General features: G+C 32.6%; 2 protein-coding genes across 4 annotated transcripts; both read left to right on the forward strand.

Annotated features, from left to right (window-relative positions):
• The first annotated feature begins 13494 nt into the window (after positions 1-13494).
• LOC139518889 (uncharacterized) lies at positions 13495-23328 on the forward strand. The gene is made up of 6 exons (XM_071310560.1): positions 13495-13611; positions 15035-15152; positions 16236-16462; positions 17576-17720; positions 18429-18677; positions 23067-23328. The coding sequence occupies exons 2-6, from the start codon at positions 15062-15064 to the stop codon at positions 23201-23203; spliced, it is 849 nt and encodes a 282-aa protein (XP_071166661.1). The 5' UTR covers positions 13495-13611; positions 15035-15061; the 3' UTR covers positions 23204-23328.
• An 11653-nt stretch (positions 23329-34981) lies between these two features.
• LOC139518890 (uncharacterized) lies at positions 34982-42298 on the forward strand. Of its 3 annotated transcripts, none has more exons than XM_071310562.1 (6): positions 34982-35000; positions 36724-36834; positions 37498-37727; positions 38442-38592; positions 39658-39909; positions 41311-42298. In XM_071310562.1, exons 2-6 carry the CDS (start codon positions 36750-36752, stop codon positions 41451-41453), a joined length of 861 nt encoding a protein of 286 aa, XP_071166663.1. In that variant the 5' UTR covers positions 34982-35000; positions 36724-36749; the 3' UTR covers positions 41454-42298. The 3 variants fall into 3 exon arrangements, with proteins under 3 accessions (XP_071166663.1, XP_071166662.1, XP_071166664.1); XM_071310561.1 differs by lacking the exon at positions 34982-35000 and adding an exon at positions 35622-35794; XM_071310563.1 differs by lacking the exon at positions 34982-35000 and adding an exon at positions 35622-35794 and having other exon boundaries at positions 41314-42298.
• Positions 42299-72089: the final 29791 nt, after the last annotated feature.

The following is a 72089-nucleotide window of genomic DNA, read 5'->3' on the forward strand; positions in this document are numbered from 1 at the left end:
GATCTTTCCATCCTTTAAGATTAAATAGGTAATTCAGAATTATAAAAAAGGAAAAGAACGTTTTTTTACTTTATAATCCTCAATAAACATATTTTGTCTATTCGTTATACAATACTGTTGGTTTCCGGAGTTTAAATTTAAGTTGGTCCCGGTTTATGCCTTTTAGTTTTTTGTAGAGAGGGTAAAGATACCAAGGTACCTGACAACCATGTGTAGACAATAGTGTTTATGTATCAATTAATTATGTCTCAAAATCTAGATCTTGTATTTAAGGTATTCTAATCGGTTTTTAAAATGAAGATGGAAGATAATTGTGATAAGTGAGTTGATTGCATTTGTTGGCTTTTTTTTTCGAAAGTACATGAACATGTAAACATGTATATCATACAGAATTGCAATGAACAAAAAGGAAAACAAATAATCACGGACTCATTTGACTCTTTATTAATCAATATATAATTCAATGCTTACAAATACTTGTTATTCACGAGTTATTGCAGTACTATATCAAAGCGTTGTCTACCATTCCGTTGGTATTTTAAATCTTTAAACTTATACGAGACAAATTTTAAAAAGCCAAGGAACGCGAAAGTCCCAGAATACAAACAAACATATCTTAAGGAGTACCATTACAAATTTTGGATATTTTGAAAAGACTCAAATTGACAAGAAAACTTTAAAGAACGATTTTTTATTCAATGCATCTTGCATGATATATGTGATCCTGACAGGCATCTGGAGATTTCCGAAAACATCAGATCACTCCAAGTCTATGGTGAGGTTCGCGTTGATCAGACGTCAGCTTCAATTTATAGTTGTTTGCGTACTTTTTTGTCTTTAGGTTTTGTGCCATACCAGTTAATCTGAGATCAGACCATAAAGAAACAATAATGTATGAAGACATTTTTATATTGTCATGATCGACTACATCTGACAAAGCTTTGTCTTGTGTTATTATGAGTTGATGAGTTGAAAACTCGAACGTCCCCTCCCCCCCCCCCCAAAAAAAAGGGTTTTTGCATATCCTCTCCCTTCATAATTAAAACTTACATATAGTCAAGAATAAGTTTATTTGATGTTCGATTTTAAATAAAACATTGACAAATATTTCGTTTTCCGGATACAAATGTTAAATGCATAAGGTAGTGGAAAAGAAAAAAGAGGGGATATAATAAAGTGTATAGGAACGTGAGTGGTAAAAATTCTATCGTCAATAAAATAAAAACCAATTATATATCAAAGCTTTGTAATAGCTGGTATCATTGTCTACTTTTTCAAGGTTAGAAGGGTAATTATTCCCGCTACATGTTACACACTCAAAAAAGTTTCGACTTAAAAGGTGTGGCCGGTTACAATTACATATTTTTCATTGTATGTGCTCATTGTTGGTATAACAATAGTAGACTAAACTATTGAATAATTTCAAAAAGTTAAAAAGTATACTTCTAAACATTAATAGAACATCGGTTCGATATTTTGAATATTTGTCTATCAAATTTCATGCAGTTTAAATTTAATCAATATCATTATATAAACCAAGTTTTTTTTTCTTTAATGTTATATCTCTCTTTGCCACACCCATGTCTCGATTTATTCTAAAAAGGTAGCTAATTAAAACAATAATTGCACAAAACACATGCTGACGTGGTACGAGCAATGATTGTCGTGACTGTCCTTTTATTCTGCTTAGAGGATGACAATGATATTACGTTACAGATTAGTAGTGATACAGATCTATAGCAACAACATAATTAAGGTTTTAAAACAGTGCTGACTTTATATATTATTCGTGAAAGGCAGTTTGAATAAAGAAAGTAAATTCAGTTAAAGTAAGAAGTAAATAAAGTTAAAACAAAAAGTATATACAAAACTAGTATCTCAATTGTTTGTAAGGTCTTTCCTGTAAAAGTGATGTTTTCGTAATGTACTTTGTACGACCTTTCGTTTGATATACGACAAACATACCTTCTGAAACTTTTCGCTTTTTACACTTAATGACCTCATCCGCCTACATTTTTGAGATCAGAATTATAATATATGGAACAAAGTAGATTAGCTTTCATTTGATATGCTACAACACCATGTTCTAGAAAGTTTGATTTTTGCACTTAATTACCCTATCCAACTAATTTTTGAAGGTCGGGGAATTTGATATTTCAAATGTACACATCATGACCTTTCATTTGATATACAACAACCCTACCTTAAAAGAACATTTATTTTTTGCACTCAATGACCCCATCCAACCCATTTTTTAGAGACGTCAATTTTAAATTTGAAATGTACGCTTTATGTTCTTTCATTTGATATGCGACAACTTTACCATCAGAGAAATTTGAATGTTTGCACTAAATGACCCCACCCGTCCTCCTGGGATGAAAAAGGGGGTTTAAAATTTTCATTTTTAAGTAGAGTTTATTTAGACCTTCAATTTGATATATCAGATGATCCCATTTGATAAAGTGCAAAAAATGATGCAATATCAACGATATAAATAGAAGTTATGAAACTTACAAAGTCAATGCAAAACATGAAAATTTCAAATTGAATTTTTGGCGTGTTTTTCCATGGAATGTTTTTGGTATTTGGTCAAACATAGAACTATGTTAACCTCTTCAATTTCTAAAACATTTTAAGAGGTATGCTCTTGTTGATTCAGAAATACATGCATCCGCTCGCAAAACTTCAAACTGCATTATCTCTACAACGACAATAGATATCTCAAATCTGTTAAATGATAAATGATCTACAGTTGAAGGACAACATTATAGAAAAAGAATTAAGACAATTTCAAAGTTCACCAAGGTCACAATTAATCATCAAATATATGATGCAATACCAAACTTTAGAACCGGTAGTCGTAGAGACATGGGACTATCACCATTCAACTCAGGACCACTTGACCTTTCAAATATCACAAGGTCAAGGTCATAGTATACTGTAAAGGTCAAGGTGAAATTTCATCATGACCTGACATTGACCTCAAATTGAAGGTCTTGAATTACTGATCATCTTTGCAGTTTATAGTAGGTTGATATCTGTTACCTTTAAAAAGATATACACAAAATACTATACTTTAAAGAATCATCCCGTTGTAACTTTTGAACAGACGGTCGGACCTTTATGGGCTTATTATATAAAATGTAGAGCTCGTCGAGAGGAACATTTTATACGCTGTATGTATGCAGCAAACTCTTATCGTTTTCCTAATATGTAAGCTTGAAATTGCAGCGTAATTTTATTCTGCACTCGGTGACCTTTGACCTTGGGTGCATATTGAAGGTCACACGAATTAAAGATTATTGGTGAAGGTTCAAGGTCTCTATGACTTCCGGTTCTGAAAATAGAATTTTTCAAAAATTATTTATAATTTTTAAAGGGAAATAACTCCTTATAAGGGTTAATAACAAAATGATTGTACATGTTCATTAACATTGCCATCTGTTCATGTACATGTTGCCGTTTTCAAATCGATTCTATGTCTTATACTTTTTGAGAAAAATGCAAAGGAAAGAAATTGTTTCAAGGGGATATAACTCTCATAGGGGACGATGAAATCCTATTCAGCCTCACATGGTAATACATCATGATAATATCTACATTTCGTCCAATTAAGTTCATGATATCTTTAAAACCAACGAGGGAGGGCCATGTTGAAAAAAATCAATAAAAGGGAGATAACTCATCAAGGGAATGATGAAATCATTAACAGAGTCATTTGGTAATACATCTTGGTGAGGTCCAGCGATGGTCCATATTTGGTCTTAATAACTTCAACAGAAACAAGAAGCGGGCTTGTCAAAAAAATGTTGGAAGAAAAAAAAGAAAAAAAAGAAAAAAAAAGAAAAAAAAACATTAGAAAAACAATAAGGTCTTTCCCATGTAGGGGAAAGACCTTAATAAGTCATGTATATTATACTCTGCTTAAATGGCGATGATAATTTACGTCGTTTTAACCAAGAGTATTATTTCCTTTATTTGCCAGTAGAACATAAAAGTAAATTGATTTTTTTCAATTCATGTTCGGTCTATATATTTTTCTTTTAATAAAATCTTGTATTTTATAGTTTTTATGGACAAATTACTTAACAACACTGACTCGTTCGTTACAAGACAGACAAATATAGAGGTCAAAAGTGTTTCACATTTGGAAATCAGGACCATGTTGAACATGTGTGTGACTTTAACATTAACTAACTATGAGAGTCCATTCAAAAAGATCAGATGAACAAAGGTATCCCAAGAAAGACAACATACCAATCAAAAGCGGCTGTGTATTCCATCGAAGTAAATCCATTAAATCATATTAATATTACTGGTGTTGCAATATTGTTTGTTAGCGTATTTGTAAATTCATTGCACCTTCTTACAAACTGAAAAAAAATCTTTATTTAATTCAAATTATACAAAAGAAGGAGGTGTGGTATGTTTATATTGGTTTTCTCGTTTGCATTGTTTCACATGTTGTACAAAATGTCACTTTACGTCTTTTGAAGCATGCTATGCTGTATTTTGCCCCTGTTTTTAAAAAGTGTAACCTTTAATAGATCAAATCTAGTTTATGTGGTCTGTGGTTGATAGTTGTTTCAGTGTTAAACATGCCACTCTTTCTTGTTTTCATTATGGCAACGCTTACAAAACTATTCATGAAGACAAATGAACTGATCTTTTTCAATGACTACACGCAGAGCGTAAATCAATATCAACAGTATTCTAACTTTGGACAGAATGTTTCGAGGATGAAAATGGTTATGAGCGTTAAACCTTCACCATAACATGACAGTGGTGTAACAGTACAGCATGGCAACACACGAAAACTCAGTAGAAAGTGTTTAACCCATCATAACGTTACCAAATACAAAAACATTGACAAACGGAAAAAATACACTCATCGTAGAGTACTTGCAGTTATCATTAGAAAGCAATTGTTGTTGCTTCAGAACTACGAATTGTGTCATATAGGCCATAGTATATTGGTTTGGTATTGTGTTCCTTTGTTTGATTACAATAACCTCAATTTTCATTAACACATTTAAATTCTGTTATTTCTGGAAACATTTACAATATACTGAAAAGCCTTTACAGCTATTTCAATGTAAAAGTATTCAAAAGGTATCAAGTAGTACTCAAACGTAAATCTATTTCAAAAAGACTTAAACATGTTAAAGTTCTGTATCCTTTAACATGTACGAACATAGCACACTAACAAATGTTTACATCTTTGACATATGTAAATAATGTAAAAACAGATGTTAACCTTCTATCATATATTATCAGTGAAGAGGGTGTGAAGCTAAGCTTCGGGTTTATAGTTTGGATTACAATGAGTGTGCTTAATAAGATGTTCTTATAAATAAGTGTAATATAATACTCTAATAGAATTCAAATTGGTTTTTTTAAGTGTGCTTATGTAAGATAAAAGTAGGACTATACAAACGCTTTGATGGAAAACTAAAATCCACTATTTGGAATTTGATGCTTCATAATAATGATTATTAGGCTATAATATATCAGGTTACATCTATTAAATAATTGAATGTTTTGTCCCGAATCTCTGTTTTCAATGACTATTTCACACCTGCATGCTGTTTCGTTCAACTATTTAGATAACATTAAGGTTACAATGAGGAGAGGTTTTTGTATCTATATTTCAACAGATAATTTCGTATATTTTACACTTAATCTGTAATTTCAGTTTCCACATTTGATACTTTATACGATTTAAAGTGCACATTACTTAAGATAACTTATTATTTGTTAGTGCGTCATCTTTATTTATTTCCGTTTCATATATTTAGTTTTTAATTTCCCGTATTATAAACATTTTTGTTATTTTTGTTATTTTTAACTTTATGTTCTAACTGGCCTTGTAATACAATTCTTTGAAAAACGGGTGAAAGATACCAGAGGTACATTCAAACTCGTAGATCGAAAATAAACTGACAACACCATGGCTGAAATATAAAAAGACAAACAGTTAAATTATAGAACATAAGAAACAACATAGAAAACTACAGACTTACATGTAAGCAACACGAACTTCATCAAAGGCAAGGGGTGATATCAGCTGCTCCGGAAGGGTAATCATATCCTGCTTCACATGTGGCACCCATCGTGTTGCTCATGTAATTACAATCCCGGTTATTAGTCTTGTTTGGTAGGTGATATTCGTGGTGAAAAGGGAAGTGGATTGTAGTTAAGATATAAGGAACATATCCGATATCTTCTATATTTTTACATGTCTAGATGTTAGACGAAATGTTAACTAATGTATGTAATAACAATGATAATTGTAATGATTTTATAGTTCTGATCCCGCCTGGAATTAAATGTATGTGATTTTTATAGAATGAAGATAATAACATCTGTCTGAACTTTTTAATGTTTCATTTCAATATATAAAAATGTTTTTCTGTTACAAATCATGATATATTGTTTTATCTGTACATGTTATGCTGCCCATCAAGGGATAATACATATTCTTATTCTTATACTTATTCTTATCCAATATCATCTGTGAAACGGTTATTCCATAACGGTTAACCAACTCGTGATGGCGTTCGTAAAATTCAGGTATAGAACATTCAGGTATAAACTGGTCAGTGCGTATACATGTAGGTTAATCTGAACAACATAGCAAAGGCGATTAAGTTTGCCTTGCAGCATCCCCGCCTTCTAAATTCCCCTTTTTTCTAGTTGTTTGGGAGATCAGCCCTATGCGTTTTCTCAATGCCTACCATAACTAGACTTCAGTAATTTACGGCTTTTCTTATCTTTTGCTTCAAACAATTTTAAGTCAAGATTAAGTCTTTCACTTATCACGAGAAACATATTGGGTACGGCTAGTTGAGCAGGAACTGTTCACCATTCCGAACACCCGAGTTCAACCTATCAGTTCGGCTGGGTATGTTTTGATCAATCTTTACTTTTCTTAACTTTTGTTGCGAGTATCTTTGTCCAGCAGGTAACATTTCAATCAACTGTTACAGTTATGTTTATTCTCGGAGTTTTCTGCTTTTTACTTATAGAAAAACTTATATTCGGAATTAAAAATCAGATATTTTTTTTTAATTATCTAAGACTTCAATTATTACTTTTTCAAACTTGTATGGTTACCTATAAACACAGTATTTAAATCTTTGATTATTGTTATTATCGACATAACTGTTGATTTTTTTTATTGATAAATTAAGTTTCAACATAGGACTTGACTATGCGGTTTGGGCTTTGTTTATTGTTGAAGGACTCACGGTGACCTTCAGTTGTTAATTTCTGTGTCATTTTGGTTTCTTTTGAAGAATCATCTCATTGGCAATCATGCCACATATTTACCCGTAAAATGGCAGCTACAATGAATGGGTATCTACAACCACACTTTTGGCAAGCTATTTATGGATTCGTTTCTTTATTGTCCACTTTTTTTCAAATTGTTTTCTTCGCACTGGCACTGTATTGTTCTAAAGTTTGATATTATAAAAGAATGGAATTGTATTGTATTTAATAAAAGTTATGCGTATTTGAGCGATTTTTCTTATTTTGTTCAAGTTTTTATATGGATTTTTAGAATCTGTTAACTGCAATCGACTCAATATAGGAATCTTATATATCTTTTTGTATATATTAACCTTTGAATTGTGCTCTTATATCTTATTAAAGCCCCAGTCCCAGTAGACCACGATCGCACCACGCTCACCGCGATCTAAAATAAATTCAGATGATGGTGAGGTCGCGGCATGATCGGCATGAAAATGTAAATTTTCGTTGCTTTCACAATGCTACTACGTCCTCATTGCGCTTCTACAACGATCCCGCTACGATTATACCACGTTTTCACCGCGCTTATTCTGCGACCTCACTACGCTTATCAAGATCTTTCTACGCTCATCACGTTCTCACTACGACCATACCACGAGTTATCCGATTGCAACACGATCTTACCACGCTTCTCCTGCGATAATAGCACGTTCATACTGCGATCATACTACGTCCTCAGCAAAAACGTCAACATCGTGTTCCATATCAATACAGTTCCATTCCTTCTTTTCTGATTAATACGTAGTTTTCTCGGAAACAATACAGTCATGTCACCAAAATCTACTAGAACACGTTAGCGTGGTGGTAGAAGTTGATGTAGAGGCAGAGGGAGCTCTGATAGTAACGAATCATGAGCAAGCAGAGATGTCGGACCGACCAATTCAACCTAAATTACAACCTATTGCTGGTTTATAAAGCTCAAATCACGATGGTTTAGTAAACGAAATCAGAGAGGACACAGATGTGTCAATAGATATAGGATGATGATGTATGAGTGCCAATGAGACAACTCTCAATCCAAGTAACATTTTATAAAAGTAAACCATTATAGGTCAAGGTACGGCCTTCAACACGGAGCCTTCAAGTTGGCTCACACCGAACAGCAAGCTATAAAGGGCCCCAAAAATTACTAGTGTAAAACCATTCAAACGGGAAAAACCAACGCGGTCTAATCTATATAAAAACGAGAAGCATGGTTGAGCCGTTAGAGAAAATGGACCAGAAGTCCTTACTACATGCAGACAAACAAAACTTGGAAAGATTTAATATATTTTATGTGAAAATGACAATGAGAATGATGGTTGTATTATGAACGTAGTCAGGTCGTAAGAACAGCGTGATGAGGACGACAAGGGCGTGCTTGAATCTTACTATATTCGTGAACAGCGTGGTATAGTCGTAGTGGAAGCGTAGTAGGGTCGCGATGAGAACGTGATGGTCGTAGTGAGGTCGTGATAACGTTGCTGTGAGATCGTAGCGAAGTCTTTCTGAATAGAATCACGCTTTCGCTACGCTTTCGCTACGCTTTCGCTACGCTCTCGCTACGATGGTAAAACGACCTTTGCGATCTTACTACGACCTTAGTGCGCTCTCACTACGCTTTTACTACATGTACGACCTGATTTCGCCACGACTGCACCACGATTGTTTTGAACATGTTCAAAGTTGGCCACGCTCATCACGATCTTGAAGACCTCACTACGATCGTGATACGACCTTATTGCGATCTACACGATCGTAGTACGATCATCAAAATTTGCTTTTTTTTATACAGATCGTATTGCGATCGTGGCCTATTGGGACGGGACTGCGGTATAAATGTGAAAAGGATGTTGAAACACGTGTTTTCTTGTTTTGCCTTTGACGGTGATATTGGATACGATTTACTGCCAAGTCAAACCAATTTGAAACCTTTATAATTGATAGCAATTGCTTCCTCGCACAGCACACATATTGCAACGAAAATAAGAAGATAAATCGGAATGAAGTTTGTGTTCCTGATTAAAATGGCTTCATGAGAATATGTAACTTGCAATTGGGAGCTATTATTATTTATTTTTTCAAAATCTACTGCATATCTCAAAATCTACTGCACCTCTCCTTTCAATTAAACATTTTATGGCAAAGTATAGCTAAAGTCGACAATCGTTTTTCAAACTTTTTTGAATCGACAAACATTAACTGTCAAATTTTAATTATATCAAGATATACATCAAACATACAGTAAAACTTTGAATTGGTATGATAAATATATAAATCAAAAGTCGTATACATGTATCACTGAGATTTCTGTGCATTCAGCACCAGATTGAGTTACCTCTCTTTGCGTATTCGTCTGTAAACACTCGAGACAGAAGAAAATGGTAACCATTGTGAGAATATGACTGTTGCAGATCCATTTATTTGCACCTACGATATGAAGGTGCGTGACTATACGTCTTTTATTAATCAGATGCATTTAATCTATTCCATACTAAATTTGAGTTCATATAAGGTCATATTGTTTAAATATACGATTAGAAGAAACTTTTAATGCAAATAGAAGTAAGTGTGAAAATAAACGTGCATTTTTGTCGTTTTAATAGTTATAGGATAATTATCACACAAATCAAGAACGAATGAAAAAGCAATACAAAACGTAGTACATAAATCTACTGGCATGACTGTAACATACTTTTTGTATTTGAATTGTATTTTGTTCTTGTAAGCTGTAAATTATTTGTGTATTCTAGTATCTTGTTATTCACATGTAACTTAAGAACGACTCAGCGGATTTGAACATGCAACCCACTTCTTTGGCGGCGTCTACTGACCCTCTTTCATGAACAAGATAAAAAAAAAGTATGTTTTTCACCACCAGTCAAAAAAAGTGTACTGTCGCATTACTTTTAAATAAATTCAACATCTACCAAAATGTTGGTTTTTTTTTGGCAAGGCATCCTATAACAGTGTATTTTCTTCCGCGGTGACTTTTAAGAGTCTGTATTACTCTATACGAAAGAAAAAAACATACAATGCAAGACAGCCTCGCTTCTCCATATGAAATTGTTTGGCTGCGTAACTGATTTCAGATGACTTATAAACGTCCAGTGGAAAATATTTCGAATAGAACAAATTAACAGTTTATACAAAACCCAGGACCTACAATGTAAGTCAACTGGGATGGTGAAGAAAAATTGACTGTCACTCGGAATCAGGATAATCTGTGATGGAAAGAGGCGGGCATTTTGTAAAAAAGAATTCTATATATAGGGAATAAAGAAAAAATCAAAGAAGATAGGTGCTGAAAACAAACATTGTTTTTTTCAGTTTAAAGATAGGAAAACCTACTAAAGTTTATATAATTTACTTGCATTGCGATATGGATGCCATCTTTCTATTAGGCGACTTTAACTCTCGAATTGGCCATTTGAATGACTTCAATTTTGAATTCGATAATGTTTGTGAAAGGACCACTATAGACTCTGTTTGCAATAAACACGGACAAGTATTTGTAGAGTTTCTAACTGACAGTAAATTCTGCGTTTTGAATGGTCGTTTTGGTGAAAAATCAAATCAGTACACGTCAATTTCGTCAAGAGGCAAAGCTGTTGTCGACTATATATGCGTTCCACATGATCTCAAAACGGATATACATAACGATGTGAAGACAGATCAGAACCTAAAACATTTCAAACTGCGTAGTATTCCTGCGGATTTTATGTGTTCCGACATAATTAAACAAACGATAAATGAACTTATTAGAACAATCGAGATTTGTAGAGAAGAACAAGGGGAAAAAGATAGTATATAAGCAGCTTTTTTGTGACACAATTTTTCGTGAAATGGAAGATAAAGTACCGTTCACTGATCACGGAAAATTATCTGGAACGATTTCGATCGAAGAAGTTAAGAAGGTTGTTTGTAATTCTAAAGACGGGAAATCGCCGGGCATTGACCTTCTGAATTATGAAGTTTTGAAGAATCACAGTGTTATATCTGTGTTACATAAGCTATTTCAATTATTTTTCGAAACTGGAAAAGAACCTTAAATTCAGTATGGGGAAAGGCTATTATTCATCCAATTCCAAAAGGTACACAATTAGATCAAAGAATTCCATTAAACTACCGTGTTATAAGTCTGCTTTCTGTAGTAGCTAAGTGTTATAATAGTTCGGTTTTAAACAACAGATTGCAAAACTTTTTAGAAGAAAATTATTCAATTGTTGACGAACAGAACGGATTTCGAAAAGATCAATCATGTTTGACCCATGTCTTTACATTAAACAGTATGATTCAAAATCGGAGTCAACCTTTGTAAATTTCGTTGATTTGCAGAAAGCATTTGACTTTGTTGACCGCAACTTACTGTAGTACAAACTTAGATTGAATGGAATAGATGGTTACATGTACAATGCTATATCCAGTTTATATTTTAACACTGAGTCTTGTGTGCGTATAAACGGATTCCAAACGAACTGGTTCCCTTGTGTAAATGGTGTCCGAAAGGGGAACAACCTTTCTCCGACGCTTTTTTTCGATCTTTATTAATAGCTTAGCTGTTGAGATTAAAAATTTGAACATTGGTATCCCGGTAGAAAATGAAAAAAATCTGTATACTGTTTTACGCCGATGATATTGCTTTAGTGACTGAAAACGAACGCGATATGTAAGTTGTTCTTGACGTACTTGATAAATGGTGTGAGAAGTGGAGTTTAAACGTAAATAGTGCAAAATCAAGTGTTATGCACTTACCGAAAGGTCGAACTCCATGAACCAGTTCAACATTCAAAATTGAAAATCAACAACTACAAATCGTTGAGCAATACAAGTACCTGTGCGTTATTTTTAGCGAAAAACATAAATATACTGCTGCAGCAGATGCATTTGCCAAAGCCGGTGGTAGAGCACTTGGTGCTGCTATTTCAAAAGTTCATTCATACAAAGAAATTGGATTTAAAACCCTTGAAACTGTGTTTAACTTCTGTATCAGCCCTGTTTTAGATTATTGCTCTGCTGTTTTGGGCTACAATACTTATCTTGGCATTGATATGATACAAAACAGAGCAGTACGTTATTTCTGTGGTTTACTTCGGTTTGCACCCACTATAGCATTAAACAGTGAACTTGGCTGGTTACCACCAACAAGAAGACAATGGTTAAATATGTTACGCCTATGGCACCGTCTCATTCTTATGGACGATGAGAGACTCACGAAAAAAGTTTTCGAGTGGGAGTATAAGAATAATGGATTCTGGTGCACACAAGTTATGTACATCTTTAATAAACTAGGTTTAAGTAACCTCTATGAAACAAAACAAACAGTGGACATAAAAGAAGCTAAAGAAAAACTTGTATGTTATACTGAGAGTGAATGGAAATACAAATCTGCTTTATCACCGAAACTACGAACATTTCTGACCTTCAGAAAATTACGAACTAGAACAGTATATCACATCAAATCTGTCTAAACAAGAATGATCGACTCTTTTCCAATTAAGATGTGGGGTTCTTCCTATACGTATAGAGACTGGAAGGTTCCGTAACGAAGCGCTACCATGCAGACCGAATATGTGTACTGTGTGAAAAGCAAGAGGTCGAAGATGAAAAGCATTTTATGTTAAACTGTCCATGCTATGACAAACTTAGACAAAGATTTCTACCTATGGTTGCATTAGACAATTTTAGTGACAATAGCGAAAAAATTATCCATTATTGAAGACTATCAAATTCAAACTGCAAAATTTGGAAATTCAGCTTTCATTCATAGAAAAAAACAACTTTACGTCTAATTCTGTATTTTTTATTTTGTAAACTTTTACGTTTTCGGATATGATTTAATATTGCTAAAGTGACATATAGGTCCAATGGGCCGGGTGTAAATATCAAATTGCTATATATATAATTGTATAAATGTATGTTGTGATACGCATGCAACTATAATAAATAATTACTTACTTACTTACTCATGTTACTTACTGTATAAAGCAAAAAAGTAAGCAACCTTTGAATGTATCGATATGTTTCAATTTAATTAATCGAATTTATAGTTCATTAATTGTCCCAATATATATTATTTTCCTATTTAAATAAACCTTTTTGTCGAAAACTATATAATTGACATGATTTATATACGAGTGTTGTTAAGATCTACATGCACATACTTAAATCTGGTATGTGTACAATAACAAATGGGTATAGCTACACAGTTCATATGCCGTTCATATGCCAATCAGTATCACTCTTCGATAATGGATGAAAACTTATCATAAGTGCAAGTTTGAAATAATAATGTAGTACACATAATTTTCACAAACAGTAAGTGATTTTATTAGTACAAATATATTCTACTCATTTTCATCGATCAACATATATAAAAATGTGTGTACTGACATCATACTATTGTAACATTGATTTAAACAGTATTTGAACCTTTCACGTACTTCACAATGTAATATCGTGTGTCAGACAAGTCTGAATATATCGTATTGCTGTCTTTATTTGAATGCCACACAATAAAGGGCTCCGAATTGAAAGTAATGTTTATAAAACAAAGTGTATACATGCATGACATGTGTTATTTGTGTTGCATAACAATACTCGTGCACATAAAATTGAGAATAGAAATGGGGAATGTGTCAAAGAGACAACAACCCGACCATAGAGCAGATAACAGCCGAAGTCCACTAATGGGCAGCGAAAAACCCCTGCATCCGGAGGCGTTCTTCAGCTGGCCCCTAAACAAATATGTATACTATAGTTCAATGATAATGGACGTCATACTAAACTCCGAATTATACACAAGAAACTACAATTAAAAATCATGCAAGACTAACAAAAGGCCAGAGGCTCCTGACTTGGAACAGGCGCAAAATTGCGGTGGGGTTTAACGTGTTTTTGAAATCTCAACCCTCCCCTATACCTCTAGCCAATGTAGAAAAAAAACCGCACAACAATATGCACAGTAAAACTCAGTTCAAGAAAAGTTCGAGTCCTATGTCAGAATATGAAACAAAAGAAAATAAACAAAATGACAATATATATAGTTATGACAGAAGAATCACATTGCGTGAGGCATTTCTGTGATTACTTGAACGTTTTCCTTCAGTTGCGTAGCTATTAAAAAAAAAACAAGCACAAAACTTGAAGAGACAATCAAAGCGGCCCTGTCAATCTTTTGTAAGACAAGGAATATGATATAGTTGAAGCAAAACCCTGAGTCCGGGTCATTTACAACACGTTCGAAAAATCTACTTCAAGAGAAACATTGCTGAAAAATGATATATCGAGTCCAGCATTTCTCTTCACTAATGCTACTTTCTACTAATGTAAGATTCAATACGACAATTCAAGATTATTTCTAAGAAGAGCTAACCTCTTAAAATTCATCTCTAAGATGACAATGTTAGAAAAGCTTGCACTTTTTGACGTTCTGAAGTCTCTTCCGACAGTAACACCGGACGAAAGTAGCATTAACGAATATTCACGATTTATTTATGTTCCTGCATGTGATAGTGAGGCGATCATTGCACATATGAATGTAAAAACAAAATTAAAAAACAAATTTTGAAACGTTTTTATTAAAAATATAAGTTCCTAAGCTATTATAAATTTATTAATGTCTCCCCCCCCCCCCAAACCAGGTCAAACTATTGATTCAGACAATGTCGTCCCCGTACTGTATAGAGGACATGTTTTTGATAAAAAAAAAAAACGTTAGATATTTTGTTTCTGTTTACAGATAATGTTGTTTATACAATAGAACAGAATGATGACGAGAAGAAACGTAGATATACATGTAGTTACTGGTGTTATATGTATGGCCTTCATTAGAACAATAACTTGTAATACAGTGGATCGTAAGTAAACGGTTGATGCTGGCACACTATGCACTCATACTTGAATATATAAAACAAGTGATATGTGAATGCAAACTGTATGACCTATATAACAAATAAATCCTAATGTCAACTTTGCCTCAGGGAAGATGAACTTTAGTTTCTTAATAATTTGTCTATGTGTCAATGGAGAATTTTACAATAGTGGTTATATATAAATCATATATAAATACAGAATCACTGACTTCAGAGCTGAATATACCCAAGGGGACTAGCAGTCCACCAGCAGCGGTACCGACTTAGTGTCAGTAGTAGAAAATAAGACTTGCGTCTGAAGCGCTAATCTTATTATAGATTGTTTTTAATCAAGAATGATCAAACCTTAATTAAAGTTGAGGGATATATAACTACGTATTTCTAAACGTTTGGAGCTATGCTAGATGAGATCTAAAAAGAAAACAGAAAATCCAAACTAAACTAGGATCAACTTTGCCTGAGAGAGGAGTTTCCTAATAATTTTGATACACATTTTAAGATGTAAAACATCTGTTTTTCCGTGTTTAAAATTGAACAGATGAAAAGAGTTGAAGCTCCCATGTACAATTTGGTTGGTTGATAATATATATTTTAACTCCAGCTCCTGTGGAGAGAAGAGTAAACATAACATAATATACAGATATAACACATTCCCAGCGTCTTTCTTTAAACTAAAAGTTAATTGTCTGTTGGCAAAACTTAAAATGTTAATGGTCTATTCCATAAGAGAATTTAAAATATTTAAGAAAACATAACAAATGTCTAAAAACACGGAGACAAAAAAGCAACACGACTGGTGTACTGATAAATGACACAAATTGTATGAAAACAATTCAGTTATCATCCTAAACATGTAAGTTACAAACTGAATATGCTGAAAACTTAGTCTGAATCAAGTATTTTGGGTTTTCTCTTAATTCTATATAAAAGTATATTACATAAAAAAAGTTATAAACTACAAAAATGTTTACGTACAAACAACTCCATGTAGCAGTGTTTTATACAATGTAGACTGATTCCTATTGTTTAGTTTCTTCTTTTATTGGTTTCTTGTGTCTTTTCTTGTAGTTTCATTTAATTCTCACAACTGTGATGAATACGCAAGAAGGCTGCCTGAGGAGAAAATCTACATTTTGACTTGGTCCGGCAAAACAGATGTAAAAATATGTCCATTTAACTTTACGGATGGTGAAGACGAACATTTTTTAGACTACACAGTTTGTTTTGAATCTGAAGAATTTGACTTTCCATCATTTGATGTAGAACTGGTTGTTACAAATGCCTCCAGGCGATGGGTGAGTAGATATACATATTATGTATATCTTAAAGTTACAATTGGAATTCAGTAGGATCCAAGATCCTCCTTGTACAATGGACTTCCAGTAAAATATGTTATTTGCTTTAATATTTAAATATATTTTAATATACAGAAGATTTGCATTATTTACTGTACCTGTTACACGACATTACCCATTTAAAATTTAGGTCGAAACTTGACCAGTGGGAAATTTGTCTCCAATTTTTGACAGCCACAGTCGAAAGCCGTAGAGTGCTAGACCTATGAATTACAATTCGACGGCGGCGGCGGCGAAAACGTAATCTATTTATTTAATTCTTTACTTTGTATTTCAGAAGGTAAAACACCTGGATGCATTATAACATGTGAACAGAAATCGTGTATATGTTACGAAGACAAGTTTCTGTCTGTCATATGTCCATTGTCTTTGTCCTTATCTTCAATGTTCAGTGAGTGACCTCTTGAGAAAACCGTATAATGGTTCCTTTCAAAGTCTACGTGTCCGTCATGTCATAGGACAGTGATCAATTGTAATGTTACATGTACGTGGTCAAGTCAGTATCTCAGAAACTTTGTTAAAGCATTCGATCAAATAAATTTAGTGTATGGAATGATTGTAAGTTGAACATGTCCGTCATGCAGGTTTCTGGTTACCGTAAACACGTTTTCATGGTTCATTGGACTATGCTTAGTTTTATCAGATAGTATAAGCAATTACTAGTATATACAAATGTAGTTCAATTATGTTTGGTGTATGGAAAGTCTGTCTGGTGGGGTACAAATGACATTGATCTCATTTTCATGATTCAATGATAATTTTAAGTTTTCTGTGATAGTTTAAGTAAACCTTCATATTACAGACTTTTAACATGAATTGAATAAGTAAAACTGCCTGGCGAGACATTTCAGCATTTGCACTGTTGTTGCCGTTACACGAACGAATATTGTTGTTTGGGTAAAAAGTCAAATTATTTCGCTGTAAGAATTCTATATTTTATAAATGTCCAGCATAGTAATATTTTAACAAATGACATTCTTTTTAACGTATTTAAAAGATCTTCATTTTATATTTAGATACGATACAGATACATTAACAAGTTATACATTACAGACTTACGATAGTTCAGATAACGAAATTGACCGTACATGTGTTGCTAAAGCTCGGGATATGATGTTTAAGCTTGTTATAGCAAAGGATTACCAAGAGTCGTCGTCAAAACTTAGATTGAAGATTACATCAGAAGTTAAAGTCAATGGTATGTTTATGCTTAAAGTTAGTTTGGAAAGGAATTGGACAAATACTTACATTTAATTTATGTGGGAGAAATAGCGATAATATTAAGCTACATGTACCATCTAATTAAATAAATTGTCCAACGCATAGTCTTGAGTGTTGAATTGAGAGTGTACAGTCTGTCCTGTTTGTGTTTGAAAACAAATGTCTATGCTTTTCATATACTTTGTCTTTTTTTTCTGCGTGTTTAAAGTCTTTGATGTTTGATACATCTGTAATCCTATTCCTCACGGTAACAGCGGAGAGTTTCAAAGTTCAAAGATGTGAAGTGATTGTGTTTTTCAGCTTTGATATTAGTTTTATTACTTTGCTATTCATTTAAAATGTACATATACATGTTATATTGTATGGATTCATTTGATTTGATTTTATTAGGCTTGTCGTGAACATTGTGAAATATTTTGCATAGCTGTCTTTTAAGAAATCCCTTTTACAACACAACGAGCTCTTTTGAATGTAAACAAAATAATGCAAAAGGTGTATAGTGTATGATTTTTTCCCCCTCAATCTGATTGAATTACAAGTCATGTAATCGAGGTTAACTTCCAAGCAAGCGAAACATGGACTCTGTTTCTTTTCATTCTGGCCGTCTCTTTTTAATGGTGTGCTCATTGTTATCAGGATTTTGATATATTATGCACGTAACGCAAATGTTTATAATTAATTGTAGTTGCAGACATTTGGGACCAAGTAGGAAATTCGATTAAAGATATGATTCCATTGGCAATTGTTGTGATTATTTTGCTATGTGTCGTCAGCAATAAACGTGCAAGAGAGAAATGTTGTTCTGCACTCACGTGGGTTAAAGACAAAATAATGGGAAATACCACAAGACCGAGACGTGACTCCATAAGAAATAACTCTGATCATTCTGTTCCTTTACATGTAGACGAAACTCGACGAAATTATAGTCCTAGTGGTAAGTAAACTGGCTTAATCATGAATGCATCTGCAATGCTAAACACCCTTCCATGAACAAAACTTTTGCAGTAAGCACCTTGATAAACTTCTGTTTAATATAACTTGCCATATTGCGTGTTGTTGTTTGTAATGCTTGGTATCTTTCGCTAAGGATGTTGCTCATACATTTTTGTATCTCAAAATTAATGAAAAAATGAAGAAATAAAACTATAATCAGTTTCAAGTTTTTTGAGGCTTTTTGCTTATTAATTATGTAAAAAGTACATTTTTATGAAACACACACTATTCCGATTGGCAAATAAGACGTTTTTAAAATATAAACACTTAGTAGTGCATGATGTAAGTGTCTGTGTGTTCCACTATCAACTGTATCTTGGACAAAGGGAAATAACTCAATTCAAAACATTATCATTTTTATGCAGTTAATCTGCATTATGCGAGCACCCTAGATTTGTGGTCTACCCAAAAAATGCTGAAATACTTGCCATTGTTATTATCTAGCTGGCTACTATGTTATATATAACTAATTGAACACTTTTTTAATACTATTTATTCTAGAATATAAAAAATATTACCATAAAAACGTTAAATGGTCGTCGATTTTCCCAAAAGATTTGAAGTTGCACATAGGAAGTAGTGCTCATTAGGTATTCTTATGTAGTTTATTATCGCCTGTGCTTTTGGCTAAGATGTCAAAAAACAATTGTACGAAATATTTAATCGCCGAAAATCTTTTAAGACAAGTAGTTAAGATTTCCCAAATGGCAAAAGTCGTAGGAATATTGTTTGTCGTCAATACGTAGTACAACTACGTCAGTAGTCTATTATATAATAAGTTCAACTGTTCATGCTGTTGGCGGCAATTTCAAATTAGAAGACGAAATTCGTATCTTTTCAATTTGGAGGCAGGGGTTCAAATTAGCGGTGGTCCGAGGTCCGCGACCTTCCACTTTCGAATTGGTTACTAGCCACGCCCGACGGGCCTTCCACTCTGAGACAACTATATCACAGTTAACTTATAGTAGTCTCAGTTCCACTTGAAAGAAAATAAAAAATAGCTTTGCAAACCTTTTCGCCAAAGTCTCCAAATCAACGATGTCAAAACTTATTTTAATCATTATTATTCATGACAGCGATGTCAATTTAGTTCAATCGCTAACTATATACAGAAAATCGCCGACAAAAAATGTGTTAATACGAGTAAAATCGTATCTGACTGACAAAAACAACATTGGAACACAATGACAATGGCTGCCGTGAAAAGACAATTACAATTTCGGATCCGATTCCGGAAGCGGATAAGGGTAATTCCGGGTTTTTGGCGAATCCAGGCAGGTGACAAAATACATCTATGCATGGTAAATGAATATAAACACTAGAATTGAAAACCAAAAGATATATGTAAAAGAAAGAAAAAGCAGAAAATATTTTAAACAGAAACTCAAAATTACTTTTGACAAATTTTAATGTCAAAATCCAATACAATGTGACAGCTGGGAACAATATATCTAACAATATACAGGGGCGGATGCAGGAATTTTCGAAAGGGGGGGTGCTAACCCAGGGCACCCAGGGCAAAGGGGGCGGGGGGGGGGGGTGCAAAACATATGTCCCGATACAAATGCATTGATCGGCAAAAATAAAGGGGGGGTGTGAACCCCCGGAACCCCCCCCCCCCTGGATCCGCCACTGATATATATGTTCCTGGTCACAGTTTAAATTTTCTTTATCAGTGATAAATGTTGATAATGCATGTAAGATGCTTTTAAAGTGTAAACATATTACTGCAATTTTGAAGGGGGAATTTTTTTTTCTCAATTTTGAAGGATCAGTTAAAGTAGCTGGAAGATTCTAACTTTATTTTCACAAAATAACTACCTGAATGTAGGCAAATCATATGATATATAGGTGGCGTCCTTTGGGCCACTCTACCCCCTCCTGTTTGATAACTTTGAAACGGATGACCTCTCAACCATATACATTCATGTATGGGACTATATATATAATTAATCAAATGAAATATAAGGGGAGTCCATGGGGTGACCCACTCCCTCCTGTTTGGGAACTTACGAAACGGTCGAGATCCCCAACCCTAAACAATATATATTCATGTATGGGTCAATATAACTAATTAAATGAAATATAGGGGGAGTCCCCCTACCCCCTCCTGTTTGAGAACTTGGAAACCGATGAGATCCCCACCCCTAAACCATATATATTCATGTATGGGACAATATAACAAATCAAATGATATATAGGGGAAGTCCCTGGGGTCATCCTATCCCTTCCTGTTTGAGAACTTGAAAACCCTCGAGATCCCCATCCCTAAACCATATATATTCATGTATGGAATCATTTACAGTTACTATGGGCAGGTCAGCCAGACCTTACCTTTGATCCTTGTAGTAGTGAACATTTGTCTGATTTGTGTCGCATAACTATTGTACTATAGAACACATACTCAGTTTTCTTTACAGGGAAACCAGTCCATTCATACTATTACATGTTCGTACTAAGTCAACACGTACTACTAACAGTCAACTAAAACCAACGTTAACTACCAACTAGAACAACTACAATCATTGCGAACTTGTACCACTGCAGACTCACCATAAAAATATACATTTATATATTCATTGCTATTGAAACCTTGATAACATATAAATTATTTGCCTTAATAATTAATTCATTAGATAAACATAAATGTACAATATATGAATGTTTAATGCCACATCAGAGGCGGATTTAGAGGGTTTTTCAGTCCCTTTCCATTTTTTAGAAAAAATTTGGTTGATTATATAGGGAATCACTGAAGCATGACTGGAGCAGGTCCCCTGTTAGCCAGGCAGTGGGCCCCCACTTATGAAAATTTCTGGATCCGCCACTGCTCATAATTACGTTTGCCTGGTTTTTGGTTAACTGCCTTCAGCGCTTACAGCGCTTTGATTAATATATGTTTCTTATTTCTTTAAATACAATGCAATTTAAACGTAAAGGCGAGAACCCTAATTGAAAGCAATGTTCAACATACTTACTCTCATTTACATTGTTTGATAAAAAGTAAAATCACAAAAATACTGAACTCAGAGGAAAATCAATTCGGAAAGTCCATAATCACATGGCAAAATCAAATAATAAAACGCATCAAAAACGAATGGATAAGAACTGAAACCGTTTAAGTGTAGTGATTACAGAACAAACTAAATTATTTAGCAATGAAGTTTTTTTCTGGCATAGTTTTTTTACTTGTTTTTTTCTATGCATTTTTAGCTCACCTGGCCCGAAGGGCCAAGTGAGCTTTTCTTATCACTTTGCGTCCGTCGTCGCCCGTCGTCTTCGTCGTCCGTCGTCGTTAACTTTTACAAAAATCTTCTCCTCTGAAACTACTGGGCCAAATTTAACTAAACTTGGCTACAATCATCATTGGGGTATATAGTTTAAAAATATGTCCGGTGACTCAGCCAAGCAACCAAGATAGCGGCCATGGCTAAAAATATAACATAGCGGTAAAATGTAGATTTTGGCTTATATCTCTGAAATTAAAGCATTTAGAGCAAATCTATAATCAAAAAATATAAAATTGTTTATCAGGTTAATATCTGTCTGCTCTGCAATTTTCAGATAAATCGGAGAACCCGTTGTTGGGTTGCTGACCCTAAATTGGTAATTGTAAGGAAATTTTGCCATTTTTGGTTATTATCTTGAATGTTGTTATAGATAGAGGTAAACTGTGAACAGTAATAATGTTCAGCAAAGTAAGTTCTACAAATAAGTCAAATGACTTAAATGGTCAGTTGGCCCCCTCAGGAGTTATTGCCCTTTATAGTCAATTTTACCAATTTTTCTTAAATTTTTGTATCTTTTACAAAAATCTTCTCCTTTGAAACTACTAAGACAAAATGTAACCAAACTTGTCCACAATCATCATAAGAGTATCTAGTTTTAAACATGTGTCCGATGACCCTGTCCGCGAAGCAAGATGGCAGACATGGCTAAAAATAGTACATAGGGTAACTTTAGATCCAGTTTTTGGTTTATATCTCTTAAACTGAAGCATTTAGAGCAAATCTGACTGGTGGCAAAAATGTTTATCAGAATTAGATATATCTTCCCTGAAATTTTCAGACAAATCCGACAACCAGTTGTTGGGTTGCTGCCCCTGAGTTAGTAATTTTATGGAAATTTTGCTATTATCTTAGATATTATTATAAGTATCTAATGGTATCTTATACTATAAATTATGATTTTAACCTTTTTATATATGATTTCCAAAGCATCAGTAATTATACAGGTGAGCGACACAGGCTCTTTAGAGCCTCTGATTAATAAATTGTGTATGTTTTTTTTTTTAAATTTTATATGTTATACACTTTATCTATCTAAACAGAGCTCGAGGCAGCAGTATTACGAAATAGTCCTATAGAACCTGACGGACCAGCTACACCTTGGTCAGACAATAAACCTGATGCACCACCGAGTTACGATGAAGCTGTTGAAAATGCTAATGAAAAAAATGTACATTAGTTATTAAATGTCCAGTAGGTCGAGGATATGCATGTACATGTATTACAAATGTATTATACTTCATAATTACCACCAAAACATTTGTCTTCCTGAAAGTTGTTATGTATCTGAATGTTATGTCGTTCTTTGTGGGTGTTAATTGAATGTTTTATTCTAAATGTGAAACGTTTTCTACAATTTGCTCAAATTTAAGACGATGCTGTTTACATGTATATCTTAAGTTATAATAGGTGTTTACTTTTCGTATAACACAGTAATGGGTGTCACGACTGAACAAATAAAATACAATACATGTGATACAAATATGTGCCAAAACCGGCAAGCTTATTTTAGACCGTAGAAGACGTTTTTTATACTGATAAAAGATGTGATAAATATGATTTATGATTTAACTTTTGTTTTATAATAGCTTTTTGAAAATTTGTAAATACTAGCTCCTTTCTAATCTGTCTTTCATAATTCTTTTTAGAATGGCATTAATAATTTTTAAAAAGCTTACTTTTATAATGTGAATTGTGTATGCTGTATTAGGCCACAATTAAAAATATTTTGGTTTGCCACAACCCTACCAAAGGTTGAGACAGTGGGTAGGTAGGTAGGCATTTTTTTTTTTTTTAAAGAAATTTACGTATCGGATGTTTCTTAGTCTTCATGCCTATCTGATTAAAAAAAACTTCTTCAAATCAGGACAATCAAAGAATTTGAGTAGGCAGCTTTTTTCTGGGTAGGTAGGGTTTGGGCAAACAAACCTAATCTTTTTTATGGCCTTATTGATGGCGAGACGTTAATAAATTATCATTGCTCACACATCTTTGTAATACCATTCTTTGATATAAAAGAAATTGAGGAACCATCGCTCATTCTAACCATAAAACAGCAAAAACTTAAAATTCTGACAATATATGTTTGGAAATAACAAGTTTTCTTGACGTATAAAATAGATAATGTAATACGATAATTATCAAATTATTAGGAATATACTTTTTTTTATGGTCGTACATGTACATTGTTTTATGGAAATAATGTAAGTATGATTTTATCATTTTAATAAAACTAGAACACACCCGCGAAATCGCGGGCATTCAGACCGTAGTTTAAAGTATGTAAAGTGTTGTTGGAAGAATTTTGTAAAATATTGAATGACTGCAGAATTTCAGCAATTGTACAAAAAAATGTATCATAAGTCATAGGTTATTGGAGACAGGAAAATGTTTTTTTTTATCCCTCCTTCTTCATTTCCAAAATTCCCAATTTTTGGTTTTCTATCAATTTCAATATGAACATACATTAGGATGTTATGAACATTTAAGTAAGGAACCTGTAATTCAGTGGTTGTCGTTTGTGTATGCGTTACATATTTGATTTTCGTTCATTTTTTGTACATAAATATGGCCGCTAGTTTTCTCGTTTGAATTGTTTTACATCGTCATTTCGGGGCCTTTAAAAACTGAGTATTCGGTATGGGCTTTGCTCGTTGTTGAAGGCCGTTCGGTGACCTATAGTTATTAATTTCTGTGTCATTTAATAAACTCTGTGACCGCCGTGGATAGTAAACTTGAAAATGATAGCAGATAGAATTAAAATACACTTTATTCGTAGCATATGTATGTTCAAAGTATACAGAAAAACGCAAACCGGAAGTCTAATCTGACTTAAAATTTCGTCTAATGACGGGACAATATCCGGATGCCTTTTTTCTCGAATTTCTCCCAAAATAACTCAATCTGAATAATCATATAAATGGATGACAAATGCGACTATGCACTGTACCTATAGGAAACAGAGGCGTGTTGATTAATTTATTGTGGAAAGAAAAGAAGCGACACCCAAAAATGAGGTCTTCTCGTTTAATAGTATAGATGGCGACACTCATACAAGTGAAAGATTTAGCTAGCCATATAATTCTACATAAGAAAATCCCTGTACCATGTTAGAAATAAAAGAGTTGTTTTCTATTCGTTTGATGAACATGTGTCTGAGCGTATGATTTTGCCATTTGATTAAGGACTTTGCGATTTGAAGCTTCTGCGCTTCATACAAAATGTACTTCGGTCAACGCTTTAACACCCCAATGAATTTACAAAAAGAAGCATGCAATTCATAAATGAAATACATTAACTCTATAAAGTCTATGAGTTAGTATTTTTTTTTAATATATATTAAGTGCTTCTGAATGATACACCAGGCACATTTGCATTAGTAGATGTCCATGAGTAAAATGGAAGAAAGAAGTTTTGAAATTTGAAGTACAGAAATGTGCAATTGGTGCAGAAAGATCGGTATCGTAAATGTTATTACTACGCTTGGGCCATTAACACTAGTCATCAGAAATACACGAAAATAGTCCGGCAGTTTTGTTTTATACGGATATAGAATTCGATATTGAATTTAAGTGTCACAAAATTGCGAATTCTAATGAAACCTGTAATGTAATTATAAAATATATCAATCGTGAACAGAACCCATTAAACAAGTTCATTAAAATCTAATCAAATAAACTAACCATTTGATCTATCGGAAGAAAATCGGTGACTCTCTTTCAGCGAACGACTTAACTTGAGAAGCATTGATCTCAGAAAAAGAAACCACGATTAAGAAAAAGGCTGACGTCAGAGAAATCAAGGTTTAATAACTACTTATATTATCATTTTACATGAAGATTGCCTGCTATCAAATGTCATGATATATAACTTTTTTTTAAAGTAAATACAAAATTATATAAAAAATATATATGTCTGCAAATCACTATATATAGCTAGACAGTGACTGGAATATCAGTGTTTTCCTGTATCTTTGTATGGATCTTTTTTCTATTTGCTTGTGTTTGTTTTGAACTTAAGGATGTTCTTTCCTCTCCTTTTTTTTTAATTTAATCCCCGCTAACCCCTTCTTTTCTTTTCATTATTTTAACACATATTGTTAAAAAAGCCATATTTAAATAAACTTCTATAAAATCCTTGTTATTTTTTCATAATTTATTTTAAAAGAAAAAGGGTGGCAATCTTAAATGTATGAAAAGTCTAGAGTGAATTATTTCCCCGGCGCCAACTTTTCAATGGATATCTCGAAAAATAAGCACACAGACCCTTCATTTCTTTTCTGCTTTTTGGGTTCCTTTATCTACAATCTATCAATTTATAACAGTCTTTGACACGTTTTATTGTTCCATGGCTTAAGACATGTGCGCATTACTCACATTCTGTGCATGTACGTCATGGTCTACATTAATGGTTTACCCAGCTGGGTTAGATCAGACAATATCTAAAATATAGTTGCCTATAATCTTGGGTTAATTTTATTATTATAATGCATGAAATTATTCGAGGGACAAAGCTTTGTTTGTGTTTAGTAATTGCTGATGCTAGGATTATACATATCCCATCTTCTATTGAGACAACTAAACTGCAATCTTCATGAGGTAGATGCTAGAAACTAAATCTGTAACCCATGGCGGAGCGTTATCAGTGGCGGATCCAGGGGGGGGGGGGGGGTTCCGGGGGTGCGCACCCCCCTTTATTTTTGCCGATCAATGCATTTGTATCGGGACATATGTTTTGCACCCCCCCTTTGCCCTGGGTGCCCTGGGTTAGCACCCCCCCCTTTCGAAAATTCCTAAATCCGCCCCTGGTTATATATAAGGTTTAGAAAGACGATTGGTGTCACATAAAATTAAGAATTGAAATACGGAATGTGCCAACGAGACAACTCGACCAAAGAGCAGAAACAACCGAAGGCCGCCAATGGGTTTCGACACAGCGACCGATACATGCCATCATAATCCACAGCAATTCTTTAAGTAATAACTTATAGTTCCAAATGAATGATAATGCAACAAAGGAGATGTAGGTATATATGTCAGTGACAGAACCCCAACAACAACAACAACAAAAGAAGACCTTACAGTAGTTTGATTTATCCGCAGTTAGTAAACGAAAAAAAAAATAAGTATGTTTATCATACTTTTATCACATAACGTCTTCGTTTCTGGATTTCAGACTTTTATTTTGAGAATAAATTAAACTAAAATAATTCATCCCTGAATTGACACACTCTTAACAGGTTTTCCGTTTATAACCGTTTTTTCCACAAGGTACAATGTACATACATACAAAATGGACAATATGTTCTTGTTAGAGTGGTTTGATTTCGCCAGTGTACTTTATCCGGATGATGAAAATCCCTAGTGTTTTTTTATCAAGCAACAAAAACCCTCTAGAGTTTTCTATCCGGGTCCAGTGTAAAATATCCACTACTCTTGATAAGATTCTAAAGAGACTTGTTTAGGGGATCTGCTGAAAATAACGTTATACTCTACAAAAGACTGATAGAGCATTCATTGTTTTAGTTTTCTTATTTCGATTCTGATATTTTTTCACCCTCCTATAAGTTGTGTTTTGCTACTGAATCATTCATTGATCGTATCGTTAATTTTTCCGTAGAAAACATGAAAAGAATAAGAAATGTCTTCCTCAGGAAAAGTTGACCTACATGCTTTCTATGACAGTCAGCTCCGAACGTTTCTAGTTACGCATCTATACGTTTCTTGCTTTCATTTTAAGAATTGAATGCATCTATTTGTAACTTCTTTGGGTTGTAAAAGCGTTGACCGTAGTACATTTTGTTCCGCGTTTCAATCTTAAATGTGCGCATGGTCAACGCCTATGAGTTATAAAAATAAGCATTCAATACTTATAATTACAGTTTTTTAGCTAGAATCGTGAAAACACGATTTCTATCAATTTTTTCTTTAATTTACCTGTGCACTTTGTTGTGGGACCTAGTGTCAACTTCATTGTGTAATGCATGCTAATTTTAAAAGGACGCAAAATTGCTGTTAGCCAATCATTAATAGTTATCCCACGAGGACGCGGTGTGTCAGTGTAAGATCACCCCGATGGCCGGAGTTGGATAACTACTTTACATCCCAGCTGTTTTAGTTTAGAAACACAATTTACAATTCATAAAATCTAGTTTAGAACGCCACACAACCATTATAATATACTTTATATATTACTGTATAATGTATACCCTTTATGACCCCCAAACACGATGAGTAGATATAAAACAATGTCAACTCGCCCCAATGGCCAATCGGCCCACACTAGATCGCAACTTTATAAAAGAATCGAATCATTAATAGTTATCCCATAAGGACGCGGTGTGTCAGTGTAAGATTACCCCGATGGCCGGAGGCCAGAGGGTGATCTAACACTGACACACCAAGTCCGACTGGGATAACTATTTTACATCCCAGCTGTTTTATATTAGACTAAAAACCATTTACAATTCATAAAATCTAGTTTAGAACGCCACACAACCATAACAATATACTTTTTATATTACTACTAGAACACACCCGCGAAATCGCGGGCATTCAGAGCGTAGTTTAAAGTATCAGTATGTAAAGTGTTGTTGGAAGAATTTTGTTAAATACAGAATGACTGGAGAATTTCAGCAAAAGTATCATAAGTCATAGGTTATTGGGGACAGGAAAATGTTTTTTTTTTACCCTCCACCTTTATTTCCAAAGTTCCCAATTTTTGGTTTTCTATCAATTTCAATATGAAAATACATTTAGTATGTTATGAAAATTTATTTAAGTAAGGAGCCTGTAATTCAGTGGTTGTCGTTTGTTTATGTGTTACATATTTGTTTTTCGTTCATTTTTTGTACATAAATAAGGCCGCTATTTTTCTCGTTTGCATTGTTTTACATTGTCATTTCGGGGCCTTTTGAAGCTGAGTATGCGGTATGGGCTTTGCTCTTTGTTGAAGGCCGTACGGTAACCTATAATTGTTAATTTCTGTGTCATGTTGGTCTCTTGTGGAGAGTTGTCTCAACATGGCAATCATACCACATCTTCTTTTTTTTGTAATCAATGAATTTTGTAAAAGATTAAATGACTGGAGAATTTCAGAAAAAGTATCAAAAGTTCACATGAATAATTTTAGCGTTTATCTGTATATTATGAACATTCATTACTATATAAATAAAGCGTATTTACTTTCAATTCTAAGTTTACAAATCGATCCATGGTGATCATTGATATAGTATACAGACCCTCTCTATTTAATAAACTCTGTGACTGCCGTGGATAGTAAACTTGAAAATGATAGCAGATAAAATTCTGAAAATACACTTTATTCGTAGGTATATGTATGTTCAAAGTATACAGAAAAACGCAAACCGGAAGTCTTATCTGACTTAAAATTTCGTACAATGACGGGACAATACCCGGATGCCTTTTTTCTCGTTTTTCTCCTAAAATAACTCAACCTGAATAATCATATGAATGGATGACAAATGCGACTATTCACTGTACCTATAGGACACAGAGGCGTGTTGATTAATTTATTGTGGAAAGAAGAGAAGCGACACCAAAAATGAGGTCTTCTCGTTTAATAGTATAGATATGATTATACCCTTTTTGACCCCCAAACACGATGAGTAGATATCAAACAATGTCAACTCGCCCCACTTGCCAATCGGCCCACACTATATCGCCACTTTATAAAAATATCGTCCCACTCTTGTTTACCGACTTGCTCACTTTGAAAAAGTGTAAAATCAAATTGAACAATCAGTCTGAAAACTCATTAATTAACGAAAAAGGTTAAAACCCCACTGAATAAAGGTCTGAAAACTCGCCCCACTTATAAAAAGATCTAGGTTAATTGCTTCCTTTAAGTATATCAAATTACTATTATTTCGTATCCAGTCGTCCTGGTATAGTGGTATGTGACGCGGCCTGATATGCTAAAGGTCTTGAGTTCGAATCCCAGCATATACACCGGATTTTTTCTACGTGAATTTTGATAGATAGTCTTTTCCGTATAATTATAGTGTGTGATAACAGTGTGTGAGGGAATTCGACGTTTGATGTACCACTGTTCACTCCAGTGCAATTTATGACAATACCACTGCATCAATCAGAATTATTTTTTTTTGCAGTGTTTTAAGAAATGATTTTGCTTTGTTGTCGCGTATTATTTGTGAAACATTCAATGTTTTAAAAAGGCGAATTTTCTTTATAAAGTCAATGATTATGTTGACTTTTGAAGGCCAAACTTTCTACAGCCTTAGATACGCTAATGAAAGATCCAAAAACTATACCAATACATAACGACATGTTTATGAAATTATAACAAATCTATTGGTTAACAAATTTTTACTCGTTATTGCAAAATAATGAACTTAATATATCTGACATTTTCTCCCTACCCAGTTTACCCCTATACATTTTTATGATGTGGACTGGTCATTGTTATTGAATCGTAGGCAATTTGATTGGATTAAGTTGTTATTAGTTTACCTTCAAACTTGTTAATGTTTTTCATACAAGACTATTGATTAATTAGAACGTGCATGAAATTGTACGGTAACTAAAATGACCTTCAAACTGGACACTGGACGAGTCAATATTATGTTTTATCAATGAAAGTTAAGGTATGAAAGGTAAGAATTGCCACTTATTCGATTTTCACAAAATTTTCGGAATATACAGTTGAAAGGTTACGTTTTAAAAGCCTATTGTCACTGGGGTAAAGCTGATGACCGTAACTGCATTCACGGTCATCCCAAGATGTCGGATGAAAAATTAGGTCAGTTTCTGTATTGTCTGTTAAAGTGTTTCTATATCATTTTCTTTACAAATCATACATTGAAACGATGTAAATTTATAAAAGAATCACTCGGAAATCACTAATTTCTTCCGAGAAATGTGCATGAAACGGGAAATTCGATTTGAAAAAATCGTTCAGATGACCGTAAATCATAATCAAAATATTTTCAAGATGACCGTAACATAAAACAAGGATGACCGTGATTGGCAAAAAGATGACCGTAACTTGTAAAGGATGACCGTAATTTGTAAAGACTGACTGTAATTTATATAGGACGACCGTATCTTTTATAGGATGACCATCAATTCTAAGAAATATCCGTATTGTATTCAAAGCTTTTTTGTTGAGTTTGTCGATATCAATAGGGGATCGGTTAGCGGATATAGATATGTTTCATAAAATTTTTTTTAAACTATAATATAATTGGCCGTATTTTGGATTTATGACAATGATAGTAAATTGCATATTTCTCGTAAATAATGAAATATTTATTGATAACGACGTTAAAATTTTAACACAAATTGACAGCGATATGACGAAAATTTGAAGAAACATGAATGTGTCCCTAGTACACGGATGCCTCATCTACACTATCATTTTCTATGTTTATTGGACTGTGAAAATGGGATAAAACTGTAATTTGGCATTAGAATTAAAAAGATCATACCATAGGGAAAATGTGTACTAAGTTTCAATTTTATTTAACTTGAAGCTGGACAAACGGACAGACAAACAGACGAACAGACGAACGTACGCACAGACCAGAAAAACATAATGCCAATAAATGGAGCATTAAAAACATTAACAATACATACGAATATTTGGTAATCGAGTCTGTGTATGGTTCCAGAGGGCAGATTAAAGTCTTAATTTGTCTTGATATATGCAGGCGGAAACACTTTTGAAATAGAACAAAAGAATCGAAGCTCTTTGTTTATCGAGAAAGCGATAAATGTTTACTGTAATGTTTGATATAGTAACAAAATTTTAAAAAGTTAATAGAAACAAATAAAACGACAATTTTCTTCTCAATTACGAAGTGTTTTACTTTAAAAACACCATTTGCATAAGTTTTCAATGTATCTATTACATAATAATGCAAAGCAATAAGATATCTAGTCGACGACATGGGTATCTATAAGTTGGATGTAGAAAATGCATAATCTCCGATTTTTTTTTTTTTACCACGGACGGAGAACATATCAATCTTTTAGTTCAGAAATATTCGTGTCTGCCCTTCCATTATGTGAATCAAGAAAAAAATCCCCAAAATAGGTAACGATTGTATCGAAAAGAGAAAATCGAGTGCACCTTTTTATGTTAGGGCATGTTTGGGGTGTATATTTTGTCTTTAAAACGTACAAAGCAAGAGTATTTGATATAGCATCTGGCTTCATATTCTATCATTTTTATATATCAAAGCTACAGGTTGACTTTATAACGTAAAAAAATGATAGTACGAAAAGATGAAATATATGGGTCAAGTGAAATACCTATCCAATGAATCACAAAAACAGAGGTGTGTTCGAATTGCTATTTTTTTCTAAAAGTACTTGACGACAGTCTTTTAATTTGGATGATGAAAATGGATATCTTCGAAAAAATATGATTTTCTTGTGTGTGATAACTAGGGTTTATAATCTTCAATCACTGAAAATGTTTAGTCTGCCCTTCCACGAAATATTTAATCAGAATTTTTTTAAAAATTCCACCTGACATCCAAACAGACAATATTTTTAAAGTTTAATCAATGCAGACAAGATCATTAACTGATGCTCATTAGCTAGTAGATACATTTGTCTTTTAAAATATAACTGACATATAACGATCGATCGAAATGGTGCTATGTGGATAAATTTATCAGTTTTCAAGAGCAAAATTGGTAGAGAGTCATCCCTACAGTGACTTTTTTTTGAAGAAGTAAAATCCTGACTATATGAATAACATTTCTGTATATATACAAATAACCAACCACGTCCCCCCTTGTGATACGCTATTCGTACAAGACTATTTTAAGGATCTACTTTGCTGGAGCTCACCTTCACTAGTTTAGTCGTATGATATTTTCAAAATATTTCTGTTATTTTATTTGCACGCCAAAATGGAAGACGATATAATATCAATTGATGTACATGCATTGGCAATTTTAAAAATGTGTATTTATTATATGTCATTAAAAGGAATCCCAGAAATAAAAAAAAATCTTTTGTCGAGCAGTTGCATGGAGGCTGTGCACCGCATTTTTTCATTATACTTTTAAATTGTCATTTTATCGCGCTTTTGTAGCATGTTTTCCCTACCTGTTCATTTGCATGTCTTTTTGCAAATTCATTTAAAAAAAAATTAAACCCTCTACTGTAAAAAAGATACATATGGTAATCTTTGCATTTGAAGCACGTCTTATTTTCTTCTACCTATAGGATAATACTCTCATATTAATATGTTTATACCAACACGATTTATCATTTGATACCAAAAAGATAGTTATATAAACACGGATATTTCTTAGAATTGAGGGTCATACTTTAAAAGTTACGGTCATCATTTACAAATTACGGTCATCTTAAAAGCAATTACGGTCACCCTTGTTATGAATCGCTGATTCTGTTACGGTCATCTCGATTGTGATTTACGGTCATCTGAGCGATTTTTTCAAATCGAATTTCCCGTTTCATGCACATTTCTCGGATGTAATTAGTGATTTCCGAGTGATTCTTTTATAAATTTACATCGTTTCAATGTATGATTTGTAAAGAAAATGATATAGAAACACTTTAACAGACAATACAGAAACTGACCTAATTTTTCATCCGACATCTTGGGATGACCGTGAATGCAGTTACGGTCATCAGCTTTACCCCAGTGATTGTGAAGAGCAAAGAGAAAGTTTACAAATAATACGTTTTGTTCCATTAAACAAGTCATTTTCGTAAGAGAAATACCGAAATATATTTTACGCACGACTACGGCAGGTAAAATTATTATTTATCATAATAAAAAAAAAGCATTTTTCAGTCTCATTGGAATATGTTGATTACAATTAATCCCAAACTTAAGAAGTAAGTAACTAAAGTCAAAATATGTCCGATCTGCCTATTTCTGCACATCAAAAGTCAATACGATCGTTTTAAAGTCAATTTCGTCTACCTCACAAAATCTTGTTAGGCACTTTTTTTTATAATTATAAGTTTTATAGTGGATTTGACATTCCCGCCAAAATGTTACAGAACAAAGGAAAGCATGCATAACAAAGAAACTCAAGGCTGGGGTGATCTGGTAGGTATGATCTGGCTCAGATCACCCCTGTTAGAACAAAGGAGCTGGGATGTAACTCTTGTTTACCGACTAGTCCCACTTTTAAAAAAAGTGTAAAATCAAATTAAACAATCAATCTAACAACTTACTTATTAACGAAAAGGGTTTAAACCCCAATGAATAAAGGTAATCCAACTCGCCCCACTTATCAAAATATCTTGCTTCCTTTAAGTACTATGTTAAACTACTGACAGTTGGTATTCAGTCGTCCTGGTGTAGTGGTATGTGTCGTGGGTTCAATAAAGATAAAAAAAAAGAATGTGTCGTGGGTTGATATGCTAAGGTCCCAGCATATACACTGGATTTTTTTCTGTGTAAATTTTAATATATAGTGTTTTCCGTATAATTGATTATAAGTTTTATAGCGGATTTGACATTCCCGCCGAAATGTTACAGAACAAAGGAAAGCATGCAAAACAAAGAAACTCAAACTGGGGTGAACTGGTAGGGGTGATCCGGCTCAGATCACCCCTGTTAGGCAGCAACCATTTGATTTTCTGGGGGGCGCTATGGGTTTTTTTTCTGGACAATTTTTTTTTTTCGCCTGCGGCGAAAAACAATCTATTTTTTTCGCGACAAGTCGAAAACAATTTTTTTCTTTCAATTTTAGCATTACATATAGTGGCAGCTGAGGGTGAAACAAACAATTTTTTTTTCTCAGAATCAAAAACAAATTATTTTTTTCTCCAAAAACTGGAAACAAACTTTTTTTTCCAAAAAAAACCATAGCCCCCCCCCCCCCAGAAAATCAAATGGTTGCTGCCTTAGAACAAAGGATCTGGGATGTAAAAATATATAACTGTATCATAATGAAACATACATTTAATGTAATTATATGCATGTGAAGTTGCCCGAAGAAGGTAAGTTCAGGAATTACTTCAAATCAACAGAAATGTTTAAAGTTTAAAAGAGTTAACCTTATTTATTATAGCACTGGTTTGACTGTTAGTATAAGAGGGTACTATCCTCAGTTCAGTCGTCGGTTCTGCGGAAATAGCATGATCTAGATAATCTTGTTTTAAATTATCCCGTTGATAAACTATGACTTCTAAAGTTCTAACTTCCTCAGGCAAAGTTGAACTAATATGAAATTGGCTATTTAATGATTCGGCCAAATAGCTCCTAACATGTCATCTTTAATATTTATAAAGACTGTACATCCATGGCTTTTAAATGTTTATGTTTGGTTAATGTAAATCCAGAAAAAAAAGCTTCGTGGGACGAATATTATCAAATACTGGTTTTTTTTTTTATCATTTTAAGTGACAAATCTCAATTTTGAAAATCATTATTCTCCGAAGAATTTTTTTTTTAATAAAACAATATAATAAAGTAAGAATAGAAAATGAGATAAAAAAAAATAGTTAAATTTAGAAATGAGCGAACTTCTATACTCATTCTCCTGAATTTAAATAAACAATATTTCTGAGATATAGGTATTTAAATGTAGACTAAATTTAATCCTCAGTTAATATTTAAATGTGACAATCGATGATCCACTCTTACACTCTGGTTTGTGTATGTACACAAATGAATGGGTAGCTACACAGTTCACATACCAATCAATTTAAACCATTGATAATGGATCAATGATTATAGAGTGTCTATAATAGTTAGTGTCAGTATGACATAATGTACACACAATTCAAGAACAGTAAGTTATTTTACAAATTATATACCATTTTTTGTCAATAATTATAATATAAAAAACTAGAAATCGTGTGTGGGCGTCCATGTCCAGGATTACAAAATGTACACTTTTTTACATTTGTCAACAGTTTTTCTTAAAAATTACACTAACATTTATTTCATACGATAAATAAAAAGTGAAGAACTTAAAAGTTATTTACGTTCAGGCTAACATGTTCACACTTACATGTATACATAAGAAGAGCTGACCACGTCTTTCATATGCAGAAAATACATGTATAATAACCAATGTCCAAATATAAAAAAAGAAGATGTGGTATGATTGCCAATGAGACAACTGTCCACAAGAGAAAAAAATAACAGACATTACAACTATACGTCACCGTACGGCCTTCGACAAGGAGCAAAGGTCATCCCGCATAGTCAGCTATAAAAGGCCCCAATATGACAATGTAAACAATTCAAACGAGAAAACTTGCGGCCTTATTTGTATAAAAAAATTAACGAAAAACAAATATGCTACACTTAAACAAACGACAAGCACTGAACTACAGTGTCCTGACTTGGAACAGGCACATACATTTCAAAACTTGTACAGGACAATCTAGACTAAAACTGAACATTTCAAAACTTATACAGGACAATCTAGACTAAAACAGACCATTTCAAAACTTATACAGGACAATCTAAACTAAAACAGAACATATCAAAACTTATACAGGACAATCGAACCTTAAAACAGATCAACGAAAACAGACCATTCATAAAAAAAAACAGGACAATCTTAACTAAAAGAAGACAATGAAATCGTTCTCAGTTTTGGAGAGATTGGAACGGTGGTTTAAATACACGTAATGCAATATTTATGAGATCGACTTAAGACAAAGTGCTACATGTATGAATCGCACTGATCACGAAAGCTTTTTTTTTCAGTGCAAAGCTGATATTTATATAACACCATGAAGATGAGAACTTACGTGGATATAATTACTGTGACAATATGTATGATTTTAAGTAGAACTGTTACTTGTTATACAGTCGACCGTAAGTACAGTCACTATTGGTGTCTTGGTATGAAGTATACTGGGTATAAATAAGGAATACATATCGTTTGGATTTATTATTTTAAACTAAATGTAAACTTTTCAGTAATAATTATATGGCATTACTGAACATGTTTCAGACATTAAATATAATTTACATTGTCAGCGCTTCACCTTAAAGCTTGCAGCACAAGACACAATTCGATAAAGTTTTATACAATAATTATGTTGATGTAATTTAAAAGCATATACATTTATGGACATCTTTAACAACGCCGAGTCAATCTGTATATATCACTAGGTATCAGAAATACTATCTGTAAATTAAGCTTTGTCATTGAATCAACCATAATATAATAATCCGCCACGGAGATATATAAAAAAGAATAATTATATATATATATGAAAAAAGACACGGTGCTATATAAAATAATATATTTCATTAAGATCACGATCCTACACGATCAGCGAACAAACAAGGGATGGCCAATTCTTAAGTGATTACATACAAGTTAAAAACTAGGTCATATTTTAAATGCTTTATTTGCTTATCATATTCACACTTTACGTAAATTTGTACTACATACAGCAAGCTGAAGGACTGTAAAATAAAACGCTTGCATTCCCTATTACATTAATTTCTTTATTGTGTTTCTACTTTTAGTATCATTTAATTCTTACAATTGCGATGAATACGCAAGAAGAATACCATTAGATAAAGAATATACCCTAACTTGGTTAGGAAAAACAGATCCCAAAATATGTACTTTTAACTTCACTGGTGGCGATAACGGACAATGGTTTACTAATTATAAAGTTTGTTTTGAGACTGAACAATATGACTTGCCATCGTTTGATGTAGAATTAGTTGTTTCTAATGGTACCGAAAAATGGGTAAGTATACATGTTTAAATATATACAAAAATTGTATTTAATATATTATTAACTGAATTTTAAAATAAAGTGAAACGAAAAGTTAACATCAATATTTTTTACTTTCTCATTTAGCGTTTGACAGAGAAGCATTTTATTCAAAACTATAAAACTGTGGTTTTACTTAATAGGAAAACGAATTAGCAACCTTCTGCATTTAAGGTTATAAAAGTTAATTTTATGTGTCAACAAAGTAATGAATGAACATTATCAAAACACTACTTAAATGAACGAAAGAAAGAGTTATGGTCAAGCAGACAACAATACCACGACAAAGGAAAGTATCATTCTCGTGTAACAGATGTAGCAGATGTATTATAATACAAAATCAGTGACTTGTTTTGAATTTTCTCTTCGACTGTTTTAAATTGTATGCGCTATACTAGTAATAGAAATATGATTTTTTTTATACAATGTTTTTACATATAAATGCATTAATTAAGTCCTGTAGAATATTGTGTTTTCCGGTCTGTGCGCCCATCATATGGAGTCTTTCAATGTTGTATACAATTTAGTTGAGGTCACAAAACTGGAATATAACAGTTGTATGTTCAATATGATATGTGAACGTTTGAAAATATATTACTTATCCCTAATTACATGGAAATGGGATAAAGAGAGTGGGACATGGTGGTTTTTTTTTTAAATAACTATAATCTTTTGTTTACAATGCAGGTATACGATAGTTCAGATTCAGGAATTGAAAGCAAATGTGTAAACAAAGCTAAGGATATGATGTTTAAGCTTGTAGTGTCAAAGAATTATCAGGAGTCCACGTGGAATCTGAAATTAAAAATAACATCACAAACATTTGTAGATCCGAAAGGTATGTTTATATGCTGTCACAGTGAGATTGAAAATGAATTTGGCCTATAATATACACTATAGCCAGATTTTATTGATATTATTTACTGTATTAATGTTATCATAAAACATTGAAGATTTTTTGTCATAGGGTCTGTGTATTTGTCTCACTAAAAAAAACAACAGTTGATGAAACTTCAAATGAATGTTGAATTTAGTGATGAAAACTCTTATAATATTAACCGCTACAAACTAAAAAAATAATTCCCACCGTTTTACCAGTACTATTAAAGATCTTGTAACTTATCATCACACGTGCTAATGAGGACAACTTTTATACATTGATAGTATTGCTAACTGCAAATGATTTTATATATTTCATATCGCGCTATCTGGAAACGTCAGAAAGCATCTCACATTCATCAACTTTTGTGTGTTATTTTAATTGTATTTTAAAACAAATACGTATATCCGTAGTCCTTGTAGTAGGTTTCTTATGAAACGCTGAGTTGTAGCTTTTTTACATGCCGATAGAGGATATTAAGTAGATAAAGATTGATGTTATTTTTTTTTTAAACATTTCACTATTTTGTCAGTTGCTTGATATTAATAAAGTGTTTACACCTTTTGCTTGATAATAAAATGTTTATGCCTTTTCTTGTATTTAGGCTTGCTGTTTTAACATGTTAAAACACGTTTGGATACTTTCTCGATCTAGCTCTCTTCAGCTTAAAATTATTCATTTTAAAATACATAGGCACTTCTGCAGGATATAAATTTATATTTTGGCCTTGTAATGTGGACAAAATCTTGTGAAATGGAACTGAATATTTTCCTAGTAAAATACAAGATATAATCATTTACAAATATTGAGACACGAAGAAAATAAGCTGACCTAGCAACAGCCAGGCAAAAATACACTCGAAAAATCTTCATGGTTTGCAGACAAACTAATGGGCGTCCCTTAATCTCAAAGGCGTGGTGTACATATTTTAACGTAATCTATATTTGTCGAGTTCTCAAACTGTACATCGAAATTAAATGTTCTTATTTAAATACTTTTTTAAATCTTTATATTTGATTATAGTTGGACAAATTTTGGACCAAATACTAAGTGTAATAGAAGATATTATTCCAGTGGCAATTGTTGGGATTGTTGTGTTCTGTGTATTCAGTAACCAACGTGCACGGGAGCAATGTCGTTCTATGCTAACGAGTGTTATAGACAAAATAAAGGGAAATAACTCAAGGCAGGGACGTGATCCAGAAGTAAGGAGAGACTCAGAACATTCTGTTCGTTTACATGTAGACGAAACACAACTAAGTGATAACTCAAGCGGTAAGTAAATTGGTTTATAATTAAGTATCAAAGAACAGGTTTCTCTCTAAGCTGGCCTCTAAACAAAAAATGTTGTATGATACTGGTTCTGAGAAAATTGATGCTGAATGTTTGATGTTGCCATGGAATAAAATGGCCACGTATTCCTTTAAGTCTCAGTTTGCTTGAAAAATACATACATGTGGAATACTGAAATCGGTATATTTTTCTTATGTTTAATACAAATACTAGCATACTGATGAAGCGTCATTTATATACGATAAACACTATATATAAATGATTACCTTTCAATTTGCAAAAAATAAATAAAAGTTAACGAGGAGCAATATGAAAATATATAGGGAAGATAAAAAAGTATACAAAACGAAGAAAATCTGACAAACATTATGACAAAAGAACAAGAACATAAGAACGAACAACTATAGGACTGTACAGTTCTTATAATATACAAGGACATAAGAACGAACAACTATAGGACTGTACAGTTCTTATAATATACAAGGACATAAGAACGAACAACTATAGGACTGTACAGTTCTTATAATATACAAGGCCATAAGAACGAACAACTATAGGACTGTACAGTTCTTATAATATACAAGGACATAAGAACGAACAATTATAGGACTGTACAGTTCTTATAATATACAAGGACATAAGAACGAACAACTATAGGACTGTACAGTTCTTATAATATACAAATATAAAACAGAAGATTAAGCAACACGAACCCCAACGCAAACTCAGTTTGAACTCAAGTGTTTGATAGTAATAATTAGTTTCTGATCCACAAATATGACACACGCACACACACCATCCCACCCCACCCCAACCCAATTCATACCCCATCGACGTGTAGATAGTATAACGTGAACGTTTGGAATGACGACTCAGTTCTCCAGGACCAAGGATCATAGACAAGACTCGGTTGATAAAACACAGGCATTGCATTTGAAAACTAATTTGGCACTACAAACAACAATGAATATTAGAGCCTGAAGACAACACGAGAAACTCAGCGTTTAGAGTAAAACTAGGAGTGAAATCGCGTGTTTCTGAAGAAGAAGCATACCCACGTGCATGTTGTTTTTTTATGGCAACTAAAGTTGCATTCGATGGTTCATAATTAAAGAAGAGGAAACAAAGTATTGATGAAAAACTTGAGCATGAGAACATAGTTATATATATTTATAAATATAACCTTTTCCCCCGTAGAGCCTCAAATCTCTGCACATTTTCCTGTTCATCGTATCAAATAATTCACAAAGGTTTACAATTAAACTGAAAACACTGCCAATGATCGTGTACCGTTGGAAAACCCATACATTGTGAACCTTTTACGTATTGTTATATGTATATTTGTTTTTAAAAAAAGACAAAAAAAAATTTCTGTTATTTCAGCAGAGACAGTTAGTTTACAAAACATTCCTATAGAGCCAGATGGGCCAGCTATACCTCAGTCAAACAGTTATTTACCGGATGCACCGCCTCCTAGCTATGATGAAGTTGTCAAAAATACAAATAATGACATTAGTAAATGTTAATATACATACGTGCGTGTACTTTAGTATAACCAGCAATTCCTTTTCTAACGGAAAGCTATTATAGTAATATATTTCAATAGACATCACTGACTCCAGTATATACATCTACGAAAACTCAGGAAGAATTTGCTTAATATTTTTTTTTTCTACATGACAAGTGAAATCTTCAACATATTAATTCCGATGTAGCTTCTAGTATTTCACATGTTTGATGGTAATTCTATTTTTGACGATCATCGTTTAACAGTATAACTTTGATGCGCTTTATCAAATATCTAATTGACAATGATTATTAATGGATTTGTAGAATCGGGCAATTCATCCTTCCAAATGGAACATCATTGTAGACAAGACATCGATTATTATACAAATCATTCGTAAATCCACTAGCTTGTTTCAGACAACTATATCTGTATTCAAAATATTTATTCAAAATTCTTGATTTTATTTTGTGTACAAAATTGCATAATCAATAAACTTATCATAGTTTGATGTCACCAAGACCTGTTAACTGTATCACTACTGATTCAATTTCTTAGTGTTTTTATATTTTTTAGATAATGTATTGAAGGAACATTTTTGTATTTTTTTTTAAAGAAAAAAGACTAAAAAGGTTTTCAGTATCTTGTGTTTGGTATTTCAATTAAAACTCAGTGTAATAATGCTTAAAGTTTGTTCATACTGATTAAAACATCGTTTATCAAAATCCGTATTAAAATACTTCTGTAGAATTTCAATATTTATTTTTATTTTTAGTTCGAGTTATATATTCTCATTATTCTGGGAAAACGAAGTATTGTTGAATTGTTTCATAAAATAAACTGACATAACATAAAGTTACAAAAGTAGTTATACCTTCTTTAAAGAATATATATACATGTATGACATTCATTTTTTTCTCACAAAAGTCTCAAAATATACCAGTTACAAATGTCAAGCTTCCAGTGGAGTGGTTGACTGCTGTGCAACGACAGAGCTGGCTGTTAGTCTCTCTTATATTTATTCTTTTCGGTTTGTATCTATGGAAAAACAAACTGCTTAATTGTTCATGTCTCTAGACTAGTTTAAATAATATGCAGAATTTCAAATAACCGTTCCGTGATCATTCGTGATATAGCAGTCTTTGACATAAGACAATACAATGCATCTAGAAAATAATATAAAGTTTAAATAGCAAGTTTAAAATAGTCGCACTTAAAGCCGACATGTCCAGATTGGAGAAAAAGTTATCGTTTTATACCACAACATACAGACCAAAAAGTTCATGCATTTGACTGATTTCGTTCTACAGTTGCTGTACTTCTTCTTTCATCTAGTTGGCAATACTAATTCATAGCATATACTCAATATATCAATTCAATTGGTCATTTTTAAAGTACGTATGATCGATTTATTGATATTGAGTTCAAATACATTTTATGCAATATTTGCCGTAGACAGACTAGACTATTTCTGATGGAAAAATAAAGTCTATGTCATATACATGTAGCTTTACATAGATCGTACTTTCTTTAATTATGCGTAATCTATGTGCAAAGTGCCACATACTCATTGAAATTATATTGAGAAACCAGCTGTTTTGCCGGTTTTTTTTATGATACTATATCACATTTATTATACACAAATGACCTGACCAGATTCATGCGTCCGATTTGTTTAACCATGAAGTCATTTGAAATGCTCAATCCTAAATATTGTACACAGGCAAAATTTGCTCACATTAATTTCACATGAATCTCGCATAAAATTCGCATGAAAAATTTCACCTCAATCGAGCTTATGATAGTTTAGATAGTTTATTCTCACAAAACCATGCAAGTACAAAGGTTACAGAGAAGTTAAAAAAAAATTATACATAAAAATAAAAAATTTCGGATGAGATAACATATAAAAGAATATATATATAGACTTATATAGTCAAACTCACGTGAAAATTTTCATGTGAATTTTACGTGAATTGAGATTCACATGAATCTGATGTGAAAATTTTCACATGTATTTCATAGCAAATTTACCTGACGATATCGGGATATAGGTATTTAGTCGGATCTTAACACGTACTTGTGATTTGTTTAAAACCGGTTTTGATAAAAAATAAACGAAGAAATGTCGAAATGTTCAAAACTTAATTAAATCTGTATTTGGGTAAGATGGTGCAAGCATACGATTTTTATTGCGTCTTACACTTGGAGAAGCGAATAATCTTTAGCTACTGTATTTAAATATTGTGTAAAAACGTTAATTATGAGCTATGGAAGTCATGTGGCTCGAGCATTTTTCTGAGGAAGTTTTAAAAAATTGTATAGAAATATTTTAACAGTGGGTTAGCTTTGAAATTCATTAGTCTTCATTATCTATAGATTAACCACTTTTGGTTATATTTATAATTTAGAATCATCATTGAAGGTGGAGCACGATTGTACAGTTAATTAATTATATTGATGTGCCATTTGTATGCAAGAGTGACATTCCGTTGTATTATGTGCCAATTCGAAAAAGTAATGCGAGTATTGTCTCCCTTTAACAGGTTCATTATTTTATTAAGGTGGTATGGGAGTCTAACATAAAAATGATAGAATTTGTTCATACTTTGCCAAAACGTTGTATCTATTGATACATGTTGAAAAATATAATAAAAATGATAGGTCACCGCGCATTTTCTCAAGCTACAGGACAGGACAAAATGACACATTTTGTATGGATTATACAGTAAAAAACACCATTTTGTGATTAGAAACTAAACAAAATGATAGAATTGTTAAATACTTCAGGAAAAGATAGCTTTCAGACACTGCTTTGAGAATATCAAAAGAAAAGATAGTGTCACCGTACATTTTTTCCGGCTAAAATACAAAATAGGAAAATTCCATACATAAGACATAAGACATAAGACATTTTATTTCACTAAAGCCCCCACATGGGGTATGTTAGTACAACATTTTTTAACAAACTATAAAAGTATGAACATATTTACATATTTACATTAAAACATGGTTAACAAAGGTGCAATAATAGTATATATAATTAATACAGATATTTGACAGGAAGTACAAAATATAGTAACACGATTAAGCACATGTATTAAAAGGTTTTAATAACACTTTTACAAAATTTTGCTATTCCAGTAAGTGTGAATAAATCTGATGTATTCATTAATTCTTTAAATTTTAAAACATTTGGGTTTTTACATATATCTAAAGGTAAAAATTTAGCTCTAACATTGTTGAAAAAGGTACATTTGAATAAGTAATGGAACTCATCACCAAGTTCATTAGCATTACAAAGATTACAATGTCTTTCAGATCTATCAATATTAAAAAATCTCCCCGTTACAATGGGCAATTTATTACTAAGGCAACGGAATTTACATAAATACATTCTTAGATCAGATGGTAACACAGTTAAATATTTCTCAAAACAAAAATCAGACTTGTATATTCTGTAATTAAGACATTTTGCAGAATTCATAACATTATTACTCCAGTTCAACATAAATTTATTACTTAAACATTTCTTGACATTCTTACTAATATTATCAGATTTAGCAATTATTTGATTATCCCACATCAACATATAAAGTATTTTTAATTTCTAACAACCATTTAGAGTGGTAGATACCCCTTTTACTAAGCTGATACAATATAGAATACAGTGTATATGAAATTTTTTCTCTTTTACCACACATGATACGTTGCCAGAAACCAACCATTCTAGCTTTAATAAGAATATGTAATGGTATTCTACCCAATTCTCCATAAATCATACAATGAGCAGTACTTTTTTTAACATTCAAAATTATTTTACAAAATTGCATATGCAAGTTTTCTATAATATTACTATTTTCAAAACCCCAAACTTCTGCACCATATAACAAAATAGGTACAACCATTGTATCAAAAAGTTCTAATTGCATATCAATTGGTAAATTCAACTTCCTAGCCTTTCTTAAGACTATAAACATGGCTTTTCTTGCTTGCTGTACAAGATGTGCTTTGGCGTCATTAAAATTACCCTTACATGAAAATATAATACCAAGGTATTGAAAATTTGTAACAATATTGAGGCTTTCACCACTATATTTAAAGTTCATATTATCTGTGTTAAGTCTAGATCTTGAGAATATTACAACTTTTGTCTTAGATATGTTAACTTGCATTTTCCAAGTTTGACAATATAAATACATGGCATTTAATGAGGCTTGTAACTCTGCTGCCGATTCGGCTAAAATTACAGTATCATCTGCATACAATAACAAATATAAACGAAAATATACAGCGACTTCATCAGTATCAATAAGACGTGCTGCAATACTCATATCAACTAAACCATTATATGAATGTGACATAAATTCGACCAAGTCATTTAAGAAAATGGCAAACAATACAGGAGATAGATTTTCTCCTTGACGTACACCAACATTGGATTTAAAAAAGTTTGAACAAGAGTTGCCTTGTCTCACACAAGACTTTGCATTGTTATACATACTGTTTATAATCTTAAACATTTTGCCATCAATGGAACATTTTAACAGTTTTTGCCATAAATATACTCTTCTGACAGAGTCAAAAGCTTTTCGATAGTCAACAAATACACAATACAATTTCCTACCTCTATGTAAGTATAAATCAATCAAGCATTTCAAATTAAAAATATGATCTGTCGTACTATAACCTTTTCTGAACCCTGCTTGTTCTTCACACAATAAACCAGAATTTTCTAAATATGTATGAAGCCTATTATTCAAAATGCAAGTAAATAATTTACCATAACAACTTAAAATAGTTATACCACGATAATTATCCACATCATTTGGATTACCTTTATTTTTAAATATTGGACATATATAACCTTCTGACCAACTATCAGGTATAATACCACTATGAAATACAATATTAAATATTCTTACAAAAACAGGCATCAACTTTACAGTACCATATTTAAAAAATTCATTCAATATAAGATCACCACCACATGCTTTATTATTTTTCAATGATTTGACAGCATATAATACTTCGTCTTCAGTAATATCTCTATTTAATTCAATATTATAATCAGTAATATTATTAGGTAATACAATATCGTTATCATCCTGCTCATCAAGAGCATTAAGGTTTTTGAAATGATCATATAATACATCCATAGCAATTTTGTTTACAGCTTTGTTACCTTTTGTATCACATTTGTTTAAAAGAGACCAGTATGCTTTTGAATCAGATTTACGCAAATTTTTCAATTTGTCTACAACAGACTTCTGATATTCTCTAAACTGCTTTTTAAGCGTACGTTTATACTCTCTACTACTAGCAATGAGATTTTCTTTTGTTTCAGCCCTTTGTAATCTCCAGTGGAGATTTTTACATTTACGATATGCTTTACGTTTACAGAATCCTTCAGAAAATGCACTTTTTTTTTAGAGTTACCTCCCCTTAAAATGCCAATTTAAAAAAAAATAAGAACAACCAAAAATAATTAACATTTGCAAAAATATCAATATTTAGAAGTTATATTCTTATAAATTGGTACTTTTAAATGAAAATGTACATTAAACATCTGCATTCCTGCATCAAATTTTGCTAACTTGAAGGAAAATCTGGACCTTTGATTCTCTGTTTTTTACAATCCAAGATGGAGGAAGACACCCATACCACCTTAAGTTTAGGTTTCTGATATAATTTTGAATAATTATAAAATGTATCAATTCAATATATTTCATTTTTTGTTATTGGTGTATCAAAAACATTGATGTACGAATATAATTTCATAAATTTGAAACGTTTAAAATGATTACATACCAATATAAAGAACCGTTCAGCATTTTTGAAAGCGACAAAAATGACATTCGAATTATTTATCTTCCCTTCATGATAGATTGATTGGGAACTGAACAATAAAAAAAAGTTTGGGAAATGAACCAGAGTTATCTAATAGTAATCCCAGAGAGGGACTAGCAAGCAATTTTTAATTGTGGCTTATTTAACGATAAAACAATTTTCCACTATTATAAACAAATGTGACTTTATACAAATATAAGGACTTTGTTAGCTAAATCTACAAATTTTATGAGATATTATGAATTTTTATTACAATAGATTAATATGCTATATTTCATGTGAAATTTACAACAAAATAAATTGATAATTTTCATGATTTTAATTAAATTTGAAAATTTAGATGTTATTTGAATAACTCTATTTTAAATATTTATGTGAATTTCACATGAACAAAATTTACGTGATTTTCATGTGAAATTCACATGAGTTTAACATGAGATTAATGTGAAACTCACAAAAACTGATTTTACATGAGTTTTACGTATAAGCTCGTTTGAGGTGAAATTCATGTGATTTTCACGTGAGATTCACATGAATTTAAATTCACGTGAAATTGATGTGAGTGAAATTTGCCTGTGTAAAGCTAGTTATGCAACAGTATGTAGAAGTGTGTCAAGCTGAAAATACGAACGACCAAAAGGGACCGAAAAATGTATAATAATTATAAAATTATAATTTCTCCAGTGAAATGATTGACAGTTTCTGCATTCATTCATTTTTTTCTTTTAATGTTTAAGTATAAGAGAGAAAATTATCCGATTTCGTTCGATACACATACTGTGTAATATGAGGAAGGCGCTACCTTAAATGCCAGCTTTATACATGTACCTATTTATGATATACCTATAAGCTGTATTGCTAACTATTAAATAAATACTAAGACAAAATGTCCTATATATATTGATTGGTTGTTGGTTGTTGAACGTCCAGTGGCAAATATTTCATGCATGTTCAAAACGAATGTCCTAGGCTACATTAACATATTGTTTATGTCTAAAATAAAATTATAACTTCAGATGGAAAATGTTTAGGGAACGATCATTGAACTTGAAAAGGCAGGAGGGGTTATGGTATTTTTCCTCAAAAAATATCCTGATTCCCAAATTGATGAATAAAAAATCTGTTCAAGCAGAGGACAAAAAAAATATTTTGAATCCAGACCTTCACCAAAAATGATTTTATCTTTCAGATATGCAAAATAAATTTAACTTTTATATATCTAAAAACATTTAAAATTTCGCAAAGCGCACAGATAAGTCTGTACACAGTAGTTTTTTTAGGTGATAATGGCTATATTTGCCAATTTGTTATGATAAACTTTAATACTAGTGTTAAATTTTGACTAAATAATTTTAATTTTTAATTGATAGTGCTGAAAGGCTTCGGTGAAAAAAATCCGACTCGAATAAAAAAACATTTGTATTCCTGATCATCTTCGGTTTGTGAGTCTCATGTATTCAGAGTCAGTTTTATGTCATTTCTTGCATAAATTTTTTTTTGTTACATGTACATGATGTAGTTTACTTTTCAAGTTTTTATATGACAGCAGAATAAAATTGAGAATGGAAATGGGAAATACAAGCATGTCAAAAATTTGCTTTCGAGTAATGCTTAATCATGTCATAGTTGTTTTCGAGAAGACACATTTAGTTTCCACAGAATAACTTGAGTATAAGTGAATGGATCTCTATGACATTTTACTAGAAGGATCAATACATAAAAGGAAGATTAGAATTGATTTTTGCACCTTAATTTTTTGGTTATGGAACAACATTTTTGGGTTGGGTTTTTTTCAAAATTTTGGGTTTTTCTTCCAAAATTTAACTTAATTACATTTATTTTACTGGTCTAGTATATATAGATGAAACAAATACTGATTTGGCAGGAGATGCACACAAAATAGGGTGTTTTAAATATTTTATCTGTAATTGGTGCATTTTTCCTATGATGTGTACTTCTTGATAATGTTGACGTGAGTATCATGATAAAGAAAATATATTTGGTAACTAAGTATATATAATTATTCACAATTGATATGCACCAGTGCGCTGCAAAAGGATCTTCTTTCCCTTTAATTACCAAAATTGCACATGTTTTTTCTCTCACAGAAACACGTGAGTTATTTGGTAAATAAAACACTTGTCATTGTTTGAAACTTTCAGTAATACAAATTTAGTTTAGCCTGTGTGCATGCTTCACTTATTGTGTGAAAATTTCAACAGAAAATGTACAAAACACTTGGTAAAATTGCATTATCTGCAGAATTATTGATAACTTTCCTCACTATATATTCACAAGGACATATAACTAACATATTGTCCATGCTATTCTGTCAGATCTGAGTTTTTATTCATACATACATGTATACTGGCATGATTTGTGCTGTTCCAAGTTGTCTTCTTTTTCTGTTTCTTGAGAAGTATTTGTTTAACCTGTTCAGTCACTACAAAGTGTTACAATTCTTATTTAGACGCAACACATAAATAGTGACCAAAAAGGTACCGCTTTCACATGAGAGAAGCTAGAAAAAAAATTAAATGTACACATTTTCAATATTTTTGTAGGACTTACTATCATATGAAATTAAGGAGTTAAAGACTTCTGCTGAATAGAAATGTTTGAGTTCACCTGATACCTGTTTTCAAATTAGAATATGTTTGATTGCAACTGAAAATAAAAAAATTGGTGTTTTTAAAATGCTAAATATACATCTGTGGTTGTATCAGGCTGTGCATGGCGAAGCATTTTATTGCCTTTAAGTTTGTACCTTTTTTTTGTTTTGGTCATGAAAATAAATTTGTAGTTCTGTTGTGAAGTTGATAACATGAGAATACTCAAATTGCACCTACATGTATATTGTCAGTTTTTTTTCACCAACTTTTTTTTATGTACCAGGCAAAAGTTTATTCTGTGCTTATTTTGTAGACTATCCTTCTTTAAAATATAGTTACACCAATTTAATTTTGAGTCCATGTAGAGTCATAGAAAAATGGGTTTGAAATGACCTCTAAACAATCCATGATACTGTAATGAGGTCAGTACCCAAATTCCATACATCATTACATGTATGGTAAATTTCAAATCCTTAAAACTGGAATATAAACAGATATTTTGTTTTATTTCTTCAAATATTTCAAACAATTTGACATTATTCCATGCTTCAACTATTATTTTTTGAAGAAAAGGATGCTGGTAACAAATTTAATTTGCTCATTTTAAAAAGATGACAATTATATAACTTTACATGGTCATGGTGAAAGAAAACTTGTAAGATTTCTGCAGGTTTTTTTTTGCTGAATAGCAATTTGGTAACTGAGTGCAATTTTGGTACTGTGATGTTATACACATGTAACCATAAGTGTGTATTGCTAAATAGGTTGAAATGTGAACCTGAGTGACAGTTATATAGTGATAAAGTACTTGGTAGAGTGAAAATGTTTTGATCAGGTTTAAACTGATGCATAAAATATATACAAGGGACTGCTGCAGCTTGAATTTTAAAGGATGTAGCCCACATTCTTCAAAGTAACATGCCCTGTATATACCTACATGTATCAAAGTCATGGTATTCTCATGGGGAATATTTTGTTGATTATATAGGGAATCACTGAAGCATGACTGGAGCGCCCCGTCAGCGTGCCCCTTTTATGAAAAGTTCTGGATTCGCCATTGGCTACATGAATAACCGTGATCACATTCAACAGTATAACCAACGTCATTATCACTGTTCCTTGATGTGTGGAATTATGTGGCAGATGAACATAAGTAGTCCTGCATGGTCAATCAGCGCACCGGAGTTTACCCCGCATGGTCATTATAAAAAAAAAATCCGAAATGTATTGCTTGCAGAGTTTTTTTCTGTGTTCCCATGGCTGGACGGAACGTTTACGCTAAATATGTTATCGTTAATTATGATTTTGTGACCTTTAAATGAAGTACCTGTGATTATTCAAGTAATTTGTTTTGACCTCACTGATAATGGAAAGTTGTAGCAGACGAAACATGGCGTCAGATGTTGTTGTCCTAACTTCGGTAATTTCCGTGGTACAATAAAATTTAAATAAACTTCACAAGTTAACAAAATTTCTAAATTCTTGTTTCTGTAAAACAAATAAAAATTCATGTCGTATTTCATATTGAATATTCCTATCTGTCCCGTTTTTTTCAAGTTCGCGTTGAAACGTTAAATTGGGCCGCCATTAAAAAAAATAATCGTACGAGATTTAACGAGAGTGACGAAACTTTTCAGATGGGTCGTGTAGAGAGAGTTATCGTTTTTTATTCCAAAACGATGCTTCTACCATAAGTGCCAGCTAAAGCTGGCATATAATAATGCATTTAAAGTATTTCAGTATTATTACTAAAAGGATGTATATAGGAACATGCAAAAGCGACTCAAACGGTTTGTCAAACAAGACAACCAACAAGAAAGATGTTTAATTTATAAAATTAAGAACAAATTGAAAACTGAAGATAGAGCTCTGGTCTTTCCTTTATTTTACTACCACTGTGTTCAATCACTTACATAACAGAGTTATCTCAAATAAAATTTTCGAGTTATCTTTCATAGACTGCATGAAAGATTACCACAATTTCTCTGATTTAAAAAGACCATAGTGAAAAAATAAGAGAACAGATACCAAGGGAGTAATCAAAAGTCAAGTCCCATTGAAACAGACACAATGGCAAAAAACAAGTCCCATTAAAACAGACATAATGGCAAAAAAGTCCCATTGAAACAGACACGATGGCAAAAAAGTCCCATTGAAACAGACACAATGGCAAAAAAGTCCCATTGAAACAGACACCAATGGCAAAAATACTAACGACGAGAAGACAAAAACAAATGTAACATCTACTTGTTGACCAATACATGACTAGACGAAGTGTTCTACGCAACAACGATACGTCAATGTACTGGAAAGAAAGCAAACAATTGGATTTATTCCTTTGTTCATAGTTATAACATAAAAATGAAGTTATAAAAATTAAATGCTTCTTCAAAAAATAATTGAACTTCTAAATAGTGGATCAAAATATTGCAATCGATTGTTTGGAAGTCCTATTATTTCTGAAATAACTGTCAAATCAAAAGTAATGACGTCGACTTCATGTGCCAACGATAACAAACAATATCCTACTAAATATCAAAACTTTCTGGAAAAAACGGAAGCCTTTTAGGGCCATGCTAGTCTACTTTTTACAATTTGATATAACAAATTATTAATTTGATATAACAGATTATTAATTTGATATAACAAATTATTAATTTGAAATAACAAATTATTAAGTTGATATAACAAATTATTGATTTATTTTAACAGATTTTCGATTTTGATATAACAAATTATTTATTTGATATAACAGATTATTAATTTGATAAATCTGCTTATTAATTTGATATAACAAATTGTCAATTTGATATAAAAAATTATCAATTTGATATAACAAATTTAAATTTTAAATATTTAAAACACTCGGCTCGAAATATCGTATTACACGAGATGTGGTGGTAGAATCTGTTTCTCTAATGATTTTCAAACAATATGCAGGCAAACGTATTCATTCTTTTCGAATGATCTGCAAAAAGATGTGTGTTCTTTCTATGTGACGTCATCAGGCATGGTCGCCTTTTTTCAATCCGCCACAATAGGAAATTCAGAGGAAAGCAAGACAATTCGACGTCATAATCGGATTTTAACCAATGAAGAACTGGGATGAACCACACGTTGATTAATTTGTTTTTACAATGGTCGCGAAAAGACCGGATAGATTGAAAAAGAATTAGAGAAAACAAATTATTCATTTGATATAACAAATTATTTATTTGATATAACAAATTATTTATTTGATATAACAAATTGTAAATTTCTCTATAAATAGTGGGATTTTATCATAATAATGATTAATTAAAAGTTGCATAACCCTAACTGGCGCATTTCGTGTATTAATTGATTGTTTATCTGACGTCCAGTAACAAATATAATGCATTTTCAAAACTCAGGTTTAAAGTTTCTATAACCAAGTTGAACCCTCCCCTCCCCTCCTCCCCTTTCTTTTTTATTTGAGACAATTTTAGGGACTTGTTTCTCAATTTCGCTTATGAGACATTTTGAAATTTTGAATGATTGTGGATTTTCAATTTCTGTTAAAAAACACACGAGTATAATCTTAGCACCTTAATAACGTTGTATATATAGAATAAGGATTTCAGATCATGAGCAATGTAAAAACATCAAGGGCTATATCTTTAAACAGTTTAAACATTTCACTTGTATATTCCCTTTGTCAAATAGAGAAGGGGTTACATTGTAACCCTAGTCCATGCAAAATTTTCTTTTTTGTTATATGAAATTCATAAATTGTTATATCAAATTATTATAATCTGTTATATCAAATTGATCACCTGTTATATCTAATTTATAACCTGTTATATCAAATTTAATATAACCTGTTATATCAAATTTATAATATGTTATATCAAATAAATAATTGTTATTTCAAAATCGAAAATCTGTTATATCAAATTGATAATTAGTTATATCAAACTAATAATTTGTTATATCAAATTTATAATTTGTTATTTCAAATTGTAAAAAGTAGATTAGCATGGCTCTAAAAGTCTTCCGTAGGAAAAAAATACAACGGGAGTGCCGTTCACAATTATTGTGACCTAATGCTCAAATAGACCAAAAATTACTTTTGTAAACATTGTTCAATCAAAAAGGAATTAAAGTATATGTGCATGGTAAACTTCTTTACGTATAATGACAAACCAAACAATACTACCGAGTTTGAAAACATATAGTCACATACATGTAGGATTCCTATTCACAAGATTTTATTGACGGTCAGACGGAATTCAGAACAGAGAGAACACAACTATTTCTCTGTCCATTCTTCATGTTTCAACTTTAAAAAGCATTCGATACCCAATCAAACTAAAAATGCCAGACAAAAATTCTTCATCTCAACCGACTAGGATGTGCGTATTTAGCGATAATAAGTGGAAAATAGTGTATTCCTAAGTTAATTCACTTTGCATGTTTTACATGGTTTATTTCACATCTTATAACATTATGTCCTGTTTAAATTGTTTGACTGGCAAAATATGTACGCATGCAAATCATAAAATGTAATATAAATTTGAAAGTGAATGGGAACAGCAACACAAATGGTGCTTTTGAATAAATAACCAAATTAACTAATGTAAGAGTTGAATCTCTGAAAGATTACAAGAATGATTAATTATTCTCCAGCCTTTTCAATTAGAAAAAAAGCCCCAAAGGACATGAAAGTAATAGAATTAATTTACAACTTAACAAAGCTTTTATTGGCTGATCTGAGGTGTAAACTATCAACTGATTAGATCCTGCCCGAAGATTTCTGTACAATCGCTTAATTCAATCCGTGGTTCTGCTAATGTAATTGTGGAATAAACTGGTGTTACATGTTTCACTATAACATATGCAAAATGGATATTTACTCGCTAGACTAGTTCATTAAAACATGGTTATTGACCAAGCAAGTCGGTATATACGATTTAATCTGCACTGCTCTGGTGACCCTAATTAACCCCGAACGACGTAGGAGTTTGAATTTCTTTACCTCAATGATATGCTTAGAGAAAGACGAACCGAGGAAGATGTTTTATCTTACCTCCTATACATTTCTAGGAATGTGATTGGTTAAAAGCGTCCGCGTTAAGACCGTGTATATTTGATATTAGGTTAGTAGGGAGGCGGGGCTTATTTCATACACAGTTAGTAGTGGAGTTACACCCCTTTATATTTCATATTAGGTAGTAGGGGGGGGGGGGGGCGGGACTTACTTCATACATGGTTAGTAGTGGTGTTGTGTCCCTTTATAAAAACAAAACGGAACTGAGAAAAATCTTGAAGGTTTCAACAGACGAAGAAATTGATGATTTAGATTGAAATAAATTCATTAAACACATTAACCTAACAAGTTGTTGTCGTTGGCTATTCTTGTAGGATCAATGGAAGTAGTTTCTTAATGCTAACAGTATTGAAGGCTGGCTTGCTCATTTTGATAGATCTTAAGTCTAAATTTTACACGTTAAGATAGTCGGTAAGATAAATTCGTCACATAGTGTGCTAGTGACGTAATACGGTATAGATGGGGTCAGTGAATTCCATATGGGGATTCGAGCTTCGCTCTCACCCCATATGGAATCTACTGACCCCATATATAACGTATTAGGTCACTAGCACACCATGTAACTAATAATATTGCCTAAATTTAAAATGTTAAATAAATAGAAACTACATTTCTCTTTCCAATCTTTTACTCCCCCAACCCCACAAATTTATTTTTATCTACTGTATTATTTTTTAAGCCACGTCCATCTAAATGAAGTCTGATTGATCTCCAGCTAATTCCACCTGTTTTTAAACAAACTTGAATATGAATCCCATTAAAATTGATCTAAAAATAGTCACTTTATAGGAATAGATATTCAAAAGGTCGTTATAAATTCCATTGAGTCTAAAACTAATCCAAATCAGCTTTCTGTTATTCGGATATTCTTAGATACAGTACATATAAAAAAGAAGATGTGGTATGATTGCCAATGAGACAACTGTCCACAAGAGACAAAAATGACACAGACATTAACAACTATAGGTCATCGTACGGCCTTCAACAATGAGCAAAGCCAATACCGCATAGTCAGCTATAAAAGGCCCCGATAAGACAATGTAAAACAATTCAAACGAGAAAACTAACGGCCTTATTTATATAAAAAAAATTAACGAAAAACAAATATGTAACACATAAACAAACGACAACCACTGAATTACAGGCTTCTGACTCGGAACCGGCACATTCTTAAATAATGTGGTGGGGTAAACATGTTTGCGGGATCCCAAACCTCCCCTAACCGGGACAATGGTACACCTTTTTTGGCAGAAATTACCTAAAATTGTTTTTACTATCTTTCTGACTTTAAAACACAGATTTAAGATTTACGTTGTACATAAAATATGCGGAAATATTTCATGTCCCAGCTGAGATAGAAAAAAAAGGAATGAGGAACCTTTCTTTTTTTCCTATTCTGAAACTACGATGTGTGTACAAAGTTCAACTTTGTCGTAATTTTAAGGCAGATGGCGGATTCAGGGTGGGGACGAATAAATCATTCACCCTTGGATTTGACAAAGTATCGTGTTTAAGCATTAAATCGTCAATATTGTTTTTAGTCTCGCTACACTCGGTGATTTTTTTTTAACGAATAACGCCCCTTTCAAAATCTAGGAACCGCCCCTAAAGGTAAAATTAACACATGGTATGGGTAAAATCTCTTTGTTCTTACTGTGCTATAATCTGGATAATGCACAGCAAAGGTGTGCATTAACTACCTCAGATATACTGCACAGTTCAAATCTATTTTTACCGTTAGGGGCGGTTCCTAGATTTTAAAAGGGGCGTTATTCTATCAAATTAAAAATATATATCACCGAGCGTAGCGAGACTAAAAACAATATTGACGATTTTAAGACAAAACACGATAATTTGTCCAATCCTTGGGTGAACGACATGTTCTTCCCCACCCCCGAATCCACCATCTGCCTTGAAATTACGACAAAACTGAACTTTGTACAAACATCGTAGTTTCAGAATAGGAAAAAAGAAAGGTTTCTCATTCCTTTTTTTTCATCTTAGCTGGAACATAAAATGTTTCAGTATTATATTTTGCGTACAACATAAAACTTAAATCAGTGTTTTAAAGTCAGAAAGAAAGTTAAAACAATTTTTGGTAACTTCCGCCAAAAAAGAAATGTATCTAAGAATATCCGAATAAAAGAAATCTGATTTGGACTAGTTTTAGATTCAATGGAATTTATAACGACTTCTTGAACATCTATTCCCCATATTTTTGGATCGAATTTGAAGGGGGTCATATTTATTAATAAGTTTGTTTTAAAACAGGGAGATTAGCTAGAGATCAATCAGACTTCATTTAGATGGACTTGTCAGTAGATACAAAGAATTTGGGGGAGGGGGAGTAAAAGATTGGAAAGAGAAAAGTATTTTCTGTTTATTAAACATTTAAAATTTAAAATTTAACATCTAATTCTTCCTCGGTTTATCTTTCTCTATTAAAAAAAATGGGAATAGATTTAATAGAAACATTAAAAAAAAAAATCTACCATTAAATTGCAATTTTACAATAAGTCTAAACCTAAAAAAAAGTTATCAATTTAAATCTTACCAATGAAAGTCGTATTTTCCCCTTTCTTTACCCTACAATAAACTTTCCTAGGATCCGTCGATTGCGGAATATCGTCCACATATTAAACGTTCACGTAAATTAATGACGTCATGTGTTAAAACAGTTATTGGCCAATCAAATCGGTATATAGAATTTAATCTGCACGCGCTCAGGATGACCCTTTAACCCGAACTCCTACGTCGTTCGAGTTAATAAGGGTCACCTGAGCTGTGCAGATTAAATTCTATATACCGACTTGCTTGGTCAATAACTATAACATAGATTTGAACCGTGCAGTTTATCTAAGGTAGTTAATGCACACCTTTGCTGTGCATTATCCAGATTATAGCACAGTTAGAACAAAGAGATTTTACCCATGTCATGTATAACAAAATTCATAACCCAATACAAATTATTGGGAACAGTAATATATTTTAAAAGGTCCAAGTGATGAAATGGATTATAAAAAGAGAGAATATAAAAATTCAGTATCTTGTTTAGCTGTGTCACTCAAAAGGAAAGTATTCAACATGATAATAAAGAGATATGGGAAACAGTGTATATAAAAAAGAGGATGTGGTATGACTGCCAACCAGACAACTCTCCAGCAAAGACCAAATGACATAGAATATAAACAAGAATTGAAGAAGATGTGGTATGATTGCCTATGAGAAGTTTACAACTATCGGTCACGGTACGACCGTCAACGATGAGCTTTAGGGCATTCGATACAGTTTTGAATCAATATTGAAATTTTGCTGACAATTTGCATATAGGCTTTTTTTTGCCCGATTAAATCAAATATGTAATATAAAATATACCTTCATGTGCTACTTTTTGAGTAAAATGAGATCCAGATTTTATATATTTGCTCAAAATTCGGATTTGTGGACGATTTTTTCCTTTCGACAGAAATACATAACTTTTTTGTTTTAAAAGATAAACACAAGCTGTTTTTTGTTAAATTATATGTTAAGTCTGTTTTATATAAATGTCCTTTAAATTTGTGCAATTTGTTTTTCAAATAAGACTAGTCATATTTATCAAATGTTCATGATGTAGAAAAAAACGTCATTTTTGCTGAATATTTATCAAATTAAAAAAAAATTGTACTATTTCGGTTTTCATGAAAGTTGACACACATAATCTTCTTACGTAATCTAACCAAATGGCATTTTCAAAAAAAAGAGGGCTATATTAACTCGTTTTCAAGCTAGATAGGCTTGAATGATAAAAATCAGACGAAAACTGAATCTTTCCCTATAAGTCATAGTTTGACGTCGCGAAAATAACAATTTACGTTAGCAACGTCATTACATCCCCTGTAACTGTATCGTATGCCCTTAACGCATACCGCAGCAATAAAGTACCCGAATTAAATGACAAATGTAAAACAAATAAATCCCGAGTAAAAGCCGAGGGTGGTAGATGCATTTATTGTACAACCAATCTAGAACATATCCGCACCTTTGAATGATAAAAAATAAATCCATTTAGCCCAGTTATTTATCATGTTCATATTATATTTGAAAGTTGTATCATATGAAAAACTTAACAAAGAAATGGAAGTTGTCATTTCTTCGAATAAATTGAAAAACCAGAAACGTTTATTTTTAGAAAGACAATACTTAGTGCTTAATTGAACCGCAGTTTAGTCAGATTGTTGACAATTAGTAACATTAAAGGCAGTCTTCAACGATAGACAGACGTTAAGTTCAAAAGCTTTGAATGAATTTAACAAACCCAAATCCCTCACTAAAGAATATAGTTTCAAAAGATATGGCATACAGCAACTTATATGTCCTATTGATGATAAATCAGGACGTACTGCGTGTACTGGTTCAATACCTGAACTTTCATTTGGTTACCAAATGATTTTCTAGTTTCTAATGGCTTTTGAGTTTTAAAAACCATTGTTAAACATTGTTTTTTCTATTATAACTTTTTTCTACAATCACTGAGTGCAAATGCACGAAATAATGGTTTCATTCAATCTAAAAAGTGACTTTTTATCATAAGGACGAGAAGAGGGCAAATTAAGTGTTATAAAAACATTCTTATACTGGTTCTCACGACAATCAAACTCGTGCAAACAAATTTTGAAAGTCGTGCAAACCAGTTTCAAACACTACAAACTGCTCTGAGTCTGAATTGACCAGTTTTTGTGCTCGACCAGTAAAATCGAGCACACATTTTACTTGACTAGTCTCGACATTGTCTCGACTGTACATAACTGTACTTAAGTGTACTCGACTAGTTCTCGACTTTACTTAATTAGTCTGATTCAGTACGTACTTGATGATCTTTGTGAAGTCTGAAATGGTCTTGACCAAGGCTCAACCTGTCTTGACCTGTCTTAACAAGTCTTGATCTGTCTCGAATAGTCTTGACCTTCACATTTAGTTTTGACTGGTGTGAATCAGCCCATCTTATGCTAGGTTCACACTGCCGATCAGATCAACTCGATCAAGCCCGATCAAGACAAGTTACGTGATCGGGAGACTGGTTTTTAAGATTTCATAACTTTTTCAAATCAGCTTGGATCGTAATGAAACTTTTCAGCTATTACATATTTCTCATACAAAAACCAAGGTTGTTTTGTATGTTGGTGTTTTGCTGTCAAATTTAATTACATAGTTAATAGGTAAAGACCGTAATATAATTTTCAGTTTTGACAAAATTCAAATAGATACCTATAATTTAAATATTTAAATTTGACAGCAATAAGCTAAATTACCAAATATCCTGCATTTTTTGTAAGAATTATATATAATAAAGATAGCTGTAGAATTGAATGAAAATCCAAGTTGCTTTGAAATAATCTAAAAGAGGGACGAAAGATACCAAAGGGACAGTCAAACTCATAAATCTAAAACAAACTGACAACACCATGGCTAAAAATGAAAAATGACAAACAAACAACAGCACACACGACACAACATAGAAAACTAAAGAATAAACAACACGAACCCCACCAAACAACTAGGGGTGATCTCAGGTGCTCCGGAAGGGTAAGCAGATCCTGCTCCACATGCGGCTTCCGTCGTGTTGCTTATGTGATAATAAATCCGGTATATAGTCTAATTCGGTAGGTCACATTCAGGAAAGGGAAGGGGATTGTAGTTACGACGTAAGGAACATATCCGATATCATTTGTGATACGGTTATTCCATAACGGTCAACCAACTCGTGATGGCGTCCGTAAAATTTACGAAGGGATGATTTCAACTTCACCATTTGGAACTCTTGGTTTAATAGCTTCCTTGTGAACAGCAACCCTCTATCAAGAAAATCATGATAGGAAATGCAAGCACGGGAATATCGTATCAATTGGGAGATATATACCCCGTATGCAGGTGCTGCTGGAATGTTGCTACTTAGAAATGGAAAGTTCACAATTGGAAAGCTGAAATCATCTCTTTTGTCGTAAAGTTTTGTTTTCAACCGACCCTCATTGCCAATTTCTAGATGGAAGTCAAGATATGAGGCCGACTTTACTGTATCTGTAGTATCCTTTATCTCTAGCTCGATTGGATAGATGCGTTCCACATAGTCACCAAATGTGGAATTATTTAGTGAAAGAACATCATCTATATAGCGAAAAGTAGAGTTAAAGGATAGTGCTAACTTCTTATCTTTCTTCCTAAGAAGTTCCTGCATGAAGTCAGCCTCATAATAATAAAGAAACAAGTCGGCAAGTAGAGGGGCACAGTTTGTTCCCATTGGAATGCCGACAGTCTGTTGAAAAACACGTCCTCCGAACGTAACAAATATGTTGTCAATCAAGAAATCAAGCATCTTGATAATATCAGTTTCAGAGAATTTTTTGTTCGAATCAGAGTGATCCTTTACAAAGTAGGATTTATCCCTCCCTAAGACAAGATACTTGTATCTACGTTGGCCATTCTTTTTTACGAAGCAAAGCAATACCAACTCTTTCAATTTGTTTTTTAGTTTGGAATGTGGAATACTAGTGTACAGAGTAGAAAAGTCAAATGTTTTAATACATTTACAAGATGAAAGAGAGTTAGATTGTATGTACTCTAAAAGATCTTTGGAATTTTTAAGTATCCACATCTGATTCCCGCCCCTTCTAGAATAGGCAGTTTCACAATAACTTTGAAGCCCGTCTTTAATTGCTGATAAAATAGATGTTAATAATTTAGAAAGATGTTTTGTGGAGCACTTTGAAGACCCAGCAATATACCGTTGTTTGTAAGGACACTTATGTAGTTTAGGTATCCAATACAGTGATGGCAGATCCAGTTCTTCAACTTTGGTTGACATTCCAAAGGAACACAGAACAGACCTATGATTATCCAGGATTTCCTCTTTGGTAAGTGTCGTGAGGGTATATGTTGAGTTTCCAAGTGAATTGTCAATACCTAATTCGTTTATCAAGCAGTTAATGTAATGAGTTTTACATACAAAAACGATGTTGTTTGGGGCTTTATCTGCGGGGACAACAACATATTTGTCATGGAGGTAGGATAGGTGTTTTGCAACATTTGGGTCTTTAAAGATTGACGTAGCATGGGCATTGACAGACCAATTCAGTTTCTTAATTCTGATTTGTATCAACGACCTCACTGCCTTAATCCATTCGGAAAGAGTGTCTACGTCTTCCTTCTCGCGCTTAGTCCATTGCCTGGCATAATCCTCAACTGAATCCATCAAAATTTTAAAGTTGAATTTCCAATTGATGGATTTAGGCTCACGATATATCGGACCTTTGGATAAAACTTCGTAGAGAAGTGTTATTAACAATGTTGAGGTCACCGGTAATAACGTGGTCAGCGGGATTATATGTGAATTGGGAACTAGCACAAGTGCAATCGGGAGGTTTAGACTTGAAGTCGTCAATATCGAGATCCTGCAAAACGTGTTTGTAATTGAATTTTAGTTGCAATAGGTTTGATATAGGTATAAGAAATGATTGGTACAGACTGGTCTTTGAAATAAGGAGGTATTTTCGATTGAACTAATTTATGATGAAGGATATTGCCTAAGTTTACGCCATTGATACCTTTGTTGGCAAAGGACAGATTAAGGAAAGATCTTTTCTCTTTTTCATCTTTGCCAATGCGGACTGTCTTGAAAAGTCTGTGACTTGCAATATCCGAAATTATAGCTGTAATTTTGTATAGGTTTGAATAAGGGTTTGTAACAGTGGATTCCAAACATAAATTGAACAGAGAATGAAGTTTTGAAAGGGGTAATGAATAATGTTTCGTGCGAATGTGATGAATACCTAACGGCTTTTGTATAAATGGCAGCAAATCATTAATAGATACATCATGCAGAGAAGGTGATGTATAATGACGATGACTATGACTGCGTCTACGTTGAGGAGTCGAGTTGAAAATATTCATCACATTCACCGAGTTACACGAAGGACTAGATAGAATACCTATACCATCAATTTTGTCATTGCAACCATAAGGTGTCGCAGTTCCCAATTGTCTAATCCAGTAGTCCTCTTTTTGTCTACGGAGAGTTGTTGAAAGATTAAAGTGTTCTATCTGAATTTTGTATGGGATTCAGTAAGCTTAATATATATCTAAGATAGCTGCATAGATTGATGAAAATCCGAGTTGATTTGAAAAAGTTATTAAAAAAATTAAAGTGTACTATCTCTATTTTGTCCGAATTGCAAAATCTAGCTTTTTTTACCAAGATTAATTTAATTCTTAAATTTGACAGCAATACAACAAAAAACAAAATGACCTGGGATTCAGTAAGCTTAATATATATCTAAGATAGCTGCATAGATTGATGAAAATCCAAGTTGATTTGAAAAAGTTATAAAAAAAATTAAAGATGCCTATCTGAGTTTATATAATAATTTTTATTTTTACCCATTGTAAAATTAAATTCTTTCATTTCACAGAAATAAATCAAATTACCTAATAAGCTTGAATTTCGTAAGATCACTATTTAATTAAATTAGATGGGCTGATTTACACCAGTCAAAACTAAATTTGAAGGTCAAGACTAGTCGAGACAGGTCGAGCCTTGGTCAAGACCATTTCAGACTACACAAAGATCATCAAGTACTGTATCAGACTAGTTAAGTAAAGTCGAGACATAGTCCAGTACACTTAAGTACAGTTAACTACAGTCGAGACAATGTCGAGACTAGTCAAGTAAAATGTGTGCTCAATTTTACTGGTCGAGCACAAAAACTGGTCATTCCAGACTCTGAGCAGTTTGTAGTGAAAGTTGTGCTCATCAGACTTTTCAAACTGGTGATTAAATCTCCTTGATCTACCTGTACTGCCGTAGATTTAATGATCGATTCTTATATAGAACTTCAACACCGTACGTACAGATGTAGCTAAAAGCAGAAGTTGATAAAGCAGACACAGAAAATACACAGTACACTCAACCCCTCGGTACTATTTTCCTAATTACTGAAACTGTCGGCGACATTCTTGAAAAAAAAGTCATTTCGAGTTGCTGTTTCATCAAACCTTCAGTTGATAGAAAACCTTGAGGTATACAAGCCAAGTATTATTTCTCTATTAAGGAATATTATAAACAGAAATTGGTGTTTTTATTCGAAGATATTCATATGATTTGTATGAACAAAATACGTTTTATAATGAACGCAATTGGTGTACTGCTTCAATGTTATGAATGTCTATAGTATGTTGAAAGATAAGAAATGGTCAGTCCTATGTATGTATTGTTATGTAGGTGCATTTAAAATCAAGTTCTATAATATTGTTATATGAAAATTCCTATTGACGTTTTTTTGTAAATGAGTCTTAGATTTTTAAATAGAGTAGAGTTTCGTTAAGGTGCGCATATATACAATAAATATTAATTCTATTTGAAGCATTTCATATGGAGATCATGATATTTTTGTCGCGTTTTTCAGTTTTAAGTGGTAGTTAAATTAACTTTGAGTCTTGGATTTAAAGGATAAATTTAGCAATCCAATTGTCACAGGAACTAGAACATAGACAATATGAAGAAGACATTGTGCAAAGATTTTTGTAGCATTGGTAAAAACCGCCTACCATATTTACACATTCAAATCTAGAACCTATAACAAGCTTAAGCATGCCATTGGCATTATTTCACCTGTTTCATGAATCATCTTTATGACCAGGTCTCAGCTTCAAATGTTGGGGAAATGCAACGTTCTCGGCACAGTAAAGAACCCTTACTCTAACGGTTTGAGAAATACATTTAATTGACCGAACGCAAGTTTGTTTCTTGTAAGAAGCGCTTTTCGTGGATACAAACAATTAAAGGTCGCTGTGCTTAACTACCGTTATTTTGACAATTCGTGTAGTTTCATCAACTTAAACGAAAGCGAGATGACTACTATCAGACACTTTAATATCCGAGAATTTGTCTGGAACACGTTTATAAATAAGAGTATGCCCATAGTTCACGGATGCCTCAAGACCATAATATCATAGGGATCATGTGTATTAAGTTTCAAGTTGGGGAGACTTCAACTTCATCAAAAACTACCTTAACAAAATACTCTAACCTAGAGCGGGATGGGTGGATGGACGGGCGAACGAGCAAACGGACACAGAGACCGACAAACATAATGCTCCTAGGTGCACGTGGGGCATACAGATGGGATTCAATATAACTAATTAAATACGGATTTGATAATGTAATGTTTATTGGTCGTTAAGGTTACAGTTGAGTAGAATCTTAGTTTAGAAATGCATGGTTTACGCTAGAGAAAGAGTTAGACAGATTTAGACGTTTGGCGGGAAAATTAGTGACCGGGTCGAAAATTATAAGGGTGATCGTAAGGGACTCTCTATGCTCCGTAAGGGTAACATGTAGAGAACACCCCTATCAAGTAAATAGTGGTATCGACCACGGGTATATAAGAGAGTGAGAAACGGCACTCGAGGCTGTCGGTTGGCTGTCGATGGGCTGTCATCCTTCAACAGAGCGTACATCGGATATATAAAGCGCTAGAAGAGCCTTGATATTCAGATGACACCGTGTACTGGGTACATAGTGGACGTACACGTTGATAGGATTAACACAGCAATCTGTCCCACTCGGAGGACAGGCTGTACCAGCCCGAACTGTCTGGTAGTGACAGACTGTCCCACTCGGAGGACAAGTTGTACCAGATCGCTCTGTCTTGTATTGACAGACTGTCCCATTCGGAGGACAAGCTGTACCAGCCACACTGTCTTATAGTGACATAACGTACCATTAGGAGGACAGACTGTTATATTGTATAAACTCAATTTTATTGTATATATAAGAGTTCATATTTACTTTGTATCTGCAAAGAGCCCGTGTATATATTTTGGTTCATTGTGAATAATACAGATAGGTATAGTTAATGGTATTGACGTATTGTTTGTGGACAACTTGGATCCAAGTATTTACTGGAACGTTCGTTTAAGATATAAACGCATGGTTACATGTTACAATAATAAGAAACTTCCCAAATTCTACCTCAGGGTAAATAAATGTTTGTCCATGATTATCTTTAGCTGATTTAATGTACATCAGGAAATTATACGGTCAATACCTTTTTCTGTTGGATATTTCCTCCCTACTATGCTTTTAACGCCAATTTTCTTTTAAATATGGATATGCATTTAGACAACGGTAATGTGTAACAGCTTTTAAGGAAATATAATGTAACACTTACAATGTATATTGGAACCATTAATAGATTAAGAAAATATAGCTCTCTTGGACATAACCTTGAAACACATCTAAAGTAATTTGTAAGATTGGCCTTTAGCGATTTAACCTTGAACACGAACATTGCTTTAGTTTAGCTAATATGGTGTATATGCTTTAAAGGTCATTACCATATACATTGTTGTATATGTAGGTATTCTAAGAATGAATTTACTGGAAAAGCAGTTTGTCACATTTGATCAACATTAGACTTTTGTTGTTTTTCTTGAATCGTTTCGTCTAAATTATTTTGTAGATTTGTCTGATCTCTTCATTTGGTTTTGGTCGTTACCATTTGGTACGTTTATTTTATTTTCCCGGTTTTTTTTGTGTCGATTTACAAAATATCAAATCAGACGTTCTTTAGAAATAGTTGGAGTAGTAGATATTGAATAAACATTAAAATAAATCAGAAATGTGAATGGGAAGGGAAGCATGCTTAAGGAAAACAATTTTGGACTGCCACAAGAAAACTATAATGGATCATTTGGGAAGAATAAGTAAAAATATCTTCAGCAATGACACCGAAGGAATATATCATAAATGCTTGAAAACGGCAGAGATGTCTTTTTTGTTATAGTAGCTTGGTATTTTCCTAACACTGAATAATACTAAACCTCCAAAGAACGATATGCGTATTTAGTATAAATACCACATACCCGAGCCCTTTTCTTTGCGTGATAGTCTTATTCTTCAGTCGGGACACTAGTGTTCAATATATACCCTGGAGTTTCGAGGGGGTTTGCAACAAGCTGATAACTGTTAAGTAATTATAAAGACACATGCTTTAATTCTTTATTGTGGACAGCAAAGATTTTTATACATCTACGTTTTATTAGTATGTGTAGAAGTGTTTATTATTCTGCTGTGATCTCTTGATGGCAACGTAATTCATTTTTTTTTGTATTGTGACTTGAGCGGCTGACATTGCAAGATGTCTACATGCAGTTCACAAATAAGAAATAAAAACATCGAATAAACTTTACAGATCTAAGAACCTTGAAAACACGAGATCTTGTAAATTGATTGTATGAAAAGAAACGCTGAGATGTTTTTAAATAAAAATATTAACATAATATGCTTGTTAAAAAAACAATTTTCTTCAATGTTGTTACCAATCTTTATTAATTCATTTAATAAAAAGATGGATAGATAGCCCAACCTAATTTACGTCCATATAATTCGTACGCTATATGCCGAGCGAGTTTTTGGCGCTTAAGCAAACGATAATTTGTGTTATGTATCATGATCTTATGAATAAAGGAAACAAGAATATGTGCCAAACATATTATCACCTTCAGATACGAATAGAACTAATTTACAGTACCAATAAGCTACATTTTCATTACAGCATTGTACACGTTAAATGTTAATGGTAATATGAATAAGCACAGTGTTGCTCGATAGCCTAATGTATGATTAACATGATAAAAATCATTCTTATATGGGTTACTTTTGTGTTATTAGGTTCAAAAAAAGTTTATCAATAGCCTCATTACTCAACTACTTGTGAAGCTTCCACTTATAATTATACACAGCGATGTAATTTGGTGAATACGAACAAAAGTCAAGGAGATGTAGAGCATACGTTAACAGAACAGCAACTTATTCTAATTCAACAACGTTTGTAACGTTCATTTTGATTGGATAACGTCACTTTTTTACATGGCATCAATTGACAATTCTAATGCAACAACGTTTGTAACGTTCATTTTGATTGGATAACGTCACTTTCTTACATGGCATCATGTAACGCTAACGCGTCGCCAGTAAACTTAATTTGCGACCATCAAATCCCCAAGTGATGCCGTCGGAATTAAAATACAATACAGTTATCTCCTAATTAAAGTCACGTGTTCAAAGTTGTGAATGAATAAAAGACAGAAAAAAATATCTGCCCCATAATAAGCAGTTCGTTAAACAATAAGCAAATAAGATATGACCTAAGTAATTTGTGCCAGGTATATGGACATGTAGCAGAGTTTAATTATGGTTTTCTGTCAACCAACCACCGTTTTTGCTCTTAGTTGACAAAAAAAAAACAGTAGCTTACATCATTTGGACAACTTCTTCACTCTTTTATGTATGGTTGGCTTTTCTGTCCAGAAGAATTAATACTACAGCGTCTGTCATACACAGAACAAAAACAAAAACAGTGTGAAATGCTATAAAAACAAATTTGTACAGAATTGCAATGTAGAAAACCAACTGAATATTTAAGTCTTATGACAAACTATAAATTAGCTAAATTGAAGTTTAACACCCAAAAAATTGTAGTCGTTTTGATTGCACATTGTAATACTAACCCTTACTTTTCATAAGTCTATTAAGTTAAAAAAGAAAGGTTTGAAGGATAAACTTCAGCTATGCTAAATGGATGTAGTTGATTTTATTCTACATCACACTTTTACTTTATATCTGATTTATCAAAACTGACTACATGTACCACGTGTACAAAAAGTATATATTTCAATGCCTTGGTAAATCATTATACTCTTTTGAGCAAAAGCCAAGGTTTACATGGTACTTACATAAAATACTGTATCAAAACTAAATATCAATCCCTACCGTTGTACATTACATGCTTTGATACCACTGTCAGCATGAAATAGCAAACGTTTTTTAAAGTCTATCAATGCGCGTAACATATAATATACATATAATGGGCTGATATCCAGCAAAGTCGTAACTTGTTATATATACATAATTATCTAAAATATGTCTACAGATTCATAAATGTCCTGTTTTAATATGTCAGGGCAACTTACATGAAATCCATCTAATTTGTACGTAAAAAATGTTTTATTCTAATTGTAGCAGCTATAATTGAACATTCTATAAGAGGGATTAAGCAACCTCTGGTTTCGTCTGATATAGGTATTGGGTGGTAATTGCTGTCAAGCAGATGGAAATAATGGAATGATTCGAGCACTTTATGATTCAAATTAAGTCATATAGACAGGAAATTTATTATTCGTAATTTGATATTGGAAATATATAATAACATAACTGTATTTTTATCAGGTCAAAATATCTAACTTAATAAGATTTTTTTAGGACAAAAATAATTTACGTTTTATTCTATAACTCAGACTTTTCATAGTATTTAACAGTAAGTAGTATATTGTGTCAAACAACTGAGGAAAATAATGAAATATATTATTATTAGTCATAATTTATTTTACCAATGATGTATTATAAGAATATATTAAAAAATGCAAAGAGCAGTAATCAAATTTAATATTTGTTTCCTAGAATTAAAGACAAAAAAGTGCCGGAAATGGTTAACTTTCTCTGATGTGATTTGAATTAGGAATAAACAAGCTTACAGCCTAAATAAACTGACATACAAATTCTCTCTGTGTAACCTTTTTTGTCACAAATTTGTGCCTTGAATCAGACAATAAAGTCGCGAAGTTCATAAACAAAACTTTGATTGGATTACGAAAAGAATAAAGTGGAGAAACTGAGCAATTTTATTAAATAAATTGACAGCATATAACTATCTATCGCTTTAATCACATAAAACATTGTTAACCAAGTCTGACAGCAATAGTTTTAGTTTTCATTACAATTAAACAATTTATTGTCTTTGTGGATTGAGTTTATTCCTAGAGTGGTAGACGGTTGTAAATTAAATCTTTTTTTAATATACGCCAGGGAGTAATGAAATGGTTGTTCCTTTGATACTGCCATTCCTAGACACATGATACGGTAGATTTACTCGTTTATACATGATACAACACAGCCATTTAATTGCACAGTTCATAATATTCAATGTAAATGCAATGTAATACTGTCGTATGACTGTGGTGCATTGTTAGCAATTTAAAATATAGTTTATATTCGCAATAGAATTAGACTGTCATATTTCAAATAGGATGCAAACTGTTTTAAAATGTACATACAAAAAGAACGAGTTTGAAGATACATGTATCAGATGACAAACGCACTAGTTAATGATAGACCCCACACATGTTTGGCAAACAAAAACGAGACGAGGAACAACAACAGTCTACAAAAGAAAATTCAAGCTGGAGCTACACGAATCCCGCTAAAATTTCACTACTTTAGCAACTAACTGCAGACGTGTTCCAGAAATCGTACGAGGCAGACTTCATACAGGAGTTTCTCATGAAGAATGAAAAGAAGCAAATAATTTTGGTAATGATCCATAAAACATGCGTTGACATTAAGAGCATATATGAATTATTTTCAAACTTCATGACGGCTCCTATTTTGTGCTACGGTTGTTATGGTATCAAATCGGGAAACCCCTAATAACAATTGCGGGGTCTAATTGCACAAAAAGAATCTAAAATGTCAGTGCAAAACGTCTTAATATTTTTTTTTTAGCAAAATATAGTAAAGTGCCCTTAAGGTCGATATTAGTAATTTTGTAAGAAACATTTCATGAAAAATAATAAGTTGCTTCACTCAGTGGCAAATAACATATTCACAAGAATCAAACTCACAAACAACCAGGTATTCCGAAAACTTGCTTTTGCACTTTGTAATATTTTCAATTGATTTCAACAAAACCGTTTTCTTTGTGTGGTAGTATATCCAAAATGGGTCACCCAATATGTAACTAACACCATACTAGTAACACATGTACATAAGTCGACAAAATTTAAAAAATCGAAGGAAAAGATGACAAGTAATGGATGTGCACGTCGCGAAATTTGTAAAAAGCCCTCAACAAAATGAACAACCTGAAACAATATAGTTTATTTAACCTCAGAAAAGTAATGTACATGTTTGATGTTAACAACCTATATGTAAGTAACCTTTCGCGTAAAATAGTCGCAAAGAATCTTTTAAAAAATCTGCTTCTCCAAGACCACTTTGCTAATGAGCGATAACTCACAAGTGCATACATGGTCTTTTCGTTTTGATATGTTTTAGTCATCTGTCATCATTTCAAACAAATATTGTTTTTTTCATTCAATTAACCGAACATTATCTCATGTATAAGAATTAATCCCTGTTCATTTTTTTTAGTGAACACTGTTTTAAGGTAGGAGATACAAATCTCTTGAGTAAAATGTAATTTTCGTTTTTATATGTAATTAATTTGATGATTGAATCAGACAAATTGTAAGCGCTTGTACAATCGATACGCTTAGCTATCAAGATTCCGGTTTTTATCCCTCGAACGTGTCTATCGCTTTATGATATACACTGGTGAATTGATATTTCAGTATTCTACACAACATGTTAGATTGTCAAACAAATCTCTCAAATTAAAACAGAATTTGATATTTTCATTTGTACATGGATCAGACAATAACTTTCTCTTAAACGAGTTGAATGAGTCATATTTCCATTTCTGTGTAGCAACATCCCAGCGGTACCAGCATATGGAGTATATGAGTCTCAATTGATACTTTACTTTAGAGCTAGCACAAAGTAAGTTGATTTTGTTGAACGAGGTATACTGCTTTCTCAAAAGTTGCTAAGACAGGGCTATGAATCAATCAAATTAAGGTCATCACTCAAGAAATGTATGGTCGCCATAATGAGCTGATTGGCCATTATGACAAAAGTGTGTCAGAAATCATATCTGATATTCTCTTCTTCAGTCATAATAACCTTCCTGCATTACCGAACTGGACAAAGAATTAACACGACGGGTGCTGTATACGGTGCAGGAAATACTTTCCCTTCCGGAGCACCTGATTTCACTCCCGGTTTTTAGTGGAGTTCTTGTTGTTTTTTATTTATTATTTATAACTGTTGATGTAAATGTCTTTTGGTTTTACGAATCTTTGTTTACTCCTTGGTTTTTATTGTTATTGTCTTACAAAGAAATAGTTTAACATATCAATCGACACTATGCAACGGATGACCATTCATGTCCAGTGCACAAAGGTAATCAGAAAA

Source organism: Mytilus edulis, chromosome 4 (assembly GCF_963676685.1).
Source record: "Mytilus edulis chromosome 4, xbMytEdul2.2, whole genome shotgun sequence".
Lineage (NCBI taxonomy): Eukaryota > Metazoa > Mollusca > Bivalvia > Mytilida > Mytilidae > Mytilus > Mytilus edulis.

What these genes read in the sequence shown, in the direction of transcription:
- LOC139518889 (XM_071310560.1), top strand. Translation starts at nt 15,062, where the DNA reads ATGATGACGAGAAGAAACGTAGATATACATGTAGTTACTGGTGTTATA. An exon ending in AACTTGTAATACAGTGGATC is followed by an intron (nt 15,153 to 16,235) that starts GTAAGTAAACGG and finishes CTTTTCTTGTAG; the next exon opens with TTTCATTTAATTCTCACAAC. An exon ending in ATCAGAAGTTAAAGTCAATG is followed by an intron (nt 17,721 to 18,428) that starts GTATGTTTATGC and finishes AATTAATTGTAG; the next exon opens with TTGCAGACATTTGGGACCAA.
- LOC139518890 (XM_071310562.1), top strand. Translation starts at nt 36,750, where the DNA reads ATGAAGATGAGAACTTACGTGGATATAATTACTGTGACAATATGTATG. An exon ending in AACATTTGTAGATCCGAAAG is followed by an intron (nt 38,593 to 39,657) that starts GTATGTTTATAT and finishes ATTTGATTATAG; the next exon opens with TTGGACAAATTTTGGACCAA. An exon ending in ACTAAGTGATAACTCAAGCG is followed by an intron (nt 39,910 to 41,310) that starts GTAAGTAAATTG and finishes CTGTTATTTCAG; the next exon opens with CAGAGACAGTTAGTTTACAA.